Source organism: Archocentrus centrarchus, unplaced genomic scaffold (genome assembly GCF_007364275.1).
Source record: "Archocentrus centrarchus isolate MPI-CPG fArcCen1 unplaced genomic scaffold, fArcCen1 scaffold_52_ctg1, whole genome shotgun sequence".
In the NCBI taxonomy this organism is placed as follows: Eukaryota; Metazoa; Chordata; class Actinopteri; order Cichliformes; family Cichlidae; genus Archocentrus; species Archocentrus centrarchus.
Window position 1 is genome coordinate 756,575 of NW_022060274.1, and position 51,341 is coordinate 807,915.

General features: G+C 41.6%; 2 protein-coding genes across 4 annotated transcripts; both read right to left on the reverse strand.

The window, feature by feature from the left end:
- Positions 1-6,596: 6,596 nt before the first annotated feature.
- gys2 (glycogen synthase 2) lies at positions 6,597-26,430 on the reverse strand. 3 transcript variants are annotated; one of them, XM_030725303.1, is made up of 17 exons: positions 26,376-26,430; positions 26,077-26,288; positions 19,582-19,763; positions 17,451-17,642; positions 17,135-17,320; positions 13,686-13,830; positions 12,789-12,906; positions 12,503-12,623; positions 12,320-12,426; positions 11,427-11,486; positions 11,257-11,335; positions 10,035-10,148; positions 9,757-9,883; positions 9,177-9,272; positions 8,932-9,095; positions 7,933-8,013; positions 6,781-6,996 (listed from the first exon to the last, which is right to left on the reverse strand). In XM_030725303.1, the coding sequence occupies exons 2-17, from the start codon at positions 26,198-26,200 to the stop codon at positions 6,781-6,783; spliced, it is 2,112 nt and encodes a 703-aa protein (XP_030581163.1). In that variant the 5' UTR covers positions 26,201-26,288; positions 26,376-26,430. The 3 variants fall into 3 exon arrangements, with proteins under 3 accessions (XP_030581164.1, XP_030581163.1, XP_030581165.1); XM_030725305.1 differs by having other exon boundaries at positions 26,077-26,231; positions 26,376-26,405; XM_030725304.1 differs by having other exon boundaries at positions 6,597-6,996; positions 26,077-26,424.
- A 10,884-nt stretch (positions 26,431-37,314) lies between these two features.
- On the reverse strand, positions 37,315-49,119 carry ldhba (lactate dehydrogenase Ba). The gene is made up of 8 exons (XM_030725276.1): positions 48,961-49,119; positions 43,545-43,681; positions 42,245-42,362; positions 41,976-42,149; positions 41,680-41,853; positions 41,424-41,541; positions 38,916-39,039; positions 37,315-38,237 (listed from the first exon to the last, which is right to left on the reverse strand). The coding sequence occupies exons 2-8, from the start codon at positions 43,671-43,673 to the stop codon at positions 38,070-38,072; spliced, it is 1,005 nt and encodes a 334-aa protein (XP_030581136.1). The 5' UTR covers positions 43,674-43,681; positions 48,961-49,119; the 3' UTR covers positions 37,315-38,069.
- Positions 49,120-51,341: the final 2,222 nt, after the last annotated feature.

Consider the following 51,341-nt stretch of genomic DNA (forward strand, 5'->3'; position numbering starts at 1 on the left):
ACTAGCGGATGAACTCAACCACCTCTTTGTCCACTTCGTGTCATCCAGACCAGCCACATGCCTGGTGCCTTGCCAATCACGCATCACTTTCCAGGAACACCAGGTGAGGTGCACATTGAAGGCTGCAAACCCACGGAAAGCTGCTGGACCAGATGAGTTCCTGGGCAAAGTACTCCGTGCCTGTGCAGATCAGGTGACAGGAGTACTGACCAGGATACTCAACACATCCTTGATACTGGCTGAAGTCTAAAGGTAGCCACCATTATCCCGTTACCAAAGAAAATAGCCATAAAAGACCTTAACGACTACAGACCAGCCAAGGTGGAAAGTAACAAAGTACAAATACTTCATGACTGTACTTAGTAGATTTTTCAGCTATCTGTACTTTATTTAAGTATTTATTTTTCAGACAACTTTTTACTTTTACTCCGTACATTTTTACCCGAATATCAGTACTTTCTACCCCTCACGTTTTCAAAACAGGTTCATTATGTTAGGTTTAAGACATTTGAATTCAAATCAATTCAATTTTAAATTGAATTAAATTGAATTAGAGCCAAATCACAAACAGTCACCTCAAGGCATCTGAGGGAAGTTTTTATTTCTGGTCACTGCATGCCTTCAAATATCAAGCCAATATGAGACTTAAAAAAAGGAACCATAACACACAAAAGCAAATCCAACTGGAGTAACCTCCATCATCAGGGCTTATCGCATAAATGAAATGATCAAAGAGACATGGTAAGTAGACTGGTTCTTATATAAAACGCTTTATACAACATGCCTCATTCACCCATTCACACACATTCATACAATCACGTCTGTGTTTTCTATCTAACATTCACACACATTCATTCCCCAGGCAAAACCATATAATTTATGCATAATTTATAGCAGTGTACTCAGGGGTTACAGTGGGCTGGACCAAGTGCAGACGTCGGTAAGTTGTGGTTGAGGTATTTTAGCATCTATCTAGTGCTACAGAAGAGAAGCATAAATGGAGTAACGTGTTTGTGAAAGGTAATTTCAAATGCAATGTTTCTATCAGCTCAACAAATATCAGCAAACACACAAACTATTTATGTGCAGTTTGTCACTGTCATGGTAAAAATCTGCAATATGAATTATACAACATTGGTCACCCAGTCCAGGGGAAGGATTCAGCTTCACCACAGAACCCCTCCTGCAGCCTGTCATCTCTGCACTGCTGTTTCCTCTTCTCAGATGCTCCTCTTCATCACAGTGTGCATATATTGACAGTGTTCCAGTTAGTTCCTTGTCAGGTCATTATCATCTGTCTCCTGTGTGTGTGTGTGTGTGTGTGTGTGTGTGTGTGTGTGGTAGTGAGATGAAGCTTCATGAAGCTTTGAAGCTTTCCATTTAATTGGTGAACCCATGGGTCAAAGCTTTATGGTGTTTCATCTGCTCTACTGCGTCATCAAGTGGACAGTGGAGTGATTATAATCACAAAGTGGCTTTGGTGCATGAAGCCTTGAACAGAATGAATCAATGAATGATGTTTGTGATGGCAATAAATAAATCCTGAACTTATTAATATGGTGTCTGTCTTTATGATACAATGGTGGGGTCAAGAAGGAAAGCAGAAACAAATTGGGGAGAGGGTTGTGATGTGAATGTGATTGTGTTACTGGGTTCATAACTGTCCTCATGTCACTAAGTACATTTTATTTATTCATTTTTATTTAGAAATAACAGCTTTGCCACAGTGCTGGGCTTCAGGCAGTTTCTTTTGTTTGAGATGAGTTCACCTGCTTTAGAAAATACCCTTTCACAATGCACAGATGAAACTGGGGTAATAATTTGTTACTATGCGCATATGTTATTAGGAGAGATCAGCTCAAAATGTTCCCAGACAGGGGAAAATCTCCTCTTTCTGGCTGATTCCATCACCAAAAATGAAACAGCTGAAATAAATTGCAAACCAACATGCAATAGTTCTAATACCAGAAAATGTGAGGGGGGATCCATTGTGTTTTGCTGCCCATTTATATTTTGAATTGCATGCCAAACCCGCAAATTGTTTCCTGAATCAGTCACATGGTACGGCTTGCAAGGCTTCCAACGTCATCACATATGTCATCAAGGCAAACCTCGATACGCGCTTCACAAAAATCTCCCTTGAGTACTCGATACACAGTTCTAAGCCTTGACACAAAAGGACACATCACTATTAGTGTGTAGTCCTCATCTTGCCAAGTTTACTCCATGTTCTGGATTATTGCCTTGTTTTCCGGGAAGGATTGTGCCCTTCTGTATTTTGGTTTGGACTATAATAAAGTGCTTGGATTCATTCACTGAATTCACCTTTTATACAAACAGTATGCTGTCAGTGTAGGGGATGGAAATCAGCCAAGATAGCTTGTGAAATACTGGGTTACATCTTGTTAAATTCACTTCATCCACCAAGAGCAGTAAACCTCAGAGCAGCAGCAGCAGCACATGTTAGCTGATCACAGCGTGCACACAAAAATCTACTGGAGCTCACAACAGAAATTATTGTTTCTTTTCTCAACGCTAAGCCACTGTAACCGATCTTAGAGTTCCCCCACCTCCCGAACCCCACTTTAACCACTGACTGTACTAATATTTATGTTTAGACAGAGTCACACTCTACAGTGTAGGTAACAGGTTCAAGCTGAGTACATTCATTACAATTTAGTTTGGAATAATGTTTGTATTCTCATTTTATACCATTTTAATATAACAGGTTCAGTTAGCTTTAGCTGGTGGAAACATCCTTCAAATAGCTACTTTTACAACAGAGACGAGGGGGTAAGGGCATTATGGAGCCAGGACCTAGCTCCCAGCCTAAAGTTTGCTGATAGTGATTGACGTGCGCCAGCGGTCGTGGTACACTAGCTCCTAGTTCCCACAAATCACAGAGAGAGGGGAGGGGCAAGAGCATCTGTTACACATCGTCCCGGAGAGATATGATTACCGGTCTCAAGGCTGAGGGAGCCGAATTCCTGATAATTCAGATGATTTGGAACAGACTGCCTTGATATTTTCTCGACAGCCTTCAGTTCTGTGGGACGCTCTCAGTAAATCCAATAGTCCATTGGATTTACTGCTCGGTTACTGTCCTCGCTGTGCAGACCAGTACCTTATCTCCAGATCGAATCCCTTTCACCTGCAAACACGTTCTCAGCTGGACTACACATCCAGCTTGCGGCTCAGGTCCAACAGGTACTGAGTCTGTACGGTTCTGCATAGCCCATCCGTTTGGTTAGGCAGTCTTGCCAGGGGCCAAACTGCTGCCCAGATTCTCTTAATTTCCCAGTAAATCAGGTATCCTCCAAGCACAGACAGAAGAGATCCCGTTACCAAAAAGCTGAATATGTATACATCTTCCACATAGTCAACCGACAGTGCTGAAAAACCCACAGGTCTCCACATGCTCCATGACTCAACTACGTATCCGACTGGGTCTGTTCCACTGGGACAAGCAGGCTCCCCTTTTCCCCAATCTCATAGTGGAGAAAATACGATCAGTGGTGTTGGTGTTGAGGGCCCAGTTTGCCAGATCAATGTTGATTCTTGATTCTTATTCAGTTGATGTGTAAGAGAGGCACTTAACGAAAGCAGCAAAGCAGGGAAGAAGGGGAGGGCAGAAGACAGAGAAAGATGCGACCGTCTCCATCGAGAGCAGGAAGAGAAGTTAAATCAGTACTTCAACTTTTACCAGAGTATTTTTGATACAAATATCTGTACTTCTACTTGACCTTTTAGCATTGGGCGATCACCGCAGATACACCTGTTAACAAGCCCTTACTGTTTGTGAACAGCTGGTTAACAGTTAGTGTATCACCACTGAGATGTCTGATCAAACACATTTTGAATTACCATAGTTATATGACCATTTGGCCAATCGGAAAAATTAAAATGGTTTCTGAGAACAATGAAAAAATCTGAGAAATCGCGCTTGCCCAACAGGGTTATTACAGAAGTTCACAGGCCTTGTATGCCCTGCTGACCAGCCCCAGCCTCCATAGTTGAGACTGCTGCTCAGAGCTGTGGCTGCAAGGTAGTTGGTGCCTGTTGGTGGTAACCCCTGAACCAGATGGTGGTCACTGAAGGTGAAGGGAGCCATAAAGTTGAAGAAGAAGTCTTATCGGGCTTGGTTAACCTGTGAAAAACGCAGCTTGGGCAGTGGTTGAAGCAAAAACTTGGGTGTGGGAGGAGTTCATGAGGCTATGGAAAAAGACTTACGGATGGCATCAAAGCGATTCTGGCAAACCGTCAGGTGACTCAGGAGGGGAAAGTGGTGCTCCACTCACATGTTTTATAATGCAGGTGGAGTGCTGCTGACTTCACCTGAGGCTATAGTCCAGCAGTGGAAGGAATACTTCGAAGACCGCATGAATCCCACTGACACACCTTCTGTAGTGGAAGCAGAGTCGCACATCACCAGGGGTGAGGTCACTGAGGTAGTTAAACAACTCCTTGGTGACAGGGCCCCTGGGGTGGATGAGATTCGCCCTGAGTTCCTGAAGGCTCTGAATGTTGTAGGGCTGTCTTGGCTGACATGCCTCTGCAACACTGTGAGGAAATCTGGGGCAGTGCAACTGGATTGGCAGACTGAGGTGGTAGTCCCCATCTTTAAGAAGGGAGACTGGAGGGTGTGTTCCAACTTTTGGGGGATCACACTCCATAGCCTCCCCAGTAAGGTCTATGCCAGAGTGCTGGAAAGGACGGTTCGCCCATTAGTCGCCCATGTTCCAAGAGGAACAATGCTGATTTCATCCTGGTCGTGGAACGCTGGACCAGCTCTTTATCCTCTCAAGGATATTCGAGTGTGTGTGTGTGAGAATTTGCCGAACCAGTCTACATGTGCTTTGTGGACTTGAAGAAGGCATTTGACCGCGTCCCTCAGGGCATCCTGTGGGAGGTCCTGCGGGACTACGGGGTGTCTGGCCCGTTGTTGCGGGCCATTCAGTCTCTGTACAACCGCAGTGAGAGCTTGGTCCGTATAGCCCGTAATAAGTCGGATTTGTTTCCTGTGGATGTTGGACTTTGTCAGGGCTGCCCTTTGTCACCGATTCTGTTCATAATTTTTATGGACAGAATTTCTAGGAGTAGCCAAGTAGAAGAAGGCTTTGATTAGGGCTGTGTCTGCAGTGATGCGGACGCTGCACCGGTCTGTCGTGGTGAAGAGGGAGCTGAGTGTAAAAGTGAAGGTGTCAATTTTCCAGCCAATCTACATCCCTACCCTCACCTATGCTTTGGGTAGTGACCGAAAGAATACAACTACTCTTTCAAGAATTTTTGAGAGAAAAGGAAGGTTAGAGATTGGCCTATAATTAGCTAAGACAGCTGGGTCAGTGATGGCTTTTTAAGTAGCGGTTTAATTACAACCACCTTGAAGGCCTGTGGTACATAGCCAACTAATAAAGACAGATTGATCATTTTTAAGATTGAAGCATCAATAATTGGAAAGACTTCTTTGAACAGTCTAGTAGGAATGGGATCTAATAAACACGTTGCTGGTTTGGAGGAAGTAACTATTGAAGTTAACTCTGAAAGATCAACTGGAGCAAAAGAGTCTAAACAAATACCAGCAGTGCTGAAAGCAGCCAAACATGAAGATAAATCTTTGAGATGGTTATGAATAATTTTTCTCTAATATCTAAAATTTTATTTGTAAAGAAATCCATGAAGTTACTACCATAATTAACCTTAGTGTATGAAGAAGACTCCCCATTTACATGAACAAATTTGGGTCTCTTAGATAAGTATGATTCAAACCACTGCAGTGCAGTACCTTTAATACCTATAGTATGCTCTAATCTCTGTAATAAATTGTTATGGTCAACAGTATCAAAGCTGCATTTCTAACAAGACAAGCACAGAGCTGAGTCCAATTTCAGAGGCCATGAGAAGATCATTTGTAACCTTCACTAATGCAGTTTCTGTACTGTGATGAATTCTGAAACCTGACTGAAACTCTTTAAATAAACCGTTCCTCTGCAGATGATCAGTTAGCTGTTTTAAAGAGGGAGCTGAGTGTAAAAGTGAAGGTGTCAATTTTCCGGCCGATCTACATCCCTAACCTCACCTATGCTTTGTAGAATACAACTACTCTTTCAAGAATCTTTGAGAGAAAAGGAAGGTTGGAGATTGGCCTATAATTAGCTAAGGCAGCTGGGTCAGTGATGACTTTTGCAGTAATGGTTTAATTACAGCCAACTTAAATATCCTGTGGCATGTAACCCATTAATAAAGAGACTGATCATATTTAAGATTGATGCATTAATTGAAGCTTGCTTATAACACATTAAACAAAACATTAGTAAAAGCCCTTAACTAAAATGAACTGTATAGTATCAAATTCAGTGCTTATTCCAAGTTCCTCCTAAAGAGCTATGCAAACTTCAAACAGAAATAAATGGAAAGCCTGTGAGAGACATTTGATTCCGCTGAAGTTTTTTTAATTTTATAGTTTCCAATTAGCATTTTTAAACTCAAAAACTTCAAACAGTTCACATTTCAAGGCAGCAGAGGAGCTTAGAAGAAACTTTTCTACAAACTTTCATTTAAAAAAAAAAAAAAAAAAAAAAAAAAAAAAAAAAGCTGTTGTGTATGGGATAGGCTTTATTCCAACATGGCAGCAGAACAAGTATAGTACAGTCATTGTTGATGGAAGGTAGACTTGTGTGGTCTTTATCACTAGTGCAGACTGCATGAACCAGGAAGTAATCTTATGTGCACATCCAGCTGCAACATAGGCTGATTCTTTCAACCACTGTAAAGCCCTCAGCTTCAGTTTCTTGACTCCTGTGGTTGCTCCTTCTTGCCATCTGGCACAGTTCCCAGCACAAATGGTGACTTGATGTTCATCCGGTCCCTTTCAGCCTCCTCATCTTCATCGTAGGGTTCATCTTCATCCTCCACATCACTGTGGTGTGGGGTGGAATGGATAGAAGCAGATGGAGAGGGCGGAACCGAGTAGGGCCGGGGGTACCGGAAACCCTCTGTCTGTGGAGACAAAGGAGCGCAGGTTATTGCAAGTCAGTGATTCCCAAACAGAGGTCTGAACCATTTGCTCAACTAAGCTGAAGTAAAAGTAGTTGTGATTATAGTGAACTCTTACCAGGTAAGCAGAGGAGCCTATTAAGTTAAGCAGGAAGTTGGCAGGCTAGCCTACAACCATAAACACTAATATTTAGATTATAATCTCTTAGAAACATTGGACTTAAGCACTCTTAATAGGAAATTTTGTAAAAGCAGCTGGATTGTGAAATAGCTCTCTCTCCTGATCTGTTTATTCAGTTGGTTGGTGTCAAAAACTCCGATGTTGCTCCTCCACCAGACCAAAGGAAAGTACACTGATAGAAAAGCTCCATTTATCTGCAGACATTAAAGGATCTCAACTGGCTTTGGAAATGGACCCTGCTGAACCCCTTGTTGTATACAGCCTGTGTGTTGGTCTACCAGTTCAGCCTGCTGAACTCCTCCGCCAAATCAGCACCCTGTTCCAGGACAGACACGGGCTGTGTAGCCACCCTGTTCTTTCAGCACCATCTCTGATCTTATCCACATTCAGAAGCAGATGATGTCTCCCATCGACAAAAACCTTCCACAGTTGTTCTGTACTGCTCCTGCTCATCACTAACATATCCAACCACTACAGAATCAGGTTATTAAGCTCTGATGATGTAAACTTTGGTACTGGAACTACAGGACTTTCTTCCCTGTAGTAACACCAGTATTCTTCTTATGCTTCAGAGTTAGGTTGTAAATACGATTCTGGGTCACAGGCAGATGGGTAGCACAGGTGCTGATTTTAAATGTAAGGGAATCAGCCATAATTCCCCAACTAGCAGCAACTTAAGTCACAAATCACTCTTTCCCTAAACAATTACTGCACATAAAGTAACACTGGTATTAGCAATAATGACTAAAACTGCTTACCTTCAGAGGGGCCATGGGATCCATCTTGAACTTGTCTGGGAAAGCTCTGGTAAGGGCCAGGTGACGGGCATGTATGTAGAACTGTCAACAAGTCAAATATGCTTTAACAATTGAACAAATCCAACATTTTTGTTAAAAATTAGCAATCACACTGCTGAAAACTTGTCTGTAGTGAATCTTGATCATGCTGAGACCATGCCTTTCATTAACTAAGAAATGGTAAATGAATGGACTGGTTCTTATATAGCGCTTTTCTACTGTATTGAGCAGCTAAAACACATTATTCTAACTTTATAATATCTTGCTCAAGGATACTTTACCCCCCCCCCCGATTTGGACTGAAGATGAAATCACGTATGCTTGTTTTGCACTCAACTTAGAATTTGGATAAAGTTATCCAGTTGACCTGGATTCAGTACATAACAGTATAGCGGGAGAATGACATGAACCAGGCTCCTAGCCCTGTATTTGACTTGTGCAAAGCCAAATAGAGTAAGCTAATACAACCCGGGGTGGGGGGGCATGGTGGTGTTCTTGGTTGTAAACATGCATCTGGTAAACCTGTATGCAGGAGCACAGAAACTGTAATGAAGTCCAAGTTATTTTTGTGGGATGAACAGGATGTAGTTTAGTAGTGGACATGGGGCAGCTGTAGCTCAGGAGGTAGAGCAGGTCACCTATCCATCGGAAGGTTGGCGGTTCAATTCCTGGCTGTTCAGGGCCGTATGCCAAAGTATCCTTGGGCAAGATACTCAACCCCAAGTTGCTCTCCAACGCAAGCGTTGGAGTTTGAATGTGTGCGAACGTTAGACAATAAAAGCACTTAACTTACATACATATGGAAGTGCTTGTATGAATGGGTAAATGTAAACATGTATAAGTGCTCAGAGTAGAAAAGCGCTATATAAGAAATAGTTCATTTACACACCTGTTCTGTCTGATCATGTCCAAATATGCCTCCAATCAAACTCAAATTCAGTGCTACAGAATGAAACCAACCCGTCCCAGATATCTCCAGTCCAGCAGATCAGACAGCCTCTCAGTTCGGTTGCGCTGAATGATACGCTGCCGCCGAGACTGCTGGCAGAAACTGAACATGAATTGGGTCAATTGGTTGCAGGACTCCTCGGGGGACCGGAAGCGTCGGTCCACTATGTAGATACCTGACAGAGAGGGGAATGGAAGAATGACAAAAGCAAAGATAATCCATGAGGACAAACATTTTTCAAAGCAAGTGTGTTTACCATATGCAGCAGGGTCCGAGACATGCTCCTCCATGAAGCAGCCAAAACCTGACAGATTGGTGGTCACACTGGGAATGCCCATTACAGTACACTCACCTGGAGAACAGAAGACAGCACCACTCAGAAAATATACAGTGGCCACATACTGAGATGCTACAGTGATTACTTGATCTAGAAGAAATTTACAAGCTACTTTTGTAAAGAACCCCAAATAATTTTATTTTGTTAATTTTATTAAACGTCAGAATATTCTTGTGGTTTAGCCACAAGAATATTGTCTTTCTGGGGGGTCCAGAAAGACAAGACATTCTAACCAATTCCAAATAAATAGTTCATTATTTTTGAAGCCCATCTCAGCTGTTGTTGGGGTGAACCCAGGACAGATTATTGTGTACTAGGGGCAGACAAACACTCTTACTCACATTGACACATATGGCAGTTTACAATCAAATTACCATAACAAGCATGTCTCTGAACAGTGGAAATAAACTGGAGCTCTGGAAAATCTGCATAGCTTAATTATAATGCATTTGTGTAGAAACATGCATGCTTGACTACAATAAAAGGATGGTCAGTCTACCAGGTGTGTAGCCCCATGGCTCATAGTAGGAAGGGAACACTCCAAGGTTGCAGCCACGGACAAAATCCTCATAGTCCATTGGGAGCAGAGGGCTAGTAGAAGACAGGAACTCAGGGTGGAATATAATCTGGGAGGGCAACACATAAGAGTTCCCCATTTGCTTAATTGGCAGCATAGAAAAAGAGACAAAAAGTACTATGCAAAAATCAGGCCCTGACCATGGCTAACTTCTTTTGTGAAACTCATTGAAATAGCAGACACGGCATGTTTTTCTATACCTTTATGCGGTCATTCCTGGAATTGAAGAGGCCAATACGTCTGATGTTGGACAGGATGGGATCCTTGGAGTCATCCAGCATGTTGTGAGTGGTCACTGGAGGGAGGCTGTGCCTCTGCAGCCAAAAGTGTAAAGTACGTAATTAGGATATTTGAACACAAGCGTGAGGAAGCTGATTATTCAAGACCTTGAATGGTATATTCTTTAAAGAAGGATTTTAAATTCAATTCTGGATTTAACAGGGAGCCAATAAAGAGAAGCCAATATAGGAGAAATATGCTCTTCCTTTCTAGTCCCAGTCAGTGCTCTCACTGCAGTATTTTGGATCATCCAGAATCTGGATTGGATCTAGATGGTGTTCACTTTGGCACTAGTTCTTGGTCCTGTTGGCCTTGCCATCTTTCTTCCAGCACAACTTCACTAATGAGTGTAGTTATTTTTTCCATCACAGTGTATTATAACACATTGGACCAAAAATTTCAGTAGAATTTTTTTTTTCCTCCCTTGGGGAAACGTGTTTTTTTTTTTATCCACCCATTCCACGGTGTGTCCCTCCTCCTGTTATACACCTCGAGACAGTGTTTACCATTTGAGGCTGCCTTTATTGCTGGTCAAGCTAACTTTTCTCAAACTAGATCAAATGGGCCACAGGTTTTAAATGTGGTACAAGTTTCAGGGAGCTGCAACACTAAAATACAGACCATCTGATTCATACTGCAAAAGTACCATTTAATGACCCATTTATCTATCATTTACAGTTTAATACAACATTAGGAAAGGTTCTCTTTTTGTCCCCATGTGGTCATACTGTTTTGTTGTCTTTGCACCAATGAATGATACCTAATTTGCTAACAAAGCAGAGACCCAAATCTGCGACCTAGTTCATATTGTGGTCAGACTCTAGTTTCAGTATTTGCCCCACCCTTTGCAGGGAGTTTAGGATTCATCTGTTCCATATGGAGTAAATCCAGTGGCTTCACACTTGTCAAACGTGAAACACTACATTAGAACACCAGTGTGTTGGGAAAATAGTGATAAGTAATATCTAGCCTGACTGTCAGCGCTTTCATTGGAGGGCCATGTTGTCGCAAGGCCAGCTGCACACCCAGTTTGCCTTGGAAAACAATCCACTGGCACAATAGTGATATTAATTAGTGCTTTCTAGGTCATTATCATCAATAAGGCTGGGGAAAAGGGGGAAGGGGAAAAAAATAAAGCAGAACCTGTGTGGCATAGATGGCTCTCTTCATAATAGTGAAGTCATCTCGGTCCAGAATGGTGTTCAGATCAGGGATCTGCCCTCTGATAACAGAAGACACATCTTCACTGACTACAGAGGAGCAGTGCAAATTTAAACACTTTATCAACAACACTTTAGTACCCAAATACTTACTTTAACAGCGCATCATACAACTTTTTACCAAATTTCTCCTTAACAGTGTGTGCTGTATCCCTATAAGAAACAAAGGAAAACTTTTAGAAAAGTACCTTTGACCCAAACATATAAGCTACAGCATAATATAAACCTTTCCTAAACAAATTAGGAAATAGATACTTTGCTGATAGAAAGCTCCACTCAACAGGGCATTCCACGCTATTGCTTTCCAGATCCACTGCGAATCACTTATCAATGATCACTGTTATAATAGTTTTCTAATCCGCCACCACTGTGGCTAATATTTGGTTTGAAGAATCAACAGTACTTGACCAAGATTAGGCAATGATCATATTCATGGTTAAATCAGAGTTAGTATAAAACTGGAAAGGAGCAATGTTCCAAAGTTGCATGTTTCCATGAACATGCCCCACTGACTTGCTATCACATGGATACATGTATCACATGGATACATGTATCACAGAACCATGGCTCAGTGGCTCAGACCCAAATGTTTGATTATGTGCTCACTACAAACTGGTTCTGAGAAAACAGCAGGGAGCTTGAGCATTATTCTCTCCTAAAAACAGCATGACCATTCTTTGTATTCATGTAGATCAACCCCTCCTAATAACGCTCCTTTTTCTCATCGTTTAGCTCTCTGTATCATATTATGCTGTTGAGCTTCTCATAGGTGATTTGGGGGGTTTTCAGCATTTGTTAGTGTGATTTGCTCTTTATTATCTGTTTGCATCTCTGTTTTGGTTTAGCATGAACATGGTGGAGAGCACCCACAGTGCATAGCAATCTCAAGCTCTTTTTCTGATTCCCTTAATGGACTGTTATCCATGTATTCCCCCTATAGCATTGTTTAATAGTAGGTCAGAAGTAGTAGTCAAAGCAGGCCATACCAGAGCTGTTTCCGTACTGCCTGCCCCTTCAGTGACTCCACATTAAAGTTGTTAGTTTTAGCTGGCATGATGAAGAAAACTACGACTGTCACATCATTTCGGTGGACCTGTGGAAACAGTGAGGATGGATTCCCATTTGTATGCAACACAACCCTGCCAAATACAGGACAGACATATCCTCACCCGCAGCAGGTAGTTCAGTCTGGACAACGATTCAAGGAAAAGATCTGCTCCCTTGTTGGAGAACTCATAGCGTCCAGCAATGAAGAAGATGAGGGTTTTATCCAAGTTGAAGTCCAGATGACTACCATGATGATGAAGATTAATAAAATGTCAGACCATTTCAAACAAGACGGTCAGTATTTCACCCCAGCAATAACCAACTTTTAATTTAATGGCATACAACAACAAAAACTCTGAGTCAACTCCGAGAGATACCAAAACTACTTTTTAAATAAAGCCAACCCACCCATAGAAGTGTCCCCTGATAAACTCTTGGATGCGAGCCTTGCTGGTGGAGTGCAAGTTTTGAAATTCATGCATGGCTGAGAATTTCTTCACATTCAGCCCATTTGGGGTCACCACATCTGTCCCAACACAGCAAAAGATGGGATTAATAGCAGAACAATTAAAGGCTTATTAATATTCTCCTGATAGTAATATGGAAATGTTTGGTTTCAACCTCTAATTTAATTTCAAACTATTTTCATTGATATGAATCCATGGCAAACAATCGTGTGAACAAGTTTTCACAGGACTCTGAAGCAGAAAACTGAAGTACTACTGCTTCAATGGGGTGGCAAGCAACAGCTGATCAAATGTAAATACGATCGCCAAGTATGACCAATCTAAGGTCAGAATGTGTAACACTTATTCTAGAGTCAAATGTGAGGCCATCTGTCTGACAGCTAAAGCTTGTCCCAAATTGGGTAATTGGGTTAAGCAACAGGACAGTGACAGGCAGAGCAGCAAATCTGCAAGAGAATGGCTTAAAGAGTCGAGGTGTTGCAATGGCCCAGTCAAAGTCCAGAGCTCAAACTGAAATGCAGTGGTGGGCCCTTGAGAGCTGTGTATAATCAAATGTCTACAAAACTCAGTGAAATGAAGGAACACTAAAAGAAGAGTGGGCAAAATGACTGTCTCACACTATTGTGGAGGGAAACGATTACTTCAAGTTATTGCAGCTAAAAGCTGGTTCTCCAAGCTACTGAATCATAGGTTGTACTTCGCTTTTCCACAGAGCTGCAGTTCTGTGAAAACTCTCACACATGACTGTTGTACAGATGGTCAGACAAACCAATGAACAACTAAACAAAACTACAATCCTGTTTTCACAGTCCAATAAAAAAAAAAAAAAAAATTCCACCTGGCTTCCTGTGCAGCATGTGGTTGGCCTCAACAGCAGTGATTTGAGAGACCGTGGTGAAGACGTGAGCACAGTGAACTGCTGCTCTCTCCAGGCAGTATCGGTGGTAGATCTGTCTCTCGCCTGCCTCCTTGTCAATGTTAAACTACCAAAACACACAAATTTTTAATTTTCAAACTTTAAATACAGAGAAGAAAAAAAAGACACCCTTTTTTAAGGTATCAAGCACAGTGGGAAAAAGATGGTTTACCAATTATAATCTCCTGGTTTGGGCTTTCAGTGGATGATGGCAATTCATTGTTCTCTAGTTTCTTGAATTTAGATCATCTGTGCTGTAAATTTCCACCTTAAAGTTTAATCCAAATATTTTCTATAACATATTGTGAATAAACAGCAATCTGAGTCTTATGTTCCACCCACTGACAGGAAGTAGCAGTTACTTTAAGAAAACCCAAAATCATGTGTTTTGGTCATGGCCTCCTCAGCATTGATGGATTTTATCACTATAGAGGGTGATACTGTAGAACAGGGAAAAGCTTATAATTCAATTCAGTTTTATCTATATTACGCCAAATCACAATTATAAATACTTAGGAATATGGTTTGATGCCGCTCTCTCTTTTTCATATCAATGCAATCAAAGGTGAAAGCAAGACTTGGTAACTTGTACAGAAATCATTCATTAACCTTGGCTGCAAAATGCATCCTCCTCCCTTTATTTGATAGAGATATGGAATATAGACATGTATGTAAAGGCACTCTTCATAAGTTGGATAAAATGTATCATTCCACAGTTGACTTTGCAAACACATAATTGTCAGCTTTATTCTCAAATTAAATGGCCCTCCTTTCATTCACTGATTTACTCTCATCTATTAGACCCTTTTTGGTTATTGACCTTCATACCCATGTCAGCTACTGCAATCAGCATCTGCAACAATATACAACACCTGTTCTTCACCATATTTATTGTTAAGGACTCCAAGGACCAAGTCTCGTTTTTGGATCAGTGGCGTTTGCTTTGGCTGCTCTGAATGACTGGAACTATATCGGAAATCATTGAGACTAACGTTTGTTTCAGTTCCCACTTTTAGGAGTCCTTTGAAAACCTTTTTTAAAGGATGTTTGTAGATGCTTTATTACTTAGTGTGGTACTGTGATTTTATGATTGTTTGTTGTGTCTTATGTATGAGTTTGTTATTGTTATATTTTTTGTTATTTTTTATTCCCCTCAAAAGGCTTTGCCTTTTGCCAGGCTGCAGTTGTAACCAAGAAACTGCTTAATCTGTTGGCCTTGTTAAATTAAGATTTAAATAAAACAAAGTAGAATTGAAACTGACAATTTTATCAATTTTATTTGCTTTAAATCATATACATTTTGGTTCCAGTGGTGTGGATGGATCACTACTGGTCATTAGATTGGCCAACCTAATGGTTGCAAGAAAAAGCTTGAAATTTTAGTATTCTTGGGTAAATGATCTTAAACATCATTCAGTCTTCACACAGGTGCTAGAAGTATCAAAAGGAAATTAAGCAGACTGTTATTCATTGGGGGAAATTATATCTGAATAGCAAATGTATGTGCTCTTGTGCAGCTCTCATTTAACACTTATCTAAACCAAAAACATTTGTCCAAAAAATATTATGGACAAATTCCTTCATTTGTACACAGTCTGAAATAAATCTCAAATCTCAACTTTAAGGATAAAGTCCCTCTCCCCCCAACCAGTCTCAGCAGATGACCCCCCCTCCCTGAGCCTGGTTCTGCTGGAGGTTTCTTCCTGTTAAAGGGAGTTTTTCCTTCCCGCTGTCACCAAGTGCTGCTCATGGAAGTCATCTGATTCTGGGTTCTCTGGTATTGTAGGGTCTTTCCTTAGAATAGAAAGTGCCTTGAGGCGACTGTTGTGATTTGGTGCTATATAAATAAAACTGAATTGAAAAGGCCCCTGAGGATCTGGTTTCAACTGAAATCAAATGCTTAAAAAGGTTAAAGACCTGGTTAGAAGTCATAATATAAAATACTAATGCCACTTCTGTGTGTCCTTAATTCCATAAAGCAAGTATAGCCTTGTTGAATCTATGCTACCTTGAGTTTCTGACTTCCCTTTTGGGACCAGAAAATTCTTACAGTTATAACAGCATGCATAATTAGGAATTTGGGACACAGCTGTCACCATTAAAAAATTAAAAAATTAAAGATTGTAATTAGTTTATTCAACTAATTTAGTTTAAAATATTGCTGATTTCATTTACAGTCTGTATTTGTAGGTCTGAAAACAGCTCACTCTCTCCATATTCCTGCTTTGTGTGTCCATATTGGCTGCATTTTCTGACTCTCAGTTAACGAGTCAGAAAATGCAGATTGATATGATTCCATCGACAGAAGAGGTGATGGTCCTCTGGACGTCCTGAGAGTCATCTGTCAATTATCCATTCAGCCACAAAGCAACCTTTAGCTTCACACTGACCTTTAGCTTGTATGGCCAATTACAAACATTGCATTGACATCTCCAAATGTAGCTCAACATTACTAATGATGCTCTAAGTGGTTCTAAAAGGCCTGAACCTTTGAATATGAAAACAAATCTTATCGCTGTCATTTCTAGGTTGGATACATGTGTGGTGGTGAGAGACAGAGCATAACACACAGTACTGGTTTCACATACTGCAGATTTCCTACATTCGTCAGTTCTGCTCAGCACCAACGCAGAAAATGCAGATGTTTAAAATGATGTTAATGCAAATATTTAAAAATTAAAAACTAAATAAAAAGCCCAGATTTTCTTCATGTATTTTCCCAAAATCTGTCAGTATGAAAGTTCCTGTCTGTTGTAATCTATGATTATTCAAATATTCTTCTGTTAGAGATGACAAAGTTTATACATAAGGCAACACTGTTTCATAATTGCATGAGCTGGCTCTCATAACTGTAGGAATTTAAAGTGGTTATCAGACAGGCCATTTGAGTCAAAGGCACTTGGGTACTACTCTGTTTAACCATCTGATATAGATGTAATGAATGTCAACTTGAGTAAAATTCAATATCATTACATCTTAGAAAATATCTGTAATTGTTAAAAGCCTTTACAGATATTGCAGTTTTCCTAAATGCTGTAGCTATATTTTAAATGCATTGGTAAAGATGTAGTCTGCTTTTATTCTCTCAGTTTGCAGTGTTGAGCTCTCAAAGCCTCAAGTTACGAGTCCAATTAACACTATGCTACCATTTCTGTGGTAAGTTTAACAGGAGTAATTTCTAATATGCACCATTATAGGCAACACATCAGCTGAAGCTCTGATTCACAATAAGACACTGACAAATTTCCTAACTGAATCATTAACTACAGTCATAAGGAAAATGCCTGCTTTATGTCCATAATTGTTATAGTCCAACTTCCAACAGTGACAGTGTGTGTGTGTGTGTGTGCGCGCGCGCGCAGGTGTCTCACCTTGTTCAGGTTGTTGTAAAAGTCAGTATTCCCAGCACACAGGTATCTTCCCAGCAGGGTGGCATGTGTTGTGAATACTGTCGCCATGGGAATTTTGCGGGTGCGAGAGAGAATAAGCCCGGGGCCTGCTTGCCACTCATGGAAGTGACTGACAACATTAGGCTTGTCTCCGAGGTGGTCTGTCAACTGTAAGAAAAAAAAGAAAAAAAATGTTGGAATGTTTACTGATGGTAACATTATTACTATCCTGGTGATGCATGTTGAAATGTAACAAGTTTGATATTTAGCAACTCCACTGATGAAGCTTCCAACTGACCTCTTTGAAGAACCACGCAATAAGGGAGCCTAAAATGAGTGAGTCATTGGCTTCTCGATCGTGGTAGGGCAAACCGATGTTGCAGGTTTCCCAAAGGTCCCCCTTCCAACGGTCCAGGTTCCAGGCTGCTGAGCCAATGTCAAACAGGACCACATAGGGGCTGCCCTCAATCAGCCAGCGGCCAAAATGAACCTGCATCAACAAGTAGTACACAATTTTGTTAGGTACATTTGGTACAGCACTGCTGTGCTTCCATCTCAGAATACGAATTCCATTTTGGGGCAACAGTTTTAGCCTGAAATCACCACCTTGTTGCACCTCAGACTGTCCAGGAGCTCAGTGATGCCTTGGTCCAGATCTGGGAAGAGATCCCCCAGAACACCATCCATTGTCTCATCGGGAGCCCCGACAGTGACAGGCACACATATAAGCATGTGGGGGCCATATAAAATACTAAGTACCATTTTGAGTTGCTGCAATGAAATTTCAGCTAAATGTTCTGGTTTGCTCCATTTTCACTTTGATTTTCAGGATATTTTTGAATTCAGCCTCTGTAGGTTGATCATTTTCATTTCCATCAGTATAGCTATCAGCACAATTTTCACAATTTATACTTGTTGAAAGCTGCTTTCAATAAACGGCATCTGCCAAACAAATGCAATTTACAGTAGTGTGGACTATTACATTACACTGAGACTGAAAATTGCAAACTGGTCTCAGGGACTGAGCTCAATAGACATTAAAGTTAGTTACTAGCAAGACAAGATAACTCTGAATGGGGTAATGCAGGTGAGGTCAGAGTTGGTATGGGCTATGGCTGGATTTTTCAGAAAAAGATTCTTTGCTTTGGTGAGAATTTGGTGAATTTGTCATTTGATTGCATATTCGGAGGTGTAGATTTTAGGGGGCTGGAGGGGATGGTGGTATGCAAAAGTTTGGGCCCCCCTGATAATTTCCATGATTTTCCTTTAAAAATCATTGGTTGTTCAGATCAGCAATGCCAGTTAAATATATCATACAGCAGATGAACACGGTGATATTTGTGAAGTTAAATGAAGTTTTTAGGATTTACACCTGCCTAATTTTGTTTAAATAATTATTGCACACTTTCTGTAAATCCTATGAACTTCATTTCACTTCTCAAATATCACTGTGTTCATCTGCTGTATGATATATTTAACTGAAACTGCTGATCTGAACAACCAATGATTTATAAAGGAAAATCATGAAAATCATCAAGGGGGCCCAAACCTTTGTATTAAAGCTGTATTGTGTTAAACTGTATTAAAGCTAGTTATCCCCGCCACACAAAGAAAACAGATTTTTGATCTCATCAAGTAGTCTTAAACCTCTCTGAAAAGACAATTCTCTCAGCTCCTCTTTATTGGCTCCCAGTTAATTCCAAAATTTAAATATAAAATCATTCTTTCATACAAAGCCCTGAATAATCAGGCTGCCTCATACAACAGACCTCATTATCTCAGTTAAACCAGTTTTAAATTTAGAGGTATTGTTGCTAGTATGGTAACACTTCCTTAGTGGCAGTTAGTGGTATATTATTGTAGGGTCTTTACCCACAATGCAAAGCACCTTGAGGCGACTGTTTGTTGTGATTTGGCGCTATATAAATAAAATTGAATTGAATTATCTGAAAACTTGAAAACAGGCTTAAAAAAAAATTAAATTTTGCTGAAACACATCAAGTACAGAGGTTTGTAAAGTGAAATGAAAGAAACACAAATTTAATAATTTACTAACCCAAACAATGGCAAGTTATCCTGATATCAGAAAAAGGTCATACCTAGTTGGTGAACACAAGCAAGACCAATCCAAACCACCAAGGACAGAAGAGAAAATCTGTGTTCATGTGGGTGTCAACTCAATGAGAAAAGGTGACTTATTTGCATGGAATTCAAGACATAAATATGATGTAAAAATTCAGCAGAAGACAGTTATTTGAAATGAGGTGTCAAATGGTCACAATTTCATGAGTGAGAACCCCCAGACTCAAGCCTGAATGTGTCCCTCCAATGGTTAAACAAAAAGCAACAATCATCAACTCTGTAGGATTTGTGTCCATAAGGACACAGATTGTCTTTTTCCCTCTCCCTTCCCACAGCCTCACTCTCACCTGGCAGCCATTGTGGATGAGAGCATCCATGGCCTTCCTGATTGCAGGATTGGGTGGCTCACAGCCCTCCACCTGAGTCTTGAAGTTGTGTTCAAAGTAGGGCCCCATCATGTAGTAGTTGTCACCCCATTCATCCACTGTGATCTTAGCCTTGGTCTGGATCACCGTGTAGATTCCCCCAACTGCAGGGACACACAGGGCAAGTGAAAATCCCTGAAAATCACTGCAAACTGTTTCTAACATTTGACTCCAGTCATATTTCAAACTGTCAGAATTCTGATGAAATCCCTTTTGGAGCCTTCAATTTTTGAAGATATGGCAACAAAGCAACACACATACATACATACATACATACATACATACATACATACACACAGATATATGTATATATAGTCTGGGGGGAGGGTCTTCCCCTGGTAGGATCTCCCATGGCAAACCGGTCTTGGGGCAGGACAAAGAGCATTTCAGAAGACCTCTAACCAGGGCCCCACTCTGGAGCCAGGCTTGAGGAGGGAGCTTGAAGGAGAGCGTCTGTGATATCCAGCCAAGTGCAGCCTGAAGAAACAACATGGCCCCGCCCTCTTGTAGGCCCACCATCCGCAGGACGTGTTGTAGGGGTTGGGTGCAGTGTGTGTCGTGTGGTGGCCAAGGACCGAGGCCCTGGCAAACTGATCTCTGAGATTGACTTTTGCGACATGATGAACAATGTCACCTCTCTGGTGGGGGAAAGGGCCTGAGCTAGTGCATGAGGTTGAGAGATACCAGCTAGATAGTCGGGCTCACCTCAAAGCATGGACTCTGGAACCAGTCTCCTGGAGAGGGGCTGGACTCTGTTCCAGTCTGGAGTTGTCCTCGGTGAGAGGCGGCGAGCTGGGGAGGGTATTTTTGTATCCTCTCAGCTTGCTTCCTGTACGTTGGAGTTTTCACCGGTGGACAAGAGGGTTGCTTCCCTGCGCCTTCAGGCCAGGGAACGGGTCCTGACTGTGCTCATGTGCCAAATGACAGTTCAGAGTACCCACCCTTCTTGGAGTCGCTGGGCAGGTGTGCTCGAGGGTGCAACATCGTCCTGCTGGGAGACTTCAATGCTCACATGGCCAATGACAGTGAGACCTGGAAAGGCGTGATTGGGAGGAAAGGCCTGCCCAATCTGAACTCAAATGGTGTCTTGTCACTGGATTTCTGTGCAAACCACAGTTTATTCATAATGAACATCATGTTTGAACATAAGGATGTCCACAAGTGCAGGTGGCACCAGGACACTCTAGGATGCAGGCCGATGATTGAGTTTGTAATCGTATTATCAGATCTGCAGTCATATGTTCGGGACACTTGGGTGAAGAGGGGAGCTGAGCTGTCAAATGATCACCTCCCGATGGTGAGTTGGATCAGATGCTGAACAGACCCAGCTCACCTAAACATATTATGATTGCGTGCTGGGAACACCCGGCAGAGGCCCCAGTCTGCGGGATCTTCAACTCCCACCTGCAGCAGAACTTCGACAGCATTATGAGGGAGGCTGAGGACATTCAGTCTGAATCGACCATGTTCTGCACCTCCATTGTTGAGGCTGCTGTGGCTGCAAGGTGGTTATCCCCAAACCAGATGGTGGTCACCAGAGGTGAAGGGAGACATCAAGCTGAGGAAGTAGTCACCCTATCGGGCTTGGTTAGCCTCTGGGACTCCGGAGGCAGCTGATGGGTACCAGAAGGCCAGGAAGAGTTTGGTGAGGCCATGGAAAAAAAAATTAAAACTTTCAGGTGGCCTTGAAGTGATTCTGGCAAACTGTCAGGTGACTCAGGAGGGAAAGCGGTGCTCAAATCACACGATCTATAGTGTGGGAGGGGTGCTGGCTTCAACTGAGGCTGTAGTCAGGCAGTGAAAGGAGTACTTCGAAGACCTCCTTAATCCCACTGACACACGTTCTCTAGTGGAAGCAGAGTCTGGGGACGAGGGGGATGACTTGCCCATCACCAAGGGTGAGGTCACTGATGTGGTTAAACAACTCCTTGGTGGCAGGGCCCGAGGTGGATGAGATCACGAAGGCTCTAAATGTTGTGGGGCTGTCTTGGTTGACATACCTCTGCAACATTGCATGGAGATCTGGGGTGATGCCACTAGATTGGCAGATTGGGGTGGTGGTCCCCATCTTTAAGAAGGGAGACCAGAGGGTGTGCTCAACTACTGGGAGATCACACTCCTCAGCCTTCCTGGTGAGGTCTATGCCAGGTGGTTGGAAAGGGGGGTTCGTCCATTAACCTCAAATTCAAGAGGATCAATGTGGTTTTCGTCCTGGCCGCAGATCACTGGACCAGCTCTTTATCCTCTCGAGGATATGCGAGTGTGTGTGTGAGTTTGCCCAACCAGTCTACATGTGTTTTGTGGACTTGGAGAAGGTATTCGCCCACATCCCTCAGGGTAACCTGTGGGAGGTGCTGCGGGAATAGGGGGTGTCTGGCCTGTTGCTGCAGGCTATTCAGTCCCTGTACAAGGTCACCTACTGATCAGAAGGTCGGCGGTTTGATTCCTGGCTGCATGCCAAGTATCCTTGGGCATGATACTGAACCCCAACTTGCTCTCCAACGCAAGCATCGGAGTATGAGCGTGTGTGAATGTTACAGTAAGCACTTAGCTTAGTTAATCATGGAAGTGCTTGTATGAATGGGTAAATGTAAACGTGTTGTATAAGCGCTTTGAGTGCTCACACAGAGTAGAAAAGTGCTTTATAAGAACTAGTCCATTTGTTCACGAGTGATGGGAGAAGGGAACGGGAGATTGACATACGGATCGGGGCTGCATCTGCAGTGATGCAGACGCAGCCCCGATCTGTCGATCTGTCTTCTGTCGTGGTGAAGAGAGAAGTGAGCATATAAGCAAAAAATACACACAGAAACACACAGATTAGATTAAATTTTATTAATCCCTTTGGGAAGGTTTTGTCAAGGAAAATTAAAGTTCCAGTAGCACTTTTACATTATAGGCACACAAGCAGAAGTATAGTCAGTCAGAAATATAAAAGCAGATAAATAGATGGAGAAATTATAAACAAAGATACAACAAAGACAAGTGAAGATAGAAAATGTCTGACAGATGTGGTATTGCACCTTGATATTGCCCAATGCCCAGTACTGCAGTACTGCTTCATGGTACCTTGTGTTTTTGGTCAGGCTCAGGCTGCTGCTCTGTCCTCTTGTTACCCCCTCCTCCCCCTCAGAGAGGAGTTGTACAGTCTGATGGTGTGAGCACCTGTTAGTCCTACGCTTCCCAAGTGTAGGACTAACAAGTGTAGCACCTGTTAGTCCTACACTTGGGAAGCAGTCTGTCACTGAACAGGCTCCTCTGGTTGCTGATGACAGTGTGCAGAGAGTGACTGGCATCATCCATAATGTCATGTACGTGTGTGTGTGTGTGTGTGTGCGCGCGCGCGCACATGCATACACATAGTTAGCAGTGGCATCCAAATTTTGCATCATCAAGCTCTGGGTTTGTCTGTTGCCAGGACAACAGTACCTGTCTGACTGCATTAAACCAAGTGGAAAGTTTGGTGGGGATTATGATGTGGGGCTCATACACATATACATGCATACATATATACACACATACATGCACACAAATGACATCTCACCAGTGATGGCATAGTTACCTTGAAAAAGTAATCTAATTACTGATTACTTTTAAAAAGTATCTTAGTTACTTTACTGATTACTTAATTTTGGAAGTAACTAAGTTAGATCACAAGTTACTTTATTAGTTACATTCAACAGCTGCCAAAAAGAGATTTCTGGTGTTTGCCAAAAAATGATTGCCTGTATTTAAACGGCTGTAAATTATTTATTGACCTATAATCTGTAAAACATGTGTCATCATCTCTCTCTCATGAATGATATCAGGTCATTTTGAGTGAGAAACAACATTTGTATCACAAGGTAGAAGCTGCAATCAGTTTTTGGCAAAGTCACATATATTTGACTTACATATTTTTCTTTTTTATCAAGGTAAAATTGACATTAAAAAAGTCTTTTTAAACAGAAATCTGGCTCAGAAGGCTGCAGAAATCACAACAAATGTAACATCACAGATCTATAAAGATATTTGAAGTGGCCAAAAAGCTCTGGATTGATTATGTAGGTACAAAAACACAGACTCTTAAAGATTGTTGAAAAACAGGTTATTTCTGCATTTATATATAAGCACTTCATAAATCATGCTGACTGCACTCTATTTACCAGTATAAGCAAAGACGTTAGTTGGATATATACCACAGGCTTTTAAGGTAGCAGTCATTAAACCATTACATAAAACGTAGGCTGTCCTAAAAGCTCCCTGAAAAGCCTTCAGCTGATCCAAAATGCTGCAGCTAGAGTACTGACAGGGACTAGAAAGAGAGAGCAGATTTCTCCCATATTGGCTTCTCTTCATTGGCTCCCTGTTAAATCTAGAATACAATTTAAAATCCTTCTCCTCACATACAAGGTCTTGAATAATCAGGCCCCATCTTATCTTAAAGACCTCATAGTCCTGTATCACCCCAACAGAGCACTTCTCTCTCAGACTGCTGGCTTACTTGTGGTTAATTAAGGAGTCCTCACTTGTGGTGATTAAAACCAGCTCCCAGCTTGGATTCAGGAGACAGACACCCTCTCTATTTTTAAGATTAGGCTTAAAACGTTCCTTGTTGATAAAGTTTATAGTTGGGGCTGGATCAGGTGACCCTGAACCCTCCCGTAATTATACAACCCCCTATGAGCACACAGGGGGCTGATTTGACTGTTGGAGTCTTCGGTGTCATTACTGTATGGTCTTTGGTTTACAATATAAAGTGCCTTGAGGCAACTGTTGTGATTTGGCAATATATAAATAAAATAGAACTCAACTGTCTTTAGATTAGAAGATGAGCGATGCATTTTATATTATAGGCGATTGACTGTTGTGATTTGGTGCTATATAAATAAAACTGAATTATATTATAGTTCTGAGGAAACATGTAACATTCAGAAAACCTTAGAGTTGCACAATTTTAAAGGAACTTGCCATTTTAGTGTCTGTGGCATTGACTGCTTATTTAATGTTAAGAGTCATGCATTTACTTCAATACTCATACATCATAAAGTGCTCTAGACTAAAAGTCACAAGCCATATAATTATACGGAAGAAAGATGGACAACCAGTGCATTTACAATGTATTATTCAATGGCACAAAAACATTTTTAAAGTTGGTGTTTTGTTAAAGATGAACACTGTTTTAGGAAATGTATCTTCAGTGCAGTTAATTTTAAAATATATTTATGAGAAAGACACCAAAGTAAAAACAACAAGGATGGTCGGTTACTTTCCACTATGGAGGTTTCCTTCATGGAGCCAAAATAATTGCTTGATGTGTGCATCTCTAAAACAGTGCATACAAGGTGGCAAGAAACTAACAAAATAATGTAGTACCTTTGTGTAGGACAACACCAGAGTAAGGACTAGATTAAAGATTTGGAGATGTCAAAATTAAAAATAAATAAAATGATGCATACTCTGGGTTTATAGTTGTCGTTCAAATGCCAAACCAGTGAACTGTTTTCCAAAAGCATCGCATATGCACAAATGGAAGTAAAAGTTTCTTTTTATAAGTTCAGTATGTTAAAAAGCTGCTGCGCTACTTTTATTTACAAACAAAATTCTTTTAACTTTTTTAACATCAAACTGAAAAATTGAACTGCACAGCCTTTATCAGTGTAGTAATTTAATTCACTTTTATAGAGCACCAAACAAACCATCGCCTCAAGGTGCTTAACTGCTAGTAACTGCTGTTGTAATGGTAAGGCCTTATACTGAAATGTGCTTCTAATATTAATGTGGTGGACAAGAAACCAGAAACTACAACAGTAGTGAACATGTTGAATTTCATTTACTCACTTAAATGAGGTATTTTTGATCACTGTCCTCCAACCACAGAATTAAAAATGCTCATTCTAATAAGAGCTTGCAGTTTTCACGCCTAACTTCTACACCAAATCTGTTGGAAACAGGCAGAAAAATCTCCACATCTTCCCTCTAATCTCAGTTTCCCCAGTGAGTCAGGGCTGAAACCACAATGTAAAGTCATGACCATAACATGACACCTGCTGACCATATGCACATACAAACTAGGAATCCATTCATGTAGTATTTCATTCTTTTTCACATTTGATACATTACTTGCACATTGCTCTGTGAGAATCAGGAACTTATCTCCAGCTTAATGGTTAACTCTTCAGAAAGAGTAGACTCACTGGATTTCAATATTTGCTCTTCAAGGGCAAAGAGTCAATGTTACACAAAATATAACTAATACTACCAGACACAGAGGGGTTTTGTGACATACTGGTGTTAGAGATATAGTAGAATATGTATCAACACTTTTATGTGTTGATTGCCATCATTGGCAGTCAATCAAATGATCACTGCAGCGACACATCCAGTGAACACATACACTGGAAATAAAAGAATTAGCAAACTTGAAAGGAAACTGACCTTTGTTGGTGACCTCCCAGGACACCTCAAAGAGCAGCAGGTCCTCCACAGGCAGTTCATCCTCCTCCCAGGCCGGCAGCACCCCGGTCAGCGATGTCATGGAGAGGGAACGAGACAGCGGCATCTTACAGTTTCTGGGGTTCTGACAGGCTCCACTGGAAGGAAGGAGGTCTGCTTTATTCTGAATAGAAGACCTTCAAACTAGTCTGTGGCTGGAGGCCAAAGAGAACAGTCCTCTCAGCGGACAAAGACAAGATGAAAAAGGAATCACGAGGGCAAAGCACACCCACCCCGCCTACCTTCCATAATCACGCGCACACACAGGGTCAGGGTGAAAGGTTTGGTTTGGGGGTTGCATGTGATAAAGTAAACTACAGTTGTGTATTTATCTTTTTAGGGAGGACAGGTCTAACTGATCACCGCTTTAGACTGTACGTTAGTTTAAAAGTTCCATTTTTAGAGCATATGCTAAAAAGGACTTTTACAATTCACAAACTAGTAGAAAAGATTAGTGCTCATCTACAGAGATGTTTTGATAGATTTGATGACTGACAGTCCTTTATCTTTCTGCACTCACAAACAGCATAAAGGCTGTGTGCTCTCTTTAGCAGTGCAATGCTCTAGAACAGTCAGACTATATCAACTGAAGCTACTGCCTCCTCAGCTATCTGTATTATCTAGCATAGTGTGTGCGTAAGAGCCCACCCTACTGCTGCTTAATCAAGCAGAGCTGATTAACAAAGGTGCAGCACCTTGTGCCAATCTGCCACAGCTCTCTGAACCACCTGCCCCACCTGTCATCCTGCACATGACCAGAAACCACGCCCCACAAACCCAAACCTACCTGTAGTTAATAAGAGAACTACTACTACTACTGTTTTTAATTAAGAGAATATTTTTCCCAAAAATATGGAATTACTTATTACTCAGTAAACATTTTGTAATCTGCATTTTTTAAAACAATTAAATAGTTTGCTTTTATTTGAGACTGTTTGCAGACCTTAGTGAGCTGTTACATGCAGCTAATAGTGTTTTTCTAATCTTAGTGACCAGCCAACATGCTTTAGACTGCACATCACATTTAACCACACATCCATACACTGCTGGAATTCATACGGCACAGGGAGAACATGCAAACTCCTCAGCCTGGGTTAGAACATGGAACGTTCTCCCTGTGAGGTGATAGTGTTAATCACTGCACACACTGTGGATGATTGGATAGAAGTGATGTTAGTGACAAATCACAAAATACAGCTTTGGAGAAGATGCTGGAACTTTTCTCTCATTCCAGTGAAGTGAAGCTGACTGCCTGGAATGGATGATTAACTGTTTCAAGGAGGGAGGCAAAAACTGCTGGTTCTCCCCAGAAAGTTGGGTCTAAAGTTTGGTGCAAGTACAAACAAAAGGGTAAAATGATTAGAAAAGGGAAACAAAGCAGTAAACGATCAGGACTGAAAAGGCAAAGCAATATGCCCTCTGAATGCCCCCCTCCCTTCCTCACTCTGTTTCTCTCTCCTTTGCTACGTCTCTCTCTCAGTGTGGGTGTGGGTGTGGTTTTTGTATGCTGTGTTGCAGAGGTGGAGCTTTGCGGAGATCTCCACCCCACTAATCACCTACCTGGAAGAAATTCCCTATTACATATCTGCACACTGCTGAGCTGATTATAAAAAGATGATGTTCATTGGTGCCAGATTGTTACACTGCTGTTGTCTTTGTTTTACTTACTTTCATCACTTTAGTTCAGATTCCTGCTGCCGCTGATGAAGTTGTGGAAAGAGAAATTTTGGGAGTGTTTTGGAAAGGAGAGCGATGCCTCTGGAAAACTGTAGTGATGGTGAGATGAAGATTCATAAAGCATTGAAGCTTTCCATTCAATTAGTGAACCCATTGGGTGATGCTTCTTGGTGCTTTGTTTGCTCTACTGCGCCATCAAGTGGACAGTCAATGTAAAACAGGCAGAGTGAGTATAATCTCACCGTGTCTTTGGTGTGTGAAGCTTTAAACAGAAAAAATGAATGAATGATGTTTGTAATGCCAATACATAAATTCTGAACTTCTTAATGTGGTGTCTGTCTTCATGATACCATGGTGGGGTCAAGAGGGAAATCAGAAACAAATTGGGGAGAGGGTTATGATATGAATTCCACAGTGCTGGGCTTCAGGCAGGAGCCTTTTTTTTTTTTTAGATGATTTCACCCATTTTAGAAAATAACCTTTCAACAGAGCACAGGTGAAGCTGAGGTATTGTGCGTGTGTGTGCGTGTGTGTGTGTGTGTGTGGGGGGGGGGGTCACACAAAGTCAGCATACCTCAGTTTGTTTTGCAGTGCTCTCTTCTTCCTCTCCTGTCCTCTTTCTTACATCTTTCTCTATCTCTGAGTGAACTTCTCACTCATTCTTTTCTCTCCCTGGAAACACAGCAGCTGGACCTTTAGAGACTGTAGCAGACACACTGTGTGAAAAACTGTGACGCTCTTTTTGTTTGCTGATATTTGTTGAGCATTTAGAAATGTTGCATTTAAAATTACCTGCCACACGTTACTCCCTTTATCCTCACTCCTGTTCTGTAGCACTCTAGTTAGGTGCTGAATTATTGCAGCTGCAACTTATGGACATTGTCACTCGGCCTGGTCCACCTTAACCCCTGATTATGGCACTATAAATGATACAAAACTTATATGGTTTGTATCATTTATAGAAGGAAGGAATTTGTCTCATCGATGCGTGCAGCTGCACGTTGAACGTGTTGATTTTGGAGCAGGGGCTTTTTTCTTGGTCGGTACCTTCTCAGTTCAAAGCAATGTTAAACTGATTTCACTGTGCACGGTGATGATGGTGTTCCAGCAGTTTTCAGATCATGGCAGGCTTGAACCTTGGCATCATGTTCCCGGGCCCTATGCCCAGCGTTTTGTGTTTTCACTCTCATGGTTCTGTTTGATGGTGTTTCTTGGTTTATTTAGAGTTTTTTACTTGTTAGTCCTAGTTATGTTGATTTTCTGTTCCCTGTGTGGCACACCTGTGTCTGTCCTGTTCCTCTGTCATGTCCTTAGTCTCATGTGTTTTTGGTCTGTATCTTGTGCCGTGTCTTGTTGGATCGTTGTTGTTTCTATGGCTGTGTTCTGCTCTCTGGCTCCCTGTTTCACTGGTGTTTCTAGTTTTACTCCCAGTTTAGGTTTATTTGTCAGTTTGTTTTGTTACCATGGCTCATTTTGCCACTGCACGTTTTGCCTCAATTAATACTCATTTTCCATCATGCCTACCTGCCATCTCCGGAGTCCTGCATTTGGGTCCTCACCTCCTTACACAGCCACACAGCCTGCTCACATGGTTCTTGGGTTGTTCCTGAACATCCTAACCAATTTCCTCTCACCTGAGGGCGACAGTTTGAGTCTTCTTCCAGACCTTGGCAAAATGGTGACATGTCCAGATAAGTTGTGCTTACAGCAGTTTGGCATTGGCAGAGATGATTTGGCAAGTTTTTCATCTGTGCAACCCACATACATATCTCTGCTGCTCAACCCACAAATGAATTTTCCTTACAAATGTGGCTCCATTTAAGAGGTGATGAATTGTGCTTCCAGCAGTATAAGATTTATTACCAAGAAGCATTGTTACAACTTAACTATGTTAAATGACATCAATATTTAGTTGATCCTCCTTTTGCAGAAATAACAGCCTCTAAACTCTTCCTATAGCTTCCAATGAGAGTCTGGATTCTGGTTGAAGGTATTTTGGTCCATTCTTCTTTCCAAAACATCTCCAGTTCAGTCAGGTTTGATGGTTTCCGAGCACGGACAGCCCGCTTTAAATCACACCACAGATTTTCAATAATATTCAGGTCTGGGACTGAGATGGCCGTTCCAGAACGTTGTACTTGTTCCTCTGCATGAATGCCTCAGTAGATTCTGAGCAGTGTTTAGGGTCATTGTCTTGTTGAAGTATCCAGCCCAGGTGCAACTTCAACTTTGTCCCTGATTCTTGAACGTTGTTCTCAAGAATCTGCTGATATTGACTGGAATCCATGCAACCCTCAACTTTAACAAGATTCCCAGTACCTGCACTGGGCCCACAGCCCCACAGCATGATGGGACCACCACCAAATGTTACTGTGGGTACCAAGTGTTTGTCTTGGAATGCTGTGTTCTTTTTCCACCATGCATACCGCCCCTTGTTATGTCCAAATAACTCAGTTTTAGTTTCATCAGTCCACAGCACCTTATTCCAAAATGAAGCTGGCCTGTCCAAATGAGCTTTAGCAGACCTCAGTGACTCTGTTTGTGGTGTGTGTGCAGAAAAGGCTTCTTCTGCATTACTCTCCCATACAGCCTCTCCATGTGCAAAGTGTGCTGAATAGTTGAACGATGCACAGTGACACCATCTGCAGCAAGATGATGTTGTAGGTCTTTGGAGCTGCTCTGTGGGTTGACTATGACTGTTCTCACCATCCTTCGCCTCTGCCTATCTGAGGTTTTTCTTGGCCTGCCACTTCAGGCCTGAACTAGAACTGTGCCTGTGGTCTTCCATTTCCTCACTATGTTCCTCACATCTGGAATCTCTGAGAGAGCTTTTTGGATCCTTCTCCTAAACCAGGATGATGAACAATCTTTGTTTTCAGGTCATTTGAGAGTTGTTTTGAGTTTCCCATGTTGCCACTCTTCAGAGAAGATGCAAAGAGGAGAAACACTTGGAATTGCCCTCCTTAACCCTTTCTCATAATTGGATTCACCAGTGTATGTAGGTCAAGGGTCAATGAGCTTACAAAAGAAATTTGTGTTCCAATAATTAGTGCTAAAGGTATTCAAATCAATAAAACAGCAAGGATGCCCGAACTTATGCACCTGCCTAATTTTGATTAAATAATTATTGCACACTTTTCTGTAAATCCTATGAACTTCATTTCACTTCTCAAATATCACTGTGTTCGTCTGCTATATGATATATTTAACTGAAACTGCTGATCTGAACAACCAATGATTTATAAAGGATAATAATGAAAATTATCAGGGGTGCCCAAACTTTTGCATACCACTGTATGCAATACAAAGCTAAGTATCCCATAAAGTCCAGGAAAACTTAAATCCTGGGTCCAAGACTGTGACAGAATTGAATTGAATTGTAAAGTCATTCCAGTTTTGGGGGGTGTCTCATTGTTACCCCTCTGGTGCACCTGTTGTTCATTTCATTAACACCAAAGTAGCTGACACTGATTAACAAACCCTTCTGCTACTTACCTGATCAGATCAATATCCAGAAGTTTAAGTAAATTGATGCTGAACTCTGATTCAAAAGTGTTCCTTTAATTAATTTATTTTATTTTAATTAGTGTTTTTATTTATTTATTTTTGATCACTGTATACAGAAATGAGGGGTGGCTGAAGACTTTTGCACAATAATGTTGCAAATCCTATCTGGAAAAGCAGAATGAAAACATATTTTGTAATTACTGCAGATAAAACTGAAACATATCATTCCTGCTCATGCACTCCAGCATTGTGTCATTTTTGTACTGAATCGTGTTGGCAGGTTCTCAGCATTTCACAGAAGAGCTGAAAAATGATGCACTTCAGCAGCACAGTCAGCTACACAGTTTACATTACAGTGATGCGGGCACTGTGATTGGCTGGGAGCCAGGAGGTCCAGGCGGTCACCTGGTGGAGACATAAAACAGGTTTGAATGGAGGGAAGGCATTAATACCCACTGAGTAGGTACCAGTTGTACTCAGACAAAGAGGGTTTGGATCTGGTGCTGAGAAATGAGGCTGGTGGCTTTGGCTGTGGTGTGTGCTCTAATTGTTGACCAGGATGGGGGGAGTGTGGGTGCAGGTCTGCCAGGATTCAACTCTGCACAGAGGACACGCACAACAGGTGATTTACCTAAAGAGATTCATTTACCACTATATTATTTTGGTCTGTTATTAATTATGCTACTCTTGTAACTGTGTTGATAGAGACAGGAAATGTGTGGAGAGAGGGACAATATGACAGCAACAACGCTCCAGTTGTTTTTTGTTTTTTTTAATGCAATGTGAATTTTAAATTTGCACTAAGAATACAAAGGCTTCAAAGAGTACCTATTTTTTTTCAGTTGTTACTGAAATTTACAGTATCATGTCTCAGAGTAGTTTTTGAGGGGGAACAGAAAAGAAATAATGAAATCTTCAATCCTAAATTTTTGCCTGAACCTCCTGGAAATATTCATAATCTAATGTAAATATTGTTTGGAAAGTTTGTGTTGCACTTGTTTTGCTAGCAGCTTTCTGTCTATTTCATCCCACATCACCCTGATGGGGTTTCAGGCTTCAGCTTCAGCTTTGTCTTCCATTGTTTGAAGCTGACTGCCTGGTTCAAATATTTGGGCTTATTATCTTGTTGCAATGCGATGCTTCTTAAATGGTGGGGCAGACCCCACTGCTGGGTCACTGTAGGTGGGGCACTGATGACCAGGAGAACAATTTTGAGTACACCCAAATTAAAACATGACATGATTTTTGTAGCACACTCAAAGAGCTTTATACAAAGTGTTTTATTCACACACATTTATACATTTATTTCTGTGCTTTCTATCTAACGTTCACACTTTGAATGCATCATGAGCAGCCCAGGGAAAAACTGTCGTGCCCAAGGACCCCATGCAGACCAGATCAGCTTGGGATTGAACCACCAAACTTCACATTAGTAGAGGCCCTGCTCTGCCTCCTGAGCCACAGCCACTTCTTCTGTAGAATAAAAGCCCATACTAACCCTTGTGTTGACCTTTAGTTTACCAAAATTCAAAATGGTTACAAAAATTGTTTATATTTCAGCTTCTGTAACAGGCATGCCAGAGAAACACTATTTTAGGATGAATCGCTGACCCTCATGACTTTGTTCGAGCACTCTGTGCGGGGTTTGGGTTTGAAGCATTCAGCAGAGCAGCTGTGGGAATTATTTGCATTAACGTTCAAGGCTGTGTTGAGTCCTATGGGTGCCCATGTTTTTGTCTGGTTTTTTGGCTTTAACTTTATTATGTACGAGGACTTCACTGGACTTGAACTGCTTATGTATCTATTTTTTTAAAACATGAAAATTTTCTCCAAAATGGTGTTTTTGTTTTTCATTGAAGTGATTGAAGATCAGTGTCTTAATCTGCATAAAGCTAAAAAGTAAAGCCAGAATTTGATGTAAAATTAAAATTTGAATACATAGATTTTTCATGATGATAAAAGTCTCAAGTTGTTGCCAAAACTATGCATACAAAATTAAATAAATGAAGCCACAGTTACCTCAGTAAAGAGCCTGTGTCTGTGTGTGTGTCTGTCTGTGTGTGTGTGTGTGTCTTGATGAATCACTGAGCATATTCTGCCTGTACTCTGCTGTGTTCATGTGTGTCCAGCTGTGGACTGATGTGTCTGCTGTTCTCCTTCAGGAGGAGTCTCCGCGTTATTCAAGAGAACAGCTGGAGACTTCCTGGCCGAGGATCCCAACCTTTGCTTCTCCCTGAGAGAGAACGAAGACCAGCGCCAGCTCCTTTGCAATGATCGCAGGAGTCATTTCAACTACAACCCGCTCAGCCTCCGCTTTGGGAAACGCTACAATGGCTACATTTACAGGAGAGCTGTTAAAAGAGCCAGAACAAATAAGTTTTCCCCCTTTTCTCTGTTCTTGCGAGAACTGGAGGTGCCCACCTGAAACAGATGTCTTTCTGTGAGGAATTGTGTTATTTGTGGTGGAAAGTCAAACTGTGACAACAGTCTTTTACAATGTGTCTAAAAAATGTTGATTTTAGAAGAAACAAAAAAGCATTCCTGATTAAAACTTTTGTACCTACATTTAATGTGAAATTCTTTTCATGTCTCCGATGGAACTGAGAACTGTCAAAATAAAATGCATTTAGAGAAGAGATGATGTGTCTGAAAATATCTTTGTGCTGTGTTGTCTCTTAACCAGATCCTTAGTTTTATAAAAGTGAAGTGATTTAATGCACTGAAATCATAGGATGGCACTGCAGAGCGTCAACTCTGGAGCTTTGGAAGGCAAATAAATGTGATTCATACTTAGATCATGTACATACAAAATTATTCTAAAATATGATAGCAGGAAATCACATAAAGTGCAACATTGACCATATAATGGCAGGGAAAATAGTCAAATGTGTTAGGAGACACCGTTAAAAAGAGAAAGTTACAAACTCATCAATCCAGACCAAAGTCATCCCACAACTCCAGGCTTTTTGTTGTTCTATGACATCATATTGCACATTTGCAGAAACATACTACAACTTTTTACAAGTATCATTGATCCTAGACTCTGTATCACTATAGTTGGGGAATTTCACTTTAATTTCTATTATACTCATTTGTTTTACAGTTTTATTTGTATTTAAAGTCATTCATTCACAGAAACCCACAGGAAAGGTTGTATGGATCTCTGGACTTACAACTCCAGAGACCCACTGCTTTGAAGCTTGCTTCAGGGCGAAAAAAATCACGTGCCATATGACGTCCAAAGCAGCAACCTCTTCATTTCCGAAATAAATCACCTGACTGGTTCACTGACACTGATCTCATTACAGCAAAAACAAAAATCAGTACAAAAACTAAGGAGACCCGCAAAACCTTTCTGAGATCACACACACACACACACACACACACACACACACACACACACACACACACACACACACACACACACACACACACACACACACACACACAGCTGTCCCGTCACCCTTCTCCTAACAGCACAGTCACAGTGATGGAGGACAGGATATGTGTGTGTGCGTGTGTGTGTGTGTGTGTACATAGGCATAACATAAAGTTGATGTGTTGGAAGCGGAAACAATGGGCAAGTGTAAGGGAGTGAGTCTGACAAGGGCTAAACTGTGATGGTTAGGTGGCTGGGTCAGAGCATCTCTAAAACTACAGCTCTTGTGGGGAGTTCACATCCTGCACTGGTATCTATGAAAAGTGGTCCAAGGAAGAAACAATGGTGAACAGGGTCATGGGTGGCCAAAGCTCACCGATACACATGGACAGCAAAGGCTGGCCTGTGTGGTCCAATTCAAGTCCAATCCATGGAGGCCCCACCACGCAAGCTTACAGGACTTAAAGTATCTGTTGCTAATAGGTCTCTCTCTTCCAAGTCCCTGTTAGTGAATGATTTAATAATTGATCAAAGTATTCATTTATTCTGCCTTACAGAAACCTGGTTACAGCACGATGAATATGTTAATTTAAATGAATCAACGCCCCCGAGTCATACTAACTGTCAAAAGCACAGGTCGAGGAGGAGGAGTAGCAGCTATCACCCACTCCAGCTTATTAATTAATCAAATTATTCAATAGCGGCAAAATCCCTAGAACAGTCATTGAACTCACCAGCGCTAATTGCTGTATACCACTTTGTTTGCACACCCATACTGACAACCATGACCTCCTGCAGAGCTGGGAAGCTATGGTGCTGGGCTCCATTTGTGTGTCCCTAGAAAAATTGCAGTTTTGTTTGCAGCGAGGTCCGGAAGGTGGGGGGGATGTCCCCTCGGTGCCGAACTGAAGTCGGTATGTACAAAGGGATGTATACAGAACAGGGGATCAGGGGAGGATTTTAGCTTTCTGGGCTATCTCAAAAAGCCACTAAATTTGGGCACTTTTTGGGGAAAAAAGTTGCTGGGATTCTGAAGTTGGCAACACTGTGTGTCACCTATGATCCCCAGCCAAGGTACACGGCATCACACAGCATGGGCTGTGATTGGTTAACCCTGTAACGCCATTGATCACCGCTGAAGCACCCATTACGTGCCCTAACCTGCCAAGAGCAGCTGTTTAATACTGAGCATGTCACGGCTGATCAAAGGAACTTTGAATTACGGTAATTCCGCGACCGCTCATCCTATCAGAAAAATTCAAAAGGTGTCTGAAAGCTCAGAAATTGCGCTTCACAGACAATATAGGATAATTACGGTAATTGCTGCCAGAAGTCCATGAATGGCAGCACTATTGAAGTACGCTGCGTCACATTCAACACGCTTGGCGTTATAAGGTTATAAGGAATTGCACAGAGTTGTATTCATTGCTTGCTCCAGAGGGTCAAAAATAGCACAAGACGCGTGGGCCATATAAAATCTGAGCTCGGGCCATGTTTGGCCCGTGGGCCATAGTTTGTACACCCCAATTTAAAACATTGGGATAAAAAACAAATTAAAAGCCAATGTCAGCAGAACTAAACTGAGCTGCAGCCGATCCAGCTCCAGTACCCAGGCGAACAAGCAGTACACACAATGAGGCAAAGCAGAGGAGCCAAGACAGACGGCCACGCGTCGTCCATACAGGTGTTATTTTTGGCCCGCTGGCCCAAGCAATGAGTACAACTCACTTCTCTCTCCTGTGTCGTCATTTCATGTGAGAACACAATGTAGATCTCAACAGGCTTAACACACACGGGTTACATGTGTATTATTCAGAAAATGTAAACATATTACAATTTATTCTAATCTGCTCTTTGAGCTCCTTTATTCTGCTGGAATTGCAGCAACTAGAACAGAATTCACACCAAGAATAACTTCAATAAATCAACTTAACTGGATTTTCATCTTGCGCAAACTGATTTCTCATCCCCTTTATCAGGCTGTGGGACAGCAAGCTTTAAACTGGATCCACATAAACATTAAAGTTTCAGAGCTTTAATGTCAGCCATCACCTTAGAAATAAACAGCTGAGTGTATAATTAACTTGGTTTATTTTACCACTTAGATTTTTTTGTTGTTGTTACCTCCGCCAAGGAGGTTATGTTTTCGGTCACGTTGGTTTGTTTGTCAGCAGGATTACTCCAAAAGTTATGAACGGATTTCGATGAAATTTTGTGGAGTGGTTGGAAATGACAAGAGGATGATTACATTTTGGTGGTGATCCGGATCACGATCTGGATCCAGGAATTTTTTTAAGGATTCTTCACTATTGCAGGATAGGGGGTTATTGTTGTCTGGGAAAGATGAAAGATTATTTCACAGTATTTAGATACAAGCATTACAGCGTCAGTGACCCTATGGCCTTGGCGGAGGTTTGCACTGTGAGTGCTTCCAGTTCTTTATAGGTTTCTAACCACCATTTTATAGTCATTTGTTAATGGTTCTGATTGGAGCAGGAAGTCTTCACGTTTCTACTTTTCCAGCAAATGATTTATGAACAAATTCCTCATTTTGTTACAGGTTGCAACATTAACGTGAATGAAAATGAACACATTTTATAAAAACAAGGACTCATGCACACATTCATGAGGTTTAGATTTATTAAGTCACACACTGCTGTTTACAACACAAGGCCAGACAATCACAATTCTTGTCTAAAAATCAACCCCAGCTGGATGCTTACATGCTTCCATTGCTGCTCCACCTCGCTTGGAACACAGAGGAAAAAAGAGATTTCCCATCTTTTGACCTAAGTGTGCAACAGTGTGTCAGCTGCAGAGTCACAGCTTCACAGGAAGGCTTTCCTTTGGTGGTTTTATCTTTCTTGAGATGTTAAAGGTCTTTCGCTCAGTGATTCCCTGCACTACAAAAAAAGAACTCAGGTGAGAATGTGGGTGAAGCAGGAAACAGCACTCTGTGTGTGTGTGTGTGTGTGTGTGTGTGTGTGTGTGTGTGCGTGTGTGTGTGTGTGTGTTGGCTGACAATGGTACAGAAAGAAAGGTGAGCATGCATCTGCTAACACAATCAGTGGCAGTAACTTAAGCCTGGTACACATCAGAAAGCAAATGCACCTTTTTAAAATAAGCATACCAATGTTTTTTTAGATGGACATATCAGGTGCTTAACATGGAGTAGGCAAAAACATGATGTAACAGAAAAACTTGAAATTAGACCAAGTGTAAAACTGAAAATTTCACTGACACAGTTTTAAAGAGCACTGGTACTGTTCTTCAAAATGAGAGCAACACAACCTAAGTGATTGGGGAACATAACAAAAGGACTGTGTGTGTGAGAGAACAAGCCTCGCTGCATCGTGGGAGTGTATGTGTGTGTTCACAGATCCTTGAGGTCTTTCTGGATGCCCCACAGTGTGTTAGCGCTGTTCTTCAGCTGGGAAACCTCGTCATCAGTCAGGGTCATGTTGACCACACTGCTCACACCACTGCTGTTCAGGATGCAGGGCAGAGAAAGGAAGACCTCCTCACTGATATCATACATGTCCTGCATAAAACACACAAACATACACTGAAATAAAAATACTGCTCATACTGTGCATACTCAAATGTCAGAAATCAGAACTACAAATTAAAATCACATGAATAAGCTACTTTCAGCTGCTGCACATGCTTGATTTGGCAGAGTTTTATGCCGAATGCCCTTCCTCATAATGCTGTGTGAACTTTTACCATCAACCACATGTTACAGAACTTCTGTGCAACTTCAGAAACCCATTGCTATTATTAGTACCCCTGTTAACATAACTGGAGCTCAAGGGTAATACTGAAGATCATATCAGCTGAAGGAGTTTGGCCCTGGGACACTGGATGAATTAGTGCCCTTTCTGTGTAAGATGATATAACAGATGAACACAGCTTCCAGGATCTGAAAACTGAAGCCAACGTAGTGCCTGCATTCTTAAAAAAAGCCACTGGGGGGGCAACCAGAGCCACAACTTGCCCATCACAGCCACCTTCAAAACACCAAGATGGTGACAATTAAAATGTTCATCTTGGAGCTTTAGAGAGAGAGAGAGTGTGTGAGTGAGTGAGTGAGTGAGTGAGTGAGTGAGTGAGTGAGTGAGTGAGTGAGTGAGTGAGTGAGTGAGTGTGTGTGTGTGTGTGTGTGTGTGTGTGTGTGTGTGTGTGTGAGTGTGTGTGTGTGTGTGTGAGTGTGTCTGACCTTGACCATAGTGGAGACAGGGTGGACACGGCTCAAGTTCTTGACAATGCTCTCAGTGAGGTCAGCAACACTCAGGCCGATGGCCCAGTTGGTGTAACCCTTCAGCTTGATCACTTCGTAGGCACTGAGACACAAAGTGGTTAACAGCCATTAACATCTGTCTGATCAGATATTCATTAGGTTGCAGTTTACATAGTCACATTAAAAGGTTTTCATTGGAGGAACAAAAAGGTCCAATACTATAAATCATAAGTTAATGATCTGTTTAAGGTTCAAATCTGAGAGAAATAAATGTAAGTTAATGCAATGTCCTCCCACATCATGGATATACAAGTTTTTGTGTGTGATCTTATAACATTGCAAATATATATACATATATAAAAGTATAGTTTCTAGCAGCCACCCAAAATACCATGAAATCAAAATTTCTGAGAAAGGATGTTTCTAAAATTAGAAACATCCTTTCTCAGAGTGATGCTGAAAAGCTAATTCATGCATTTATTACTTCTAGGCTGGACTATTGTAATTCATTATTATCAGGCTGTCCTAAAAGCTCCCTGAAAAGCCTTCAGCTGATCCAAAATGCTGCAGCTAGAGTACTGACAGGGACTAGAAAGAGAGAGCAGATTTCTCCCATATTGGCTTCTCTTCATTGGCTCCCTGTTAAATCTAGAATAGAATTTAAAATCCTTCTCCTCACCTACAAGGTCTTGAATAATCAGGCTCCATCTTATCTCAAAGACCTCATAGTCCCATATCACCCCAACAGAGCACTTCGCTCTCAGACTGCTGGCTTACTTGTGGTTCCTAGGATACTTAAGAGTAGAATGGGAGGCAGAGCCTTCAGCTTTCAGGCCCCTCTTCTGTGGAACCAGCTCCCAGCTTGGATTCAGGAGACAGACACCCTCTCTATTTTTAAGATTAGGCTTAAAACTTTCCTTTATGATAAAGCTTATAGTTAGGGCTGGATCAGGTGACCCTGAACCCTCCCTTAGTTATGCTGCTATAGGCCTAGTCTGCTGGGGGGTTCCCATAATGCACTGTTTCTTTTCATTCACCTTATTTACTTTGTTTATACTCCACTCTGCATTTAATCATTAATTGATATTAATCTCTGGCTCACTTCCACAGCATGTCTTTCTCTCCCCTCAGCCCAGCCGGTCTCAGCAGATGACCCCCCCTCCCTGAGCCTGGTTCTGCTGGAGGTTTCTTCCTGTTAAAAGGGAGTTTTTCCTTCCCACTGTCACCAAGTGCTGCTCATAGGGGGTCGTTTTGACTGTTGGGTTTTCTCTGTATTATTGTAGGGTCATTACCCGCAATACAAAGCGCCTTGAGGAGACAGTTTGTTGTGATTTGGCGCTATATAAATAAAACTGAATTGAACTGAACTGAATCTGTGTAAGAAAATATAAAGTCTTAGATGTGACCAACTTTTTTAGAACTTTTTTAGAGAGCTCATACTGGATTTGAAAAAAATACCTTAAATATATTATATTGTTTGTCTATTGTATAAATCATATTATAGCAATACATTCTTTTCAAGTGATATTATAATCACATGAATCAACATTTGAGTACCACAAACATAATGATTGTTGCTGGTTTTGATAAATGATAACTGCTCTGTGATCTTAAATGCACAATAAATGGCAGAACCCAGACCCGAGCTGTGAAGCTAGCATGAATAAAAAGACTGAGGTTGGAGGTTCTACTCCCATTGGGGCCTCTTTTTTCATAACCGTAATTACCTGTGGCCTTAGATAACTGCAGCATGAAACGACACATTTCTGCAATGACACACCCATGTATTTAATTATGGAAGGATACTTCAGAGAGCACAATGTCTGTACATGTACACACTTGCAGTTTATTTGACTGTGCAGTTCACTGTGAGAAGTAGTTTTGTTTAAACTTCCACAGGCTGAATTCATAACTAGAGTTCCAGTAAGCTGTGACAGTGAACCAGCATTTTTCTGATGGTAATGCACTGAAACACTTTTCCTGCTATGGCACACAAATGTATGTGAGAGAAGTCCACCAACTACTGCTTGGACAGATGCCAAGCCTGAGTCTTTAAGCTACTCTAAAGGTGGTGGTGGTGGGGGTGGTGGGGGTCTCTTCAGTAGTGTGCTGCACTGACTGTTTGGTACATATCAGCAGAGTCTGTGTAACGTACAGTTCCAGTTATTGTGGCCATTTGGATCTGAAGTGTACACTGATGATGCTGGATTGGTTTAATGTGTTTAATCACTTTAATGTTGCAGTTGGAGAGGATTTTAATTACTTATATACTGATGGGTAGCTTCACAAAAATGCAGCAACATATACTAGCAGCTTTATCCTGAACATCTGCAAAATAAGAATTAAAGCTGGACTTAATTTAAAATAAGTGCTATTGAGTTCAAAATACAATATTTGCATCCAAATACATATACAGTCATCTCAAGTTTTACATTTAACACAGACTTCTGGTGCACACACGCACACACACACACACACACACAGTACCTGTCCACCACTGCCTTGTGTGTGGCCTTCCACTGCTCCTTATCAGCATCAGTGCCAATGTCGGGATTGAGCTTCTGCAGGTTTACTCCTGCCACGTTTGCCCCACTCCACACAGGAACTGAAGCAGGAACACATGCAGATGCATCAGCTAATACTGAACCCTCAGGTTTTCATTTGTAATACCTCAGGGGAGGGAAAACACTACAGCACTGATGCCCTGCTGAATACACATGTAACAAACAATGCTGCGACTCACCGCTGGTGTCTCCGTGCTCACCCAGCACCCAGCCATTGAAAGCGCTGGCATGGATGCCAAGGCGTTCAGCCATCATGTATCGGAAGCGAGCTGAATCCAGGTTGGTGCCACTCCCAATGACTCGGTGCTTTGGCAGACCACTTAGCTTCCAGGTCACGTATGTCAGCACATCAACTGCATTTAAATATCACACACACACAAAGCCAAAGAGGAACTGAGCTGCTGTGAAAGCCAAAATAATATAAACAAATATTCTAATGTGAAGTGTTTAGGGATCTTTAAACACTTGCACTTACCAGGGTTGGAGACCACGATGATCGTACAATTGGGGCTGTACTTGACGAGCTGAGGGATGATGGACTTGAACACATTGACGTTCCTCTGAACCAGGTTGAGGCGGCTCTCTCCCTCCTGCTGGCGAACACCAGCTGTCACCACAACCAAGCGAGAATTGGCAGTCACTGCGTAGTCTGAAGGAGAAACGAAAGAGTAACACATGATCTGTTAAGCCATGTATGCAGACATCTTTCTGTAGTATGAGCTCAGCGCAGCTACTCTATCTGACCTTTGTCTGCAACTATCTTGGAGGTTTTGAGGAAAAGGCTGCCATGCTGGAGATCCATCATCTCTCCTTTAAGACGGTCCTCCATCACATCCACCAGAGCCAGCTCATCACACAGGTCCTGAGCAGAGGATGAGGAAGAGAGTGAGCACAAATGTAGGGACAGAGAGAAGATTCCTGGAAAACCATGTGTCATTTTATATGGCTGTTTATCAGCAAAGCAGGTGAGCCTATTACTGATAGCCCTGCCGATATGTTAGCCAGTGCCATTTACCATTAACAGTTACTCATTAACATTACAGCTCTTAAATGAGTAAATACAATTGTTGCAGCTTAAAATATGATCAAAAAAGGAAGGAAAAAAGGTGGTGGATGTCAAAGAGACGCCTGGTAGGGAGTGAGTTGGCTACAGTAGGGGGTATTTGTATCTGTGAAACCCATCTTGGAAGGTGAGCTGCTGCTGTCTTCTGAAAGCCTCCACCACAGGAACAGGCTGTGATTTCTAAGTCCTCAGGATGGCAATTATTTTTGCTACGAGAGCTTTACAATAAAAATTAATGCAGAAAGGAAACAAAACTATCAACTATCAACAATATACTTTGCCATCACTGGAACATCCAAGGTGAACATTCAGGTAATGATCAGGTAACATCCTGAATTCTGGTGCAATTCTCACTTTGAACCAACAGGATGTTTTGAGGGATTTGGGGTTATGATGTATTTCAGTGTTTGCTAGGTTGAAGTGAGTGGTGCAGTGAGAAAAAAGGTCTTGGGTTTGAATATTTCTGTATGAAAACACTTTAGAAATAAAGTGGGGCTTATTATAATTGAGGGTTATTAAACTTCTGATTATTATCATGGTGGGTTCCAGAAGTCTTCAAGCTTTGAAGTTCTTGAGCTTTTGCCCTGCAGAGGTTTCTGGATTGTTTGAAGGAAATAGAATCTCAACATCTGAAAATGATGACATAGTGAAAATCTGTCAAACAGCCAGAGTTTCCAGATGTCTCAGAGGAAGAGCTCAAAGAGTACGTGAAAAGTGTCAGAGAAAATTATTCCAGACATCAAAGACATGAATGTAGAGAATGGGTGTGCGATAGAGGGGAGACTCTTACTGCGTTAACCTATAGCACACACTTCTTCTAGAAATAATAACCTCTCAGGGACCCAGCTATCCTTTAAATCAGATGCTAGAAACAGCAGGTCATTTATACATTCTGAATTTTGAACCTTAAATTTCATTGCAGCTATACTTTTTGCTTCACCTGTTTGCTCATACACAGGCTGAAGGTGGAGTATGTCTTACCCGCAGTAGGATGCTGACAGCGCAGGCCATGCCCACCTGGCCCACCCCGACCACAGTCACCTTGTTCCTGGGAGGCTCAGCGGAGCTGCTAGCCAGAGGGCTGATAAGCTTCTGAAGCACTGAGGACATGATCACAGCTACAGGGAGACAGAATGAGATTCAGTGAACTTGTATCAACAAGTAAATGAACAACAAGGAGACCGTTTCCTTTAAAAATATTTATTTGATAGACAAAATGATCGAGCTTTTTCAGTTGTGGTGCCGAGTCTCTGGAATGCCTTGCCATCTCATATTAGATCAGCTCGGACTATTGCTACATTTAAATCTTTGCTAAAGATGCATTTTTATGGTCTGGCTTTTAATTCGAGCAAATCTTGACATTTTGTATCTATTTAGTTATTATATTTTTGTCTGGATTTTTGTTTGTGTGTTGATGTTTTGTATTTTATGTATTGCCTGTGAAGCACTTTGGTCCATTCTGGTTTTTAAATGTGCTATATAAATAAATTTGACATTGACATTGACAAAAGCTGAAGCTGCAGCAGTTTCTCTGCAGCTTGGTTACCTTGAGAAAAACTCACTGGTCACACTGTAAAAGTTCAAAGGTCACAGAGATATGACCATTTCTTATCCATTCAAAACATCACAGACATGACAGCAGGATAGCCACCGTTCTATAAAACACCGACTGCTGTTGATTCCTGCAGCTTATGAAGATGGGGCAGCATGGTGATGGTGGAACAGTCAGCACAGTTTCCTCACAGTGAGGAGGTTCCTGTTTCAAACCATGACTCAATTATACACTATACTGCCAAAAGTATTGGCTCTTCTGCCTTCACACACACAAGTGAAGTCCCATTCTTAATCCAGAGGCTTTAATATGATGTGGGCCCACCCTCTGCAGCTATAACAGCTTCAACTCTTCTGGGAAGGCTTTCCACAGGTTTAGGAGTGTTTATGGGAATTTCTGACCATTCTTCCAGATGCACATCTGTGAGGTCAGACACTGATGTTGGAGAGAAGGCCTGGCTCACAGTCTCCACTCTAATCCATCCCAAAGGTGTTCTATCAGGCTGAGGTCAGGACTCTGTGCAGGCCAGTCAAGTTCTTCCACACGACATATGACGTCACCTCAGCAACTGCGTCATTAGGGAAATGAATCACCTGAGTGGTTCAGATGATTCATTGACTTCATCTCGTTACGGGTGAAGGAGCGAGAGCGAGTCAGTCAGCCAGGTTCATACTCGCACAGTTTTAGCGTTGTTACAGCCAACAGTTACTGCTGAGTTATGAATTAAAGACAACCTTTCCTGCAGTATCTCGCCAGTCCTTTCAAAGTGATGACGGAGGCTGTCGTATCAAGATTAACGCAAAAGCACGTGGCCTTAAATTAAAAACTTTTGCACGAAAGTGCCTTTTTTTCTTTATTTTTTTTCTCCCATGTCCCTTGCGGGTTTCTGTGAAAAACAGTTGAGCAAACAATGTAGTTCATTGAAAATTCAACCAGTAGTTACACATTCACACCCAGTTAATGCCATGTTTTCCCAGCACTCTGCTCAATAACACAACACACATTAAATAGAACCTGATATCGTGATATTTGGTCATAACATGTGTGCCTCAAACAATGCAAAGATGCTTCAGCTCATTGAGTTGTGTGTGCGTATGCATGCGTGTGTGTAATTAAAAGCATTGCATTTTTCCAGGAGAGGGCGCTATAATTGAAGCTTCGAGTAATGAACCAGTTTTCAAAAACGATTGGTTCAGTGCTTCACAAAAGCTTCGTTTTCTCATCACTACCACTCTGACTTCCCAACAGGAGCGTCAACCCAGGCTTATAAAACTTATAAGTTGATATTTGGTATCACTTTATATTAGCTTTGTGCAGGGTAGAGGTGGGAAAGCAGCCGTGACGGCTTGTGTAACAGAGAGCAGTAAACCTCTTAGCTGATCAGCCAACCAGCAGCTTGTCCACAGAGAAGCTTTACCTTTAATGGAAGTACATCCCCCTGCAGCTCCCAGTTTATAAGTTCTGTGTTCCTGGACCTACAACATTCCCACACATGCCAAAAGCACATATACACAAGCAACTCAAAGACATGTGCACTCATACCATACTCAACATGCAGCTTGTTGTGTGCATACTCTATTCTTTTATCAAGCCAGTTTACACAGTTTGATAAAATGCTCTTAACTCAAGGTTATGAACAGGCCGTGGAGGTCAAAGGGACGCTTCACTCTAATCTATTCTATAGATGTTTCCTCTGGTCTACACTGTTATTTGTCCATCCAGGTAGTTTCGGTGTGAGATTCCAAGTTTGATGTTTGCCTTCTTCTTGAATACAAGGGAACGTAACAGCAACATGTGAACAGCTCAGCACTTTCCCAAAAATCATGACCCCCGTTACCCAATGAGCCACATTTTCTGAAACAAAGACATTGGGCCTCATTCACAAACACACACAAATCTGTGATCAATATTTTCGTATCTGAATTTGTTTGTTCTCAACAAACATATATAGAACTGCTTCAGAGCATAAGTACATATAAATGAAGTCCTGTCAGTCTTTAAACATGCATCATTAAACTCACTCCTCCCCCTTTTGGCCATTATTTATTTTTCTAAAGCCAAAAACATTCAGAACTACAACTAAATAAAAAAATTAAATTGCTTGTAAAAAAAACTACATAAACAGGTGCATGCTTTAACCTTTATTCCAACAGGCATCATCTTATCACTCATTAAAAATGACTTCCAGTGTAATTCCTTGGCACTATCCCACTGACACTGGAGACTCGGGATGTTTTTCATTGCAGTGAGTTTCTCATCTTGGGCTCACAGATCAGGTCCAGGAAGCAGCTACAGTTCTGAGTTTGTTAATCCTGACATGAGAGCTAAAGTCAACTCTGACTCAGTTACCATGGTACTGGCTACATGGCTACTTGTTGGCAGGTTTACTGACTTGCTCACTGGCTCCTCAACTCCTGCTGCACCTGAACCAGCTGACTGATGCTCAGTTTTATTTCATTATTCATGAAATCTACAATTTGACAAACACTGAAATCCTAGTTGGACGTTAATTTGGGAAATTTTTGTATTTAACATGTCATCAATATACCAATAAGGATGGAGACAGCAACTGCACCACCAACTTTTTCGGGAAAAATGAGGCTCGGTGTTTCTGTTCTACAACTCTTCTGTAATTCCCCATAACTGTGTTCATCACTCAGATGAAGAGCGTCAGCTAACTAAGTTGCGTCTACAACTTTAGCAGAAACAGAAGTTACGGCCGAGGGTGAAGACACTGAACCGCCTGATGAAGTGCTGTGCATTCATATCATCATCATCATCATCACCTTCATCGCCATCAGTACTGCACAGATACATAATTCATCATCTTCATTCATCATCTTCATTGTAGTAAGAGAGTGGGAGAAGTTTACAGGAGTGTGGGGTTTATAAAGCCTTAAAATATATATAAATATAACTACTACTACTATTGATGTCAAAAATGACATACAATTTGGCCCTTTAAGTTACTTTTTTGACATTTCAATTAACCCTCTTAATTGGAGGAGAAGGCGAAAGAGTGTTGTGGACATAAATATAACTTGATGATCACCTTAACCCTCTAACCTAAAATCAGCATTGATAGAAGTCCTCAGACTTAAAAAAGCACACGTAAAAGTAACACCACACCCACACACCCACACACACAGCTAAAGTACATCCAGCTCTGCACACAGAATTCAAGGTGAGTTACTTTTAGCCATTTTTAATCTGTGTACATGAACACAAAACTGAGCCCTCTGATTTTTGTTTACTTTTATTAAAGTAAAAAATTCAAATAAGATATTTACATAGCATCAAATCACAACAGTCAGCTTGGGGTGCTTCACACCATAAAGACAGAACAAAGTTTTCTTCTTGTCCCAGCATGCACACTGCTTTGCACAACCCCTCATTTCACCACATCCGTGCTGTGCTCAGCACAGCCCACAGAACCGTGAAGGCTGATTGCATTTTCAGTGCTAGTAAGAAGTTCACAATTCTCCTGTTTTAAAGGCGTCTCCATGAGCCAGCTCTCCTCTCTGCGGGTTCTTCTTTCCATTCTCATTCCTGTCATTTTGAAATTGGAGCATAAAGTGATAACTGGCTGATAAGACAAAGTTATCAGTGGACTCAGAAATAAATGTGCAGTTGAGGTCTAGCAAGACAGGAATGGGTTCAGGTTGAGTTCATCAAAGCACTTCCTTTTTTCACATATTGCACTGCTCGTGTTCTTTTCAGCCTCAACAACACGTGATGCTTTCATAATGAAGGGCAGTTTTTTTTGCAGATTAAATACAAACCACAGACTGCACCTGTGCACAGGTCAGCTGTAAATATGGTGTAAAAGAAACAAGCCAAGCACTGTGTTACATATAGAGATCATACAAAACAAAAACTGATCAAATTTGGGTAAATTTGATGTCCAATCTCCAGAGAGTCTGATTTATTAAAACTGTAACTGTTACATTTCAGTGTAACAAAAAAGGATGATGTAGTAATAAGAGTAATAACATGAATCCCCAAAACACACCCTGAAGGTCACAGAGCCTCAGTCTGGGAACTGCTGACCTTCCTGTCAGTAAGCGTGAAGAACAAAGGCCTGTGAGGCCACAGCTCTGTCATATTTAGCCGCCAACAAGCTTTCAGTCACACCAAGGTCAAAGAAACAGCACCCAGGCGGATGGGGGAGGAGTACTTTGTCTTCATTAGAGGAAGGCCTTCAGCGCGCACTGCCCTCCGTATTCAGGATGCACTGTGGCCAATGTGCCCTCTACAAAACCACTTCATGATTCCACCACGCCGCCATCAGCCTGCAGACCCCTGCACGTCTCCAACAGTTCGTTATTCCAGTTCTGCGACATGCTTGGGGGGGGGGGGGGGAGTCACATTGTAATTTTTTTTTTTTTTTTGGGGGGGGTTACGTAAAAGCCCAGGCCCGAGCCCTGCCTCACGCAACATTACGGGAAACTGTTAAAAACTCACGCGCACAGCGAGAAAAATGGTACCGATTAATCGCAAATAATAAAATCGACTTTAATGCACAAAGAAGGAGAACGACGACGTTTGCACCGCATCACGGCTCGGGCTGCATAAGCTGCTGCGTGGCCTCTGATACTCACTGATACTGTTCATTAACAGAATATCAGATATGATTAAAAACTATATTCCCAATAATAACCGCCACTGTAAAGCAGTCTGACCCCGCGGAATGCCTCCCTTTAACCGGAGCGCGGAGACTCCGGACACATTCAGTTTAACTTCCTATCCGCGGAAAATGGCTCCTTCACTCGAAGCATCTGTTTCAGCTGCGGCCACGAAGCTGCTTCACAAAACCAACAAAAAGAAGACCAACTCGGCACTTACAGGTTTACAGAAAATCCTGATATTCGTTATCCGGTCACGGTGGAAGAGACAGGATGATGTTCAGTGTTTGGCAGAGAGATGAAGAGCAGCCTGCTGTGGAGCTGAACGGAGGGGGAGGCGTAGAAGGAGGTGGATGTGAATAGGCTGGGGTATGAGGAAGAGGTGGGAGCAGGATGCCGGCCGTCTGCGTGGCATTCACACCTGTTTATTCAGCCTCATTTATGGCATTAGTTGTTACATATGTGCTATTTATAGGTTAAGCTGCAAAGCTGCAGACTTTAGTGGTGAGTGGGGAGATTTCACTATCCAGTGATATCATCATTCTACACACAAGCACTTACTTTGTATAAACATCAAATGATATCTGAAGCATACAACTTTACATAATTTCAGCAGTGTGCTGTGAAATTGTTACTTTTACTTAAGATCTGAGTCCTGAGCTCCATTGGCTGCATGCAAGGCTGGGAAACCGTATGTATACGTGTTTGTCCCTCCTCCTTTTATGAGTGCGGAGTCTTCTGTTACATGCATTGTGTGGAAACTCAGTGATTTCTCATGATTGTTTCTTAACTCTGTAAACCTCCACTCACCATCTTTGCCTTATTCAAACTGTCATATTTGTGTTCCACCACTGAACATACTAACCTGGACTCTTTTTATTGTTCCTTGGTGATTTTAACTAATAAAGTATTTAACTAATAAAGTCCCTAAATACAAACTATTAATGCCTGACCAAAGAGAAAAGGCCGCTCACATACTGTCAAACTACATTTAGCAATGTTAACATTTCCACCTGCACTGCTTCACTCTGACCACATCACTGTCCACTTAATTCCTGGAAGTGGCAGGTAGAAACCAAACTCTCTGAACCTGTTGTGAGGAACCTGCATCATCCAGGTTCTGCTGCAAGATGACCTTTCCCACCCGAGGGGGCCTTACTCTAGCTTTATATGTTAAGGTAAACAGCCTACAATATTAGAAAGTGGTGTAGTGGATCCATGGAGATTTAAGAATCCCACCTCAAAGGAATTTTCCTTTTTCTCTGCCGTCCATCTGACATATTCAAGATTAGATTTTTTTCTGTTAGATCAAAAAATGCTTCCATTAGTTGAGTCTTGTAGCTATGGTAGTATTGTTATCTCTGACCACTCCCCAGTCATAATGGAGCTCCGGCTCCAAGCCAAAAGGTCGGTTCAGTGTAACTGGCGGTTTAACACCTCGCTGTTGTCTGAGGAATCGTTTTATCTCATCACAGATTGATTTTTTTCTTGAAACTAATGAGCTGCCAGATACCAATATTCTAACATTATGGGAAACTCTTAAAGGATATATTAGGGGTCATATAATAGAGTACACTGCTCATCTTAACAGAAACAAATCTGAGCATTTTAACGAATTGATCAAATTAATTAATGAGATCGATCAACTTTCCAATGCCCCTTCAGTTAACCTCCACAAGAACTGAATAGCACTACAAACTGAAATTGATCTGCTGTTATCTAAAGAGGTAGGAGAAAGATTTTTGAAATCCAGACAAAATTAAAGCCGCAAGCGGCGATGATCGGACCCTCGCACCCGGCGCTTATCGACCCGTGGCGCGCTCGAGCCGTGCCGCGCTCGGAGGTTTTTTTGATTGTGATGGTGTACAGAATGTCTGTAACGAATTTGATTCATTTACGGGAAACTATACCTTTTGTTCTCCATATAAACCCAATGCAATTTTTGGAGGGTGGTCGCGGCATGCAAAATGGCATCCAGCATGCAAAATGGGTTTAATTGACTTTTTTGATCAGGTTGATGTCAAGAATGTCTGCAACCAATTTCATACATTTCCAAGAAACAAAATTTTTTGCTCTCCATATAAACCCAATGCAGTATTTGGGGTGTGGTCACGGCTGTGGCATGCAAAATAGAGCATGGGTCTCATTGACTTTTTAGATCAGGATGATGTCAGGAATGTTGAAACAAATTTTCATGCATTTCAGAGAAACTAAATTCAGAGAAACTTTTTGTCAACCATCATACAAATTTTCATTTGCTTCTGTAGGGGGCGCTATTGGACCTAAAGCCTTGAATCCGTACTTATGGGTTCAGCCTGAGTTTGTACATGAGTGATTATATTTTTAGGCAGATTGGGAAAAGCATGTGCACAAACAAATTTGTGGCATGGGAGAAAAACAAAGGCCAATTCTACAAAACCATGAATAACTTTTGATGGGCTACTTGTCTAGATGATCTGGAGCCAGTTTGGTCTCACTGGGTGAAACTTCACCTTCAATTAAAAATGGCTGACTTCATGTAGGGTTTTGGGTATGGTTCCAAGAGACTTTATTGTTTGTCTTAGGATGTTACATGAGCCTGCACAATTTCAGATTTGTAGA

Bases quoted from the DNA above. Each gene is read 5' to 3' on its own strand.
- ldhba (XM_030725276.1), bottom strand. From the start codon at position 43,673: ATGTCCTCAGTGCTTCAGAAGCTTATCAGCCCTCTGGCTAGCAGCTCC. The intron at 42,150-42,244 runs GTCAGATAGAGT...TTTCTCCTTCAG, and splicing joins CAAGATAGTTGCAGACAAAG to ACTACGCAGTGACTGCCAAT. The intron at 41,542-41,679 runs GTGAGTCGCAGC...TTCCTGCTTCAG, and splicing joins TGAGCACGGAGACACCAGCG to TTCCTGTGTGGAGTGGGGCA.
- gys2 (XM_030725304.1), bottom strand. From the start codon at position 26,200: ATGCCGCTGTCTCGTTCCCTCTCCATGACATCGCTGACCGGGGTGCTG. The intron at 12,907-13,685 runs GTGGAATTTTTT...GTGTTGGGACAG, and splicing joins CATGCTGCACAGGAAGCCAG to ATGTGGTGACCCCAAATGGG. The intron at 9,884-10,034 runs GTATAGAAAAAC...TTGCCCTCCCAG, and splicing joins CCAGGAATGACCGCATAAAG to ATTATATTCCACCCTGAGTT.